We start from the raw sequence: 72,089 nt of genomic DNA, 5'->3' as shown, positions 1-72,089 counted from the left end.
ATCATATGTGCAATGTAGGGGAGAACAGGTTTAATTCCTATATATTCTTTAAAAAAAATTATTAATTAATTTTAATTTAAAATTTCACAATTTTAATATTGATTTAACAACCACTAAATTAAAAATTATAATGCAAATAACTTTTGCAAAATTAATTATTTGACTCAATTTTTTTTAAAAAAAATCTTTATTTATATTTTCCTATTGTAAACATTTAAACTTCATTTCCACCATTATAAAAGTTTTATTATTTTGCCCTTAAATAGAATCAATGTTTAATTTCAAACACCAATTTTATTTCTTAACTTTTAAAAAGAAAAGAAGAAATTCAAACTTGTAATGTTGTCCTTCTATTTTCTTTCGTTGAGGCAAAACATATGTACATTTGAATCAGAGATAAGAACAGATCATTGTTTAATAATTTTTTAAAATAAGAAGAATATAAAAATGCACTATACATTCGGTTCAATCCTTTCACATTTAAAGACAAATAAAAAATAATTATTTTAGCATATATCATAAGGCTTTATTTATTAAATTAGAGATTGTAAATTTTGATCTCATCCTTTAAATCCATTTAATTTATAGTGACTCGTAATTTATTTCGTTTATATAAAATTTAAAATATTCAAATTTCAATATTTTATAAAATTAAAATTTTAATTTAGATTTCTATCGAGGAACATAAAATTCCATTATAAATTTTAACGGTCAAATTTAACTCTAATCTGTCCAATTTAAAGCAACTCTTAATTTGTTTTAATACACATAAATTTTAAATAATTTAAATCTATATGATTTTAAAAAATATATATTAAAGTATCAATTAAGAGTCAAATTGGTTTGTTTGAGTTAATTTAATTATTTAAATTTTATTCAAAGATAAATTAATAAAAATTAATTAAGTCGATAAAAATTAATTATTTTAATTTAAAATAATTCATATTTTATAAATTAATTTAAATTTAACTTTAAATTATTTTTAAAGAATAATTTAATAAATAATTTAAATTAATTTAAAATTTAAAATAACTAGGGATGAAAGAGTTGAGAAAAGACAAAACCAGAATCAAAACCCTAATTTATTTGTGTTATGCTTATGTTGGATTCCATTCGGCTTCCACAAAAATTTATGATAAAGCCCTTCTGAAGGGGGCCCAAAAATGGAGAGAATAATGTCTTTGTGAGTAGAAGAATAAGGAAGATGATTTTTTATTTTTTTTAATCAAGTAGTATTTAGTATGAATAAATTTTATAAAATTTTATAGAATTTATTTGTGAATTTAAAATTTTAGTATTATTAATTAAAAATTTGTTCAGAATTTTAAATAATCAACTCCATAAAATTTATTATGACTAAATAAAATTCTATTAAAATTAATAAAATTTATAAATGAATTGTAAATTTAAAATCATATATATTTCAAGTGACAAAATTATTTTTTTATTATATATTATATTATTTTATTTTTATTATTTCAAAAATAAAATTCATTTCATTTAAAATAAATTCTATATTTAACATAAAATATACTAAATAAAAAAATTTATTTATAAATAAATTCTATACAAATAAAATAAATTTTACCATAGAATTGAACTAAATAGGGTCATAGTACGCAGTCTAATTTATTTTATATAATTATTGTATGTAGAATGAATAGATTTTAATTAGCCTATTGCCTGATCTAGTGCTACAATATAATGTTAAATCACACGGAAAATTTAATTGATGAAAAATTAAGATAAATAACATTTTTTTTGCCAAAATTGATTAAAAAAAAAAGTTAAAGTTTAACTTGATATATAAGTTCATTTGCTTTCAAGAATCAAATTCAACAGCAATAAAATATTTGCTTATGATATTTAAGGAATGTGTTAGCTTAAATTTCAAATTTATACTTTTTAATATATGTTATTAATAATTATCAAAAATCCTTTCAATATTTGAATTTGGATTGTGTATATCAAAAATTTATTAGTTACAATCATATATTTTCTTCTAACTATTATTATGAAGTTAAATTATTTTTTATTAATTAATAATAGTAAGAAATAATTATTAAAATAATTTTTTAAGTAAATCACAAGTATCTTCTAACCTACTGAGCTAAATTTAATTCTGCTCGTGCCGAGATTTTTTCTATTCACAAGAATGGAATACCCGACCTTGCTTAAGAAATACAGAGTCTTTTATTACTCGTATCAATCCCACTGGGAATAATTTTAATAATACTGCTTGAATAAATTATAAATTTTATCATGAGAACAATAATAACTAAGTTTTGATTTCGAACTATTAGAGTCAAATATATGAGTTATTCTTTTAAAGCTAATTTTGAATCAATATCTAAAAATTATAACTCTTTAAATAGATTGATTAATTAATATTTTCTAAAATTCCTTTTTAATTAGTATATAATACAATAACTACATTATATTCTTAATAACAATTTAATATATAAAAAATCAACTATGATTTTTCATTCATAATTGCCTAAATTTAAAATATAGGAAAATTATCTTTTTATATTAGATTTTATTACTTAAAAAAAATCTTTAAACAAATAAAGAATAACTCTACTTTGTATTATAAATTCACAAATATGTAAAGTATGTCCCTCACTCCATTTATTTTCAAAAGCAACTTTATGCTAAAAGTTGCTGAGGTGAGCAAAACTTTGTTTGCATTTCCTCCAAACCAAAATGAATGAAGCATAAACAAAGTTGCTTTTGCCTATAGCAATCCATATCCTCCTTTCTTTCACCAATAATTTACACACACATGTGTGTATATATAATTGCAAAATGATATTGATAGAATAAATAAATCAATAAGTTAATATTCAAATATTTATTTAATAATTAAAAATTAATATCATGTGTATATAATTACACAATGATATTAATATGATAATTGAGTTAATGGTGCATCAAATACCCTGTAAAAAAAGTTAGAGATAAGTTCTGAAATTATTACGACTCGATTTCACGAGCCGGACTAGTATTAAGACCTGAATCGGTATAAAAGTTCTCGAGGCCAGTAATAAGTCTTATTATTTCCAAATTCATGACCAGAGCTAAAAACTGAGGCCCATTTTCTAAATAAAATAAAATAAAATGAAATAAAATATTATATTTTTATTCAGGTTGGCTTGATTGGACGTCGGATGAAGCCAAAATCACGCTAGAAAAATTCTGCCTGTGTGCGTGTGCCGTTCTCTCTCATCCCTCCTTATCGCCGCTTCTAATGGTGCTGTCGCCAGGCTGGTGGAGATGGGGTGGGGGGGGGGGGGGGATGTTTCTACTGATTATTCCTTTAAAAAAAAAAAATTCTAGGAATGATTCTAGACGCTAGAAAAATTTTAATTCTTTTCTTTCTTTTATTTTTTTCATAATAATAATAATAATAAAAATAACATACAATAAATAATAATAATACAATTTACAAATGAAATAATAATAATAATAATAATAATAATAATAATAATGTAAAAATAATATTCATCTAACAAAAATATCATTGTGAAAATATAAATTTTAAAATAATAAATAAATTATTAATAAATTATTAACTTAATAAAAGAAAATATTTATTAAAAAATTTAGGTTGTTACAGAAATCTTACATCTTTTATAATGTACAAATTCTTAAAGATTCGTTTTTTAAAGGATTTTTCTAAAATAAATTTTCTAAAAATAAAATAAGTGAATTGAATTTTCACATAATTATATAATTTTTTATTTTTTTAAATAATTTTTTAAAAATAAAATAAATTCTTTTTTTTTTAAATTAGAAGAATTAAATTCTGCTACTTATATGTTTTCAAATCAAATTCTGTTATTTATATGTTTTCAAATATAAGAAAAAAAGAAGAAATTAATTAATTGAATTTTTATAAATTTTTAGTTTCAAATAAAATAAGTGTAAAAAAAGGATATATTAATTTCTACATTTATTATATGTAAAATAATTAGTAGTAAAAATGATAATTAACTTTATAAGAAGGGATAATATATATATATATATATATATATATATACACACACGCACACTGTTGTCAAGCCAAAATGATGAAATGCCATTTTCTCAAAGAAATCCCACCATTATTGGGGCAGAAATAGCTGATGTCATTATTGGTCTGCCTCTGAATCAAATCGCTGGAAAGGAGGAAATATTTATCTTTTTGTGCTAAACATGGTGGGAGAATTTAGAGGGATTTTTTTTTTTTTTTTTTTTTTTTATCGAAACAGAGATTATTATTATTATTTAACCGAGAGAGATTGATTCATTGGTGTAAAGGTTTACATGGTTACAACAGTAAACTTACTAACTTCTACGCCCAAACCCAAACAAGAGGGCCCAAAGCCACTAAAAGAAAGTAGTAAATTATCAAGTGGTTGATCCAGCACCAAAGCTGGAAAAGTTTAAGGACACGGCTGCACTCATGATGAGCGACATCAACAGAGCATAAAACATGGATTACCCAGCAGAAGCACCACCAATTGCCAAAGGAAGATGAACAATACAAAGGAAGCACAACACAAGAAGTTCAGAAGACCAACAAAAACTAAACATACAATTTAAAGGGAAATTATATCTCTTACAAACGAAATTAAAATGAATAGTCAATTATGACTTGAATTTTTTAGGTAAGTGCTTAAGTCTTATTAAATTTTATACGCAGTTTCATTTAGAATTTATGTCTATTTTCATTTTATAAATAAGCTCATTTTAGTGTGTGTGTGTGTGTATATATATATATATATATATATATATATATATATATAAACTTTTTATTATAATTTATATATAATTAAAGGTTAAAATTAATATATTATAATAAATTTTTATATCACAACTCGATTTGCTGGTTTATGGCCAATATTAGAATTCGAGTTGACATAAAGTTTTAAAGCCCGTAAAAAAATCTAATTGTTATAAATCCACACCCAAGCCCAATAAGAAAGCTCAATACCGATAAATCAAATGGGTAGAGTTGGACTATATTTTAAGCAATCTAGCATGTAAGGGCATAAAAACACATGCAATTGGGAGTTAAGCTCAGCATACAAAGCAACATGCATCTCAAGAACGCTAGTATGTGGATCTCACCAATACAAGCATGCAATATAATCCACAATAAGGGGAGCTTAACTTATCCATGACATCAACAGTATCATAATTAGAGGATTTAACCTATAATTGTACATATTGGTATAACCATCATATCTCATAAATTGAGGAGACTAGATTGACACTCATGTGATTATAAATATATCAACACATTTTATATTCTAAACATAAAATATTAGTGTCATTGCAGAGCTTCTAAAGATTAGTAACCATATACATGCACATTATAGACTACTAAGCTAAAACTTAGCTTGCAAAATGCAGCAATGACTACAAGAAAAAAAAAAGTATTCCTCTATGACCTAGAAAAATAAAAAAAAAGTTGAACTTGAACGAGTGTTTGACTTACAGAGTTTGATATTGAACATGTAAATAGCTTATATAGCTATTGTTAGATTTATGATCCAAAATTCTAGTTGATTTGGAAGACTCTTTCCTAATTTGAGTTGGAGAAATATTCTTCAATAGGATGAAGAAATATTTCTTATGTAAAGTAGAACTCTTATTTTAGTGTTATTCCTAAATTAAGTGGGACTCCTAATCATATTAGGATTGAGAGAATTAACACTATAAATAGGAGAATGGTGAAAAATTTATTTGGCTTCATCCATAGAGAGTGACTTTGCCTATGGAGAGTGACTTTACCTATGGAGAAGGATTGTCGCCCATTGTAGAGAGGGGTTTAGGTATGTCCAATTTTAATTGATCTCAATTGATCCCTCGTTATTTTTTAGAGATGAAGTAATAGGTAGGAATGATAGGATTTGAAATCGTGACATTTTGTGCCCAAAAACGTTCTACCAAGCTGCGTTACATCCTTTTCAATTGGTTTACAATGTTATTGTAAAGAATATCCATTTTGTTTTCCACATACTTATTTCATTTTCTCTATCTTAAGTGTAATTGGGTTAATAGGTAGTGTAGTTTTGATCTTGTAATTGATGGTTATTATTGTTGATAGTAAAATATGGCATACCCATGGATGTAACCCTATATTAAAAGGGTGAATCACATAAATATTAGTGTTTTGTATGTTTACTTTATTTATTTGTTTATTTATTTATTTTATTTTTTATAGTTTACATGCTTCTGTGGTGCACAATGGCTATCTAGCATCCAATACAGTCTTGATAATGGAGTGCACAAATCGTCATGTCACAGCAAATAATCAAATAGTATGCACAAAGGAGTTGTTTGGAACTCACATTCGCAATCGACAATGCAAAGCATGCATATTTTCTTATCTCAACCACTGAATCCATATTGCTAACCGAAGAGCAAGTTCAGTTGTGTCATAACCCCATCCCATGGACAGAACTGACACTAGAATTTGGGCTAATATAAAACCTCTGAAGCCTATAATAAGCTTCACTATTCCCAAATCCATAATCAAACCTAACTCAACACCCAACATATAGAAATAAAATATTATTAAACATTATAAAATATTAAAACAAATTAGGAAGTGTTACTCAAACTAATGTACAACCTAACAATTTGGAGAGCTTGGCTCAACCCTAATAACCAATATCCATTTAATCTCAATTTTCATTATTAATTAATACAAATATTCATTAGTGCCATAGCGGAGTTCTAAAATGAAAATAAATAAATAAATAAAAATAATAAAACTAACTAACTAAACAATACCACAACCTACAAAAAAAAAAAAAAAGCAGATTGGACTCTAAAAGAAAAATGCTCTTTCTGAGTTTAGATATTGATTATAGTTATAATTTCTATAAGTATCTATTTCTAGTGTAGTCCTATAAGTGAGAATGTGACAAACAAACAAATCATCTAGTCCTTACATGAGAGGATAAATTGGAGCTACACACGCACACTTAATACATATTGGGAGCCAATCTCCATATCCTGACTCTCTAAAATCCAACATTTTCTCTTATTCCATATTACGAGAGTCAGCGTTAATATAACGCACGTACCTACCTCACCCATCCATGTATATATATATATATATATATATAAGTGAACGTATGAACATGCCCGAAAAATATAAATAATACTGAAATTATAAAAATAATCAATATCCAACTCGCAAAGTTGATGACCTGACTATAGTTGGTATGACTAGAAAGAAGAAGATGGGCGGCCTCGATCACCTATAAAGACACATTGACCTCTGTCAAATGATTGACAAAATAATTTAATTAAAGCAACAAGAATTTAATCCTAGGCGTAACTAGACCGAACCCCCTGCAAGAAAACTAAACATTGGCCTTAGGTCTACAACAACAATCACAATGCTCATTTGGGGCCTATAAGAAACCTATATAGGTCAAATTCTCCAATTTCCAACTTGAGTCACTAATTCCTCTATAATCCAAATAATTATTTTTGGTTCTCAAAAAATTATGAAAATATTTCTTGAGGTCCTCTATATCGTCTTTGTATTAATTAAATTTATTTTACTTAATTTCATTTAGCCATGAATATTTTATAACTTAATCAGCTAACCTAAAATTAGGTAAAAATTACACAATTTGAGTTTCAGTTTACCTTTGTCTATTTTGCTACTTGCAATGCATTCAGAATGTCATGCTAGGATTGATTATAGAGATGACCACCTTCTGGGACAAGTCGTCGAGCATTCAAATCATGTCGAACACTTGGTCCCAAGTGTTGTTGAGCTATCGCCAATCCAATTGCACTTAAACAAAACCCATAAAGTGTTAATAATTATCATAGAGTTATATTTAATTTATAGGAATAAAAAATGCTTGAAAATCTCACCATTCGATCTAAGTCATCCAAAGATTGCCTTTTCTAAATGGTGTTCGATTGGAACAAGCTTGGTCTCATCTCGAAGGTTCGACATGCTAAGCTCAACAGTGGTCTTGGTTCACCGATCTGAAAATCAGATCATTAGGAAAATGGTTGGAAAGCCATTGCTATGCTCATTTTCTCTATGCTTTTTCACTAATCGACTCTCCTTCCTTCAACCACCATTTAAGGAGAGGTTCATCAGGAATGAAAGCTAGCATCGAGAGGTCATCTGACACTGGATGGCATTTCGCGCTTGGAAGTCGTTCTTTCTATGCACGTGTCAAGGGAGAAACGCTATTGATTTTTCACCTTGTTGGCTACTCTTGCCAGAGAATGGGTGGCCTACATCACCTTTGGTGGGGAAGCTTGCTGGCTATCATCAACGGTCGGTGGGTTGCCGGTGGTAGAGATAAAAGGAAAGAAAATGAGTGATGAGGAAGGAAGAGACAGAAAGCGTGGGAAAGGGGGGGGGGGGGTGTATTTGTTGTTTCGAAAATCTTGTTTTTCTTTTCTTTACTTTACTTTACTTTTAATTAAACATTAAGTCCTTGAACTTTTCTAGCTTCTTCAACTAAGTCCTTTTTATATAATCTAGTCTAATTCTATCTTAATTCATGTAACTCATGTTTTAATAATAATAATAATAATAATAATAATAATAATAATAATAATAATTTTTTACAATTCATATAAAACTAATATTATGTCAAATAATATAACAACATATTCAAATTATATAATACTAATTATTATTTATTCAACAACTAAATCATTATATGCATACTTAATAAAATAATCTTTAATTCATATAAGTAACTCAATTTCAACAACACCAACATTTAATTTAATATAATAATGATAATATTTAAATAAAATCTTTAAATTACAATAATAACAATAAAATAATATCAAAATTCATAAAATTTATATTTTTGAAATTCAGGTTATTGCAAGTTAATGGTCACTCAAATCCAAGTTCTAGTCTTGGTCAGAGTGCAAGCTCAGTCAATGATCTACCCACTATATACACATAATCTTGATGGGAAAGCAAGCACAATCAACAATCCAATCAAAAAATATATATGAAAAAAAAAACCAAAAAAGTCCTTGTATTTTTAGTCAAAGGCTAAATAAATATAAAATTAAGTTTTGAGTCATATAAAGACTGAACTATTTAATTAAGGCCAAATAAGTCATTAACAAGTAAAAAAAAAATCAAATAAGTCCTTGTATTTTTAGTCAAAGGCTAAATAAATATAAAATTAAGTTTTGAGCCATATAAAGACTGAATATTTAATTAAGGCCAAATAAGTCATTAACAAGTAAAACATTATTTTTTTACTAAAAAATAATTTTTAATTTTTAAACATTGAAAATTATTTATTTTTTAATTAAAATAAAATTTAAGAAAAAAAAAAGAAATTGAAGAATGTGATGAACAAAAATTATTTGATATTAAAAGTATGATTTTTAATATTTTATTACTAAAAAAATAAGAGAAAATAATATTTCATTTTTTTAGCAAAAAATTAGGCTATTTCGCTTTAATTAAAAAGTTTTGCCCTTATTTAGCTCAAAATTTAATTTTGGATTTATTTATCCATCGATTAAAAGTACAGGGTCTTATTTGATCTTTTTTCCAAATATATATAATCCTAGCTGGAAAGCAAGTTCAATTAATGGTCTATCACATGATAGGAGTTCTAAACTATTCCCAAGGCCCATAGCATAACAAAAATTACGTAAATCATTTCATGAAGCACTTTCACCCATAGCATATATAACAATTAATGCGTTAATCATTTCATGTCACTATATATGTAACTACAATATAAGTATAAAAATGCATGAACATGGCATGATATAAAATAATATTGATGCTAAATGCATGTTTGACGCCAACACACAAACTGGCAATCTCATAACTCATTGATCCAACAGGGAGAAGAGAGAAGGTGGGCTTGGATCACCTAAACACATATACCAGACAATCATCAATAACAAACAAAAGCAAGCTTAACGAAAACAATTAACCATCCTACAACCATAATAAAAATACAATAGAGTTTCCCTTATACTTGAGATCTAACCTCTTGTAAGGAAATAAAATTTATATAATATTCAATAAACCAATTCCTCAGGCCACAACATGCATCAAAATGCTCTTAATTTATTTTATTTAATCTCTGTTCATAAAATCCAGTTCAGTGCCTAAACTCTTCTATGTTTAAAAATATTCATAAAGTCCTCATTTATATCTAATTGTTATTCCTTGCGGTCCTTAACAATATTTTATGACTTATCTAAATTATTTTACTTTACCAAACTTGTCCTATCAAAGCAATTAAACACTTGAACTAAAATGCCAAAACATGAACTTGGAGTTTGGGTTTTCCTTTGCAAAAACCACACTATCTAAAATGCATTTCAATGCCTAAAAATTTAGGAAATACTTGTAATATTAGACATCTTCTAAGGTCGATATGAAGCCTTATGCATCCAAGTAGAAAATGTACTCTTGGGAGCCTTTTGAATTTCACCGACCTGAAAGTAGCTACAGGAAGCCCATGAAGTGCATATTCGTAGCTGTTTATGCAAGAAGTCCTACAATGGTCTCGGATCATTTATACAACAGACGGTTTAATCGGAATCTCATCAAAAAGTCTTAAATGCCTAAACTTTTGAACTCAATTTGCACAAATTAGGCAATGACAATAGTTTTTGCTTGTTTAAAAATTTTCCTCAAAGTCAAATAAGTCTAAAGGACCTGAAATCCAACCTCATCGTGGCTTGAATTGCCGTGAATCCAATGCATTCAATTTCAACCAACTCTTAAGTTGCGATGAAACTCCCAAAATTTTGCTGAATAAAGGCGTTAGGGAGGACTCTTGGTATTTGAGGGGTACTTGCCGAAGCTCATGGTGAGGTTGGCTAGTGGTTAAGGGCTATTGGGAGGCTGTTGGGAGGGGTGAGAGAAAGACAAGATAGAAAGTAAAGGGAGATGGGGAGTGTTTGTGGGAGGAGATGGCATCGAGGGAATGAAAGAAATTGGACGGCTAAATCTATAATTTCACATTTAGTTATTGAAAAATTATAACTTAGTCCCTTACCTAAAACTTCTATTCCAAGAGGTCCAAAACCTTTACAACTAGGTCCATTTTCCCATATTCTCTTTTGCTTTTGCCCCATTGTTTTTCCTCTCTATTCTCCCCACTAGAGAGTATTTAAATGCCGTGCAAAACAATTTATTTACTCATTTAAAATATTAAAATGCAAAAATAGGTGGTGATAGAACTTAATTTAAAAAAAATAATTAAATCAATAGAAATATTAGATATCAAAAATAAATTCTCATAAATTCATATTAAAAATTCACAATAAAATACATTAAAATTTAAATTTTTGGAACGTTACATTTTATTTTTAAAACTAAATGAATAAGTTTAATAATTTAAACCTTATTACATAGGTGTGAAAATGTAATTCATTATGATTAATTCAGTTATTTATGAATAAATTGTATAGGGTATTAAGCGCGTATAAACTATAAAGAGTTAAATACTACAACTAATTTCTTAAAGAACATAAATTACATATGTCATAATAAGTAATAAAATAAATTAAAGTGATTAGATGAATTATATATAATATTATGAATAATCATAAAACAAAAATTATGAATCATATAATTATAAAATTAAATGTATAAGTATAATATATAACTATATAAAAAATATAAAATTTATGGCATATAAAAAAAAAAAATTATGATCATTATTATTTATAATTATTATGATTTATATAGTTGAATTTGTATATATAGTGAAAGAAAAATGCACCAAAAGAAGCCGTAAGGTGCAAAGTTGGCAATTTTAAAATTTTATTACCCTAGGTTTCATACAATATATAAACTCTTTGTACTATTGCAAAACCACATAGGTTTGGTCATATTCAATTACTAACAAGCCTAATTAGCTATTTGGAAACAAAATGCCCAAATTACTAAAGTTAGGGTTTTAGAGAAAAACTCACCCAACAAGGCGCAGAATCAAATTCTAATCACCTAATCTGGGGAGTGAAGCCACCAAATGTTGGCTCTCTAGCTTGTCCACACAAGCTCTTGATCAAAGCTCCCTTGATGAAGTAAAAACCCTTTTCTTGATCTTCCAATGATTCAGCCAAGATGGAAGATGGAGAAGGCTTATTTTCTTTTAGGGTTATTCTTATGGAAGAGATGAGAAACTATTTCTCAAACTTAATTCAAGTGAATTGAATTAACACTTAATCCCTTGAATCAAGCAAGGTAGGAAGAAAAGAATTTCTTACCTAAGGAGGAAGGAGAATTCGGCCAAAGTGTGTGGAGGAAAAAGATAAGATTTTGTCTGCTTTTTCCTTTTCTTTTATTAACATGATTTTCTTAATTAAAATTAAATGGACAAGTGTCAAACAATCATTCAACCCTTAAATGTGTTTTCTCTATCTCATTGGTACACTTGTAATACCTTAATCTTAATTAAGAAAATTAATCTTTGATTAATTAGTATTCTAAATACTAATTAACTAACTAATTAACCGTTAATTAATTATGATTTTTTCTCCCATTTTTTACCAAGTCAAATGGTCAAAATTGTCAAAGTTTAAAATGTCAAACTCTTCAAATTTTGACTAAGTGCATTTCTTCCATATGCTTGATAATTCAAGTTTATATTTAAACACTTTAAATATTAACTTGAACACTTTCATAGGTAAATTTAGTTTCAAGTCATACTAGGGACTTTGCAATCTAATTGCAAACTAAATTTATTAATTCAATTAATTAATTAACTATTTAATTAATTAATCAAATTAGTCTTACTTTGATTAAGTTGTTCTTATGTATGTGACTTACTAGGTTCATTACTAATTGGTAATGAGAATAATATTAACTCTTTAATATTATTGAAACCATTTCAAACTTAAAATGAAATTCCCTTTTTATTTAAGTTCTCATAAGTTATAGTTGACATGTAGCATAATGTGCTATGACTACCCAATTAGTTATGATTTGATTCCTCAATTCACGAACCTTGATCATACATACCATGTACTAAAATCTCTCCGTCACAAAATTCCAATTCTAACTAGAGTCATGGTTTTGTGTCAAACTCTTTTGCTTGAAATCATATGTCATCTTTTTATTCCAATTCTTTATTAACAAGATTTTCTTGTTAGAAACTCTTTTCTAACTAAGTCTATTTGTCCTGGTCAGGAACTTAAATTCATTAAGAATAATTAAATAGACATAGGACTTTATCCCTATTTACTTAGGATAATGGATTCTATCTTGACTAACATCTATCTTCATATACAACTAGTTGGAGCTAACACATGTCTATATATCCATACATAATATAAGTATGAAAGCAGTATCAAACTCAAACCACCTATATACAAGATAATTGTGTTATCTCGGGTCAAGGGATTATATGTACTATTATGATCTAGATGACTTTGTAATTGACAAGAGTAAACTCCATGTACAAGCTATCTTGTGTCACTAGTTCAGCCTACTTATCTTATGAGTGCCCACCATGTTTGTTATATATCATGAGACTCACTATTCCATCTCATTAGTATCTCATACTAATCATGGAAACAAAATATGGATTTTGGGATGATATTTATGCTTCACTCATGATAAGGACTTCCTTGCTTCAATCCAAACAAATTAAACTTTGCACGTATCATGTTCATGATTTGAATTGAATTAGTGGAATTTGTCAAGGTAGTGGAGTTTGTTATGAAACAAAATAATATGTTGGACTTAGGCACATTCCTGCTTAAGTTTTTTTTTTTTTTTTTCCTCTAAATGTGATATTTGTGAAATTTAACCATATATACTTGTGTGTGTGTGTGTGTGTGTGTATTAAGTTAATGCATATTACATATTCTTTCATGTAATTAATAATTCATTAATTAATTAATATTCGTCCTTTTCTGTCAACAGTTGGAGCTATATGTGGCTTTTGCATGCCCTTATGTGTAACCATTTTAGAAACAGGAGTTTTATCTCATTTTTGCAACTGTTTAATGTTGTGCTCCATATGAACAACTTTCCTTTTCGTCTATAGAAAAGTTGTTTTTTTCTTACATTTGAGTGTTTGGCTTGAGACATTGAACTACTGAGAAAATGGTTAAGTTCATTGCATGCAATTGTTGTCCATGATTTGCCATTATTATAGATTCACACTTTTATTAAAGCTATTTATTTTCAAGGCTAATTTTGAGTAATATTTCCATTGGACTATTTTTTAACAATATGCTTTGCTGAAATCTAGATGTTAACTTTACTGGAGATAGACTAGTTCCTTGATGTTATATATATATATATATATAGGTCTTGAGGAGTCAGCTGCACCGATTTTGCAGATGCAACCACGTGGTAATGCATATGCTGCTTCAATTTATGATGTAAAATATGTTAGGTTCATTTCACAGCATGAAATAGACTTTATAACAAATAACAAAAGCGCTTTAAAACTATCTTTATTTCATAATTGACTTTGCTTAGTTGCTCCTTAAAATAAGGAGATAAGGAATATGAAATTTTGATTTTAATGTTTTTCACTTCCAAGTGGCTAAGCAAGTCATGTCATCAAGGCTAAATATATAAGTCATCTAAGTTTTAGTTCTTTGTCACATTACCTGTTGCAACCATATAATGTATTCTAGAAAATTTGTATTCTCTTGAACTTAGTCATAGGACTGATATAATAAATGTTGCTATTAATTTTCTTTACTGTGGTGCAATGAATATAACCGAATATGGATTTTGGGATGATATTTATGCTTCACTTATGATAAGGACTTCCTTGCTTTAGTCTAAACAAATTGAACTTTACACCTATCATGTTCATGATTGGAATTGAATTAGTGGAATTTGTCAAGATAGTGGTATTTGCCATGAAGCAAAATAATATGTTGGACTTGGGCACATTCCTACTTAAGTTTTTTTTTTTTTTCCCTCTAAATGTGATATTTGTGAAATTTAACCATATATACTTTTGTGCGTGTGTGTGTGTATATATATATATATATATTCATATTAAATTAATGTATATTACATATTCTTTAAAGTTAATTTTACACAAATGCACTAACTTATATATTGCAGTGACTAAAGTAATAGGAAATGGCCCATTAGCTTAAGTTTAAATGTCATGGGTTATATAAATGGAATTATTAATTATTATATAAATCATATTGCTTGCTTAATTGTTAGATTTATTTGTTTTTTGATGACTTTTTAATTTTACTTAAAGTTGATTGCTTATTTCAATATGCACAGAAATGGCTTGTTTTGGTATGTCACTACAAAGGAAGAGACAAGTGCAACAACTCTATTTCATGATTATCATGATTTACATTGTTATAGTTACTTATATGGAGTGGTATTTTATGTGTATGCATAGACCTAGACTAGAAAATAGAAAAATGATTAAAAAAATGAATAGATTAGCTAATTTAAATGTCATAATTAGAGAGAGTGATGTTGCATGAAAGAATGAAATCCATATGAAAAGGCATACTTTTTATGTTCTTTGTGAGATGCTAAGAGATATTGGAGGATTGAAACGAACTCGAAATATGGAGCTGGAGGAGATAGTTACAATGTTTTTATACACATTAGCTCACCATAAAAAGAATAGAACAAATGCTAATTATTTTATTAGGAGTGGGGAAACTGTGTGCAACAACATCAATTCACCCTAAAAGGTATTCACATAAATTTCAAAATTTATTTGTGTGTGAAATTGCCTCCATGCATACCTAGGAATTCGGCCACTAAAGGTTAGAGGACCAAATTGAATTAGTTAATAAGTTAAGGAGCAAACAAAAGATTGGAGGACTAACTTGAATAAATTTTAAAGTTTTAGGGAAAGATTAGAAATAATAGAAAACACCTCATGGACCAATGGGTAAAGAATGAAGAACCAATAGTTAAAAGCTAATAAAAATATCCTTATCTTCTTCTCCCATTTCGGTTGGCCATTCTCATCCTTCTCCCTCTTTTCTTTTGTTTTCTTTCAATAGCTCAAATTCTCTCAAATTTGAAGAGGGAATCCTCAGCAAAAACCCTAGATTAACCCATTTTTGGAGGCTTAAGCAAAGGGAGCAAGAGACTAGCTGAATCAAGCTTAAAGAACCATAAGTCCTTAAAGGGTTTGGTGGTGATTTGAAGGAAAAAGGAAGAGGAGGGGGTGTTGTTCACTGGCAGCATCTAGTTCACAACTAAAAACTTTGATGAATATCCTAAAACTTTGTAATTTTGTGCCCGACTAATTCCCCTGTTAAGTTGGTGCTTGAAGGTAAAATTTTTTATTGCTTAAATTTGGAATATTGACCTAACAGTTTCCAAACGCAGGACAATCAATTTTAAAAATTCATATTTTGTACTACAGAACTCGAAATAGTGTAATTCTTAAACCTTTAGAAAGGTTAATGAATGTCCTGAAACTCTGTAGTTATAGCCAAGAATTGATTTTGTCGGCCACATAGTGATATTTTTACATTTCCTATTACTGCTTTAGATGTGATTGATGTCTAGAGCAAATTGTACATTTTTGTTCATAACTTGAGATATAGACCTGATTTTGATATGATTCAAATTCGAGATTCAAATAGACATATATGAAAGTTGAATTCTGGAAAAAATGACAATAAAACCCTATTTTTATATTTTTGGTAAAATTTTAAACTTGCTGCCCTGTTTATCAGAATTGACTAGAAAATGTAATTGTGTATTTTTAATGATATTGATTGTGAATGAGTTATGAATAAAGGGAAAATTGGTAAGCATATCTTGATTAAATAAATTACATATAATATTGATAATGTGTATGCCCATTACAAGTCTAGAAATAAGTGGCATGAGGAAATTAACTAGTTAATTGCTGAAATTGTGCACAAGAACTTGGCTTTATGCCATGATGAGGATACTTGGCTTATGCCATGATGAGGATACTTGTCACTTAAATTGTCTAGACATTGTAATTGAGCTAAGAAAATAAATGAAAAGGGATATGTGATAAAGGTTATTCATGAAATGCTATGCACCTTGATTCTATATGTTATTAATTTGACCATGCAAGCATTTTTTATAAATAAAAGCTATGTCATGTCTTATTAAATTGTGTAGGATTGCACATATATTATTGAAATAAAATTGTTAGAAACATGATTCATGAGATTATGCATGATTAGCTTGCATACATGTTGTATGACATAATATCATTAAATTATAGCACCACTAAGCAAGTTACTTAGCGGAAAGTTGTTTGAACTTTTCGTAGATAATAAAAGTAAGGATAAAGAGCCGACACGAGAGTGAAGATGAAAGGGGACATTTTGCTCAAGATTTGAGAAGACACCTTATTATTTTGTACACATTAGGAGATTACATTGTATTAGGCATTTTTGGTTATGTAATGTAATCCTTTAATGTGTAAAATGTTGGAACAAGTCTTGTATTTTGTAAACACTTTCATATGTATATATTGTAAATTTCCAAGTATGAGAATTTATCTTAATTAATGAGATGTATACATTATGGTTATTGTGAGATGGGTTGTGAAAGAAACCACATAGGTTTCATATGTGTCTTGGATTAATATGATAAATGTTGATAGGTTACTTATAATTACCTGTAATTTTAAAGGAAACTCTGTCAAATTTTTTGTCTTCAAATTTGAAATTAAATTTTATTATTTGAGAAATCCTAAATAGATAGAAAACTTATAAGTTTGGTTTTCTTGTGACTTAAGTAAATTTAAAAATTTTAAATCTTCCACTGTTTTCCCTAATATGAAGAAAAATTGGAAATAAGAAAATCAAGATTTGTCAGAGAGAGTGTTAATCCCTTGAGATATACTCTTGGGTGTATCTCAGGGGCATGTACATGCTATTCTAGCTGCAGATAGAGTTAGGGTGTTACATGCTAAAGTGGTACCAGTGCTTAGGTTAAAGAGTCCTAGAGCAAGACATGTGGAGATGTCTTGAGAATAGATTTGGTTGTAATTACTAATATTGAATTGTATACTTGTAAAACTATTTGAATATTTGATATTGAAATTGAAAGACTTGTTTGCATCCATGTTTACTTATCCATGATTAAATGAACCTAATGAATGTGATCTTCTCTTGAAAAAGGTACTTGAGCAAACATAATGGCTACTACTAATCAAAATGAGATAAATGATGAGGTGGGGAGTATGGCACCTCAGTATCCTGAGGTTGGCAACTAGGGCCAACAAGAAGTTCCGGTTGATCCAGTTGCAGAGCTTCTGAGGAGGGTTACTACTCAGATTCAAAATCACAATAGGATAGATTATAAGGGGTTTAGGCAGCATGAGGTAATAGAATTTTAAGGCATAACAGATCTTCAGGAGGCTAAGCTGTGGCTCAAGAGATTAGAGAGAGTGTTTGACGTCATGCACTGTGATGACAGGCAAAAGTTTGATTTTGCTGTATATTTGCTTCAAGGGGATGCATACGACTGATGGAAGACAGTTTCCAATAGCAGTGTAAGACCGCTAATTCTCACATGGAATGATTTTCTCAATGAATTCAATGCAAAGTATGTGTCTTCAATTATTATGGATGCTAAGCTAAAGGAGTTCATTGATCTGAAGCAGAGGGGAAGCATAGTGATTGAGTATGAGCAGAACTTCCTCAGATTGAACAAGTATGGAGGGAGTCTAATTGATGCAGAAGAGAAGCGCATGAAGAGGTTTAGAGATGGGCTGGACAAGGAGTTACAGAAATGGGTAACTGTAGGAAGGAATGCTACCTTTGCTGAAATGGTAAAACATGCAAAGGAATTGGAGGAGATTAATCGCAGGACGGATGATCAGAAGGAATCAAGGCAAGGGGCGTAAAAGTGGACCACTTTTGAGCATGGTGGTTCATCCAGTAAGAAAGGGAAGTTTCAAGCTACCTCCTATCATTAGAGGTCAAGGAGTTTTAGACCTTAACCATCACCACATAAACAGTTTAGCCAGCCTACCTACTCTCATGCTAGTTCTCCTGTTGCTAACTAGAGTAGATCCTTCTGTATTTTCACATGCAACATCTGTGGAAAACTTCATAGAGGGGTCTGTAGGAGTGTTACTTGGAGATGTTACTCATGTGGTTAGATGGGTCATTTTGCTAGAGAGTGCCCAAATTTCATACCTACTGTTTCCCTAGTTCAGGCAAAAAGGTTCGCAAGGAGACCACAGACTCCTATCGCTAATGGACCGAGGAGGGTAGAGGGGGCAGTTCACAGGCATCTCCATCAGTCACCATTGATCAGCCTGGAGGTTCCGGTACACCGGCGAAGGTTTATGCTATCCATTAGAGGGATGAGGTTAATGCACCAGATGTGGTTGTCAGTATATTTTCTCTCTTTAACTCAGATGTATTTGTGCTATTTGATCTTGGATCCACACTTTCATATGTTAGTACTGCATTGTCTTGTCATGCTAATGTGGAGCTAGTTCGCATGAGTTATGATGTGCCTGTTTCTACCCCTATGGGGTAAGAGGTTGTGATTAATAAAATATTTCGAGACTGTACTCTAGTTATCCAAGGGGTAGAGTTCCCACTGATTTGATCGAAATGGCATTCCAATATTTTGATGTGATCATTAGAATGGACTAGCTGCATAGGCATCATGCAGTAGTAAATTGTAGATTAAAGCAAGTGACCTTCAAAAGCCCAAAATGTGTTCATGTTGTGGTTCAAGGTCAGAGGCATAGCATACCATCTAATGTAATCTCCACAGCTAAAGCTAGACGGATGATGAGGAGTGGATGTATGCTTACTTGGCTCATATAGTTGACACATGGGTAGAGAATCCTAGCATCAAGGATATTCCCACTATGTGTGATTTTGAGCATGTCTTCCTAGAAGACTTGGCTGGGCTACTGCTAGAATGGGAAGTAGAATTTGGGATAGAAGTTCTACCTGGGACAAATCCCATTTCTATGACACCATAAAGAATGGCACCAGCAAAACTGAAGGAGTTGAATGTGCAATCATAAGAGCTACTTGATAAAGGCTTTATTAGGCCTAGCTCTTACCCTTGGGGAGCACCTGTTCTTTTTGTTAAAAAGAAAGATGAAAGTCTCAGATTATGCATTGACTACTAGCAATTGAATAAAGTCACAGTCAAGAATAGGTATCCATTGCCTAGAATTGATGATCTATTTAATCAACTCAAGGGTGCTAGTGTTTTCTCCAAAATTGATCTAAGGTCGGGGTATTATAAGTTGAGAGTGAAGGATCAAGATGTAGCAAAAACTGCTTTTAGGACCCGATATGGTCACTATGAATTCCTTGTCATGCTGCATTTATGGACTTGATGAATAAGGTTTTCCAACCCTACTTAGATTCATTTGTGGTGGTGTTTATTGATGACATTCTTATATATTCTAAGTCTGAGCAGGAGCATGACTGACACTTGAGAACTGTTTTGCAAACCATGAGGGAGAAAAAGCTTTATACCAAATTCTCCAAATGTGAATTTTGGCTTAAGCAAGTGGCATTTCTTGGGCATATTGTATTAGTTGAAGAAATAAGAGTGGATCCTAACAAAATAAAAGCAATATTGGAGTGGAAGCCACCTAAGAATATAACAGAGGTCATAAGCTTTCTAGGAGTAGCGGGATATTATAGGCGATTTGCGAAGGGGTTTTCAATCATTGCTTCACCCCTCACTAAATTGCTTAGGAAGAATGCAAAATTTGTGTGGAATGATAAATGTCATGAGATTTTTGAAAGGTTAAAAGCTTTGTTGACTGAAGCTCCTTTTCTTGCATTGCCCACGAAAGGAGTGGATTATATAGTATACAATAAAGCTTTTCACAATGGGCTTGGGTAGACACTCATGTAGGATGACAGGGTAATAGTATATGCTTCTAGGCAACTCAAGCCACATGAGCTTAATTATCTCACTCATGACTTAGAGCTTGCAGCAATAGTGTTCGCACTTAAAATTTAGAGGCACTACCTTTATGGTGAGAAATGTCACATGTTTACAAATCATAAGAGCTTGAAGTATCTGGGCACACAGAAAGAACTTAACTTGAGGCAGAGGAGATGGTTAGAGCTTATTAAAGATTATGACTGCACCATAGATTACCAACTGGGTAAGGTTAATGTGGTTATAGATGCTTTGAGTAAGAAGTCCATGGCAGGGATGTTGACATTTTCATTACCCTTGCTACTTGAGTTGAAAGCACTTAAGGCACGATTGGAGTTACAAAACAACGACTCTATTCTAGCTCAGTTGACTCTGAAGCCACTTTTAATTGATGAGGTGGTAGAGGCACAGAAGAAAGATGACTAGTTAATGAAGATTTTGCTTAATTTGTAGAATGGGGAAGAATCTGACTACTTTTTGAGGGAGGATGGAGTAATTAAGTATCAAGGTAGAATATGTGTTCCTGATGTTTTAGAATTGAAAGATAAAATTTTAAAAGAAGCCCACAACTCTACTTTCTCTATGCATCTTGGTAGTACTAAAATGTACCGAAATCTAAAGGAAAACTACTGGTGGAAAGGGTTGAAAAGGGACATTGCAAAATTTATTTCTAAGTGTTTGGTGTGTCGGCAGATCGATGCCGAGCATTAGGTACCAGCTGGGTTACTCCAACCTCTGTTAGTGCTTGAATGGAAATGGAAGCAGATTACTTTGGATTTTGTCACTGGTCTACCTCGTACTCAAAGGAATCATGATGTTATATGGGTCATAGTAGATCATTTAACGAAGTTTGCACATTTCCTACCAGTTAGGATCGACTATTCTTTGGAAAGGTTAGCAAAATTATATATTGTAGAGATTGTGAGATTACATGGAGTACCTATGTTCGTTGTATTTGATAGAGATCCAAGGTTCACTTTTAGATTCTGGGATAGCCTACATAAGGCCCTCAGGACTAGATTGAACTTTAGTACAACTTTTTCATCCACAATCAGAGAGGGTTATTCAAGTTGTGTAAGACATGTTATGGGCTTGTGTGATGGAATTTGAAGGTAGATGGGATAAATATCTACCATTAGTGGAGTTTGCCTATAGCAACAGCTATCAGACTAGCATTGGCATGCCTCCCTATTGAACTTTGTATGGTAGAAAATGCAGGATGCCTTTATGTTGGGGTGAGGTTGGTGAAAGGAAAATGTTGGGCCCTGAACTTGTTCAAGAGACTAAGGATAAGGTGAGATTGATTAGAGAAAGACTTAAGGCAGCCTCTGATAGACAGAAGTCCTATGCAGACTTAAAGAGGCGAGAGATCAAGTACCAAGTGGGAGATAAGGTGTTTTTGAAAGTCTCTCCATGGAAGAAAATTGTAAGATTTGGGCGCAAGGGCAAATTGAGTCCCAGATTCATTGGACCTTATGAGCTGATTGATAGGGTGGGACCAGTAGCATATAGACTAGCATTAACTCTAGAGTTGGAGAAAATCCATAATATTTTTCATGCCTACATGTTGAGGAGGTACAGATTGGATCCCTCACACATTTTACCAGTAGAAGAAATTGAGATGAACCCGGATTTAACCTATGATGAAGAACCCATGAGGATTTTGGCCCATGAAGTGAGATAGTTGAAGAACAAGTAAATACCCTTGGTTAAGGTGTTATGGAGACACCATTCAGAGTAAAAAGCCACTTGGGAGCGCGAGGATAACATAAAGAAACAATACCCTCATCTATTTCTAGAATGAGGTACGTTTTTATTTCGAGGACAAAATATCCTAAGTGAGGGAGGGTTGTAACATCTTCAATTTACCTTAAAAGGTATTCATATAAATTTCAAAATTTATTTGTGTGAAATTGCCTCTATACATACCTAGGAATTCGGCCATAAAAGGTTAAGAGGACTAAATTGAATTAATTAATAAGTTAAGGGGCAAACAAAAGATTGGAGGACTAACTTGAATAAATTACAAAGTTTTGGAAAAAGATTATAAATAATAGAAAACACCTCTTGGACTTAAGGGTAAAGGATGAAGAACCAATGGTTAAAAACTAATAAAAGAATCCTTATTTTCTTCTCCCATTTCAACTGGTTCACAACTAAGGTTAATGCTATAACTCATGTTTTGATCATATTTGAATAAGGAGTTCATTAGGGATAAGAAAGCTATGCAAATTGATGGAAATAATAGCTTGTGTGTGTGTGTGTGTGGAGATTTGAATCTGCCAGTAGGCTACAGGATTAGTCACTTTTAAAAATTCATAACTTGAGCTAAGAAAGTTGGATTGCTGTGATCTTTATGTCTATGAAAACTTTGATGAATGCTCTAAGACTTTGTAGTTTCGTGCCCAACCTAATTCCTCTGTTAAATTGGTATTTGAAGGCAAAACTTTTTATTGTTTAAATCTAGAAAACTGACCTGATAGTTTCTAAAAGCAAGACAATCAACTTTAAAAATTCATATTTTGTACTACAAAACTCGAAATAGTGTGATTCTTGAACCTTTGGAAAACTTAATGAATGCCTTGAAACTCTGTAGTTATGGCCAAGAACTGATTTTGCCGACTACATAGTGATATTTTTACGTTTCCTGTTACTGCTCTGGATGTTAATGAAGTCTAGAGCAGGTTGCACATTTTTGTTCATAACTTGAGATGTAGACCTGATTTTGATATGATTCAAATTTGAGATTGAAATAGACACATGAAAGTTAAATTTTGAAAAATATGGCAATAACACCCTATTTCTATGATTTTTGATAGAATTTTAAACTTGCTGCCCTGTTTACCAGAATTGACTGGAAAATGTAATTGTGTGTTTTTAATGATATTGATTGTGAATGAGTTATAAATAAAAGGGGAAATTGGTAAGCATGTCTTGATTGAATAAATTACATGTAATATTGATAATGTATATGCCCATTACAAGTCTAGAAATAGGTGACGTGAGGAAATTAATTAGTTGATTGCTGAAATTATGCACAATAACTTGGCTTTATGCCATGATGAGGATACTTGTCACTTAAATTGTCTAGACATTGTAATTTGGCTAAGAAAATAAATGAAAAGGGGTATGTGATAAAGGTTATTCATGAAATGCTATGCACCTTGATTCTATATGTTTTTAATTTGATCATGCAAAAATTTTTTATAAATAAAAGCTATGTTATGTCTTATTAAATCGCGTAGAATTGCACATATATTTTTGAAATAAAATTGTTAGAAACATTATTCATAAGATTATGCATGATTGGCTTGCATACATGTTGTATGACATAATATCATTAAGCTATAGCACTACTAAGCAAGTTGCTTAGTAGAGAGTTGTTTAAACTTTCCGTAAGTAATAAAAGTAAGGATAAAGAGCCAACACAGAAGTGAAAGCAAAAGAGGACGTTTTGCTCAAGATTTGAGAAGACACCTTATTGTTTTGTACACATTAGGAGATTATATTGTATTAGGCATTTTTGGTTATGTAATGTAATCCTTTAATATGTAACTATTCAAATTGTACAAACTACATGGATGTTGGAACAAGTCTTGTATTTTGTAAACACTTTCATATGTATATATTGTAAATTTCTAAGTATGAGAATTTATCTTTGTTGATGAGATGTTGTATACATTATGGTTATTGTGAGATGGGTTGTGAAAGAAACCACATAGGTTTCATATGTGTCTTGGATTAATATGATAAATGTTGACAGATCACTTATAATTACTTGTAATTTTAAAGGAAACTTTGTCAAATTTTTTATCTTCAAATTTGAAATTAAATTTCATTATTTGAGAAATCCTAAATAGATGAAAAACTTATAAGTTTGATTTTCTTATCACTTAAATAAATTTGAAATTTTTAAATCTTCTGTTGTTTTCCCTAATATGAAGAAAAATTAGAAATAAGGAAATCAAGATTTATCAGAGAGAGTGTTAATCCCTTGAGATATACTCTTAGGTGTATCTTGGGGGCATGTACACACTATTCTAGCTGCAGATAGGGTTAGGGTGTTACACTGTGAGTAGACAATTCAATCTTTGTCTTAAAGCTGTCTTGAAATTGCATTCTGAGTTGCTGAAGAAGCCTACACCTATGACAGATAACTGCATGGATGATAGGTGGAGATGTTTCAAGGAACATATATATGTCTTAAGTCATTGAATGATCATCACAAGTCCTCGATCAACTTAATGATTTTTTTTTTTCAATTTAACCTTTTTTTTTTTGTGTAGAATTGCTTAGGAACATTAAATGGGACATATATTAGTGTGTCTATAAAATCTGATGAAATACCAAAATATAGAACAAGAATGGACAACCTTGCAATGAATGTTTTAGGAGTTTGTTCACCTGACATGCAATTTATTTATGTGTTACCTGGATGGGAGAGCTCAGCACATGATGGTTGTGTCCTTTGAGATGCTATTTCTAGGCCAAATGGTTTAAAGGTACCTTAAACTATGTAATATATAATTAATAATAAAATATATAGTTTCTTTAAAAATTTTAATTTTTAATTATATATTATATAATTTGACATCATTTTATACATTTTAAGGTTGCTATTACTTGGCTGATGTCGGCTACACTAATTGCGAGGGATTTCTCACCCCTTATAGAGGGCAAGTTATCATCTTAATGAGTGGAGCGGTAAAAGGCAACCACAAATAACAGAGAAGTATTTCAACACGAAACACTCCAAAGCTAGAAATGTCATAGAGAGAAGTTTTGGTTTACTTAAAGGACGATGGTCAATCCTTAGGAGTCCTTCATTCTATCCAATACGAACTCAAGGACGTATTGTTATGGCATGTTGTTTATTACATAATTTAATAAGAAGATTCATGCCAACAGATATGGAAGAGAAATTCTTGAAGATGAAGATGAAGAGGAATGAAGTATCAATGATGAAGTTGAGTTCATCAATACAATTCAAACATCTGATCATTGGACAAATTTTAGAAATTCCTTAGCCCAACAAATATTCAATAATTTTAGAGCTCGTTCTGTTAAACATTGAATTTATGATGAACTATTTTATTGTTATTCGATTATTTTAGTGTGTTATTTTAAAGATTTGTGATTGGTATATCATTGTAATTATAGTGTGTTATTTTTCTAGACTTGTGATAACTTTTCAATGTATCAATCAAAACTATTGTCATTTTCCTATTGTCATTTTGCTAATATTTATCTAACATAAGTGCATATATGCATGTATATTTATTTTATCATTTTTTATAGGATGGATTTTGTTGAAAGTAGCCAAGTTGTGGCAGAGGTAAGAACAAGAGAATATGGACAAGTGAAGAGGATAATGCCTTGGTAGAAACATTACAGGAGGTGGCTACAAATCCATAACGGAAGAAGAAAAATGGATGGAAGAATGGCTATCTATTTCGGGTTGAAGAACTGATTAATACAAAACTACCTAATTGTGGCTTGAAGGCTAGTCCTCATATTGATTATAGGTGAAAAACCTTGAAAGCAAAATATATTGCAATAGCAAATATGTTGAACAAATCTAGATTTGGTTGGGATGAAACAAAGATACAACGCGAGAAGAATATTTATGATGAATGGTGCAAGGTAAGAATAGTACATTATGAAAAAACTTGTTCAAGTTTTTTTTTTTTTTTTTTTTTTTTTCTACATATGGTATAAGAGTTGCGGAAATGAGAATGTTAAGATGGATGAGTGGCCATACTAGACTAGATAAAGTCTGTAATGAGAGTATTAGAGACAAGGTAGGAGTGGTGCCAATTGAGAATAAGTTGAAAGAAGGGAGATTAAGGTAGTTTGGTCATATGAAGCGTAGACATACGAAGACTCTAGTTAGACAAGTAAAACACATTAGGTTAGAGGATAGAAAAAAAAAAGGGATAGACCTAAATTGACTTGGAGGAGACTAGTACAACATGACCTAGAAGCATTACACATTTCTGAGGATTTAACCCAAAATATTTGGAGTGAAGAAAGCGAATCCATGTAGCCGATCTCAAATTTTTTGGATAAAAGTTTAGTTGAGTTGAGTTGATTATTGTATATGTGAAATTTAATCATATATACTTTTTTATTTTTTTTTTCATGTTAATAGAGCCATAATGAAGCCAAAGGATTATGAAATGTAGCATTTCCTTTTTTTGATATGATTGGAGAGTTAGTGGGAAAGAACAAGGCAATTGGAAAAGGTGTTGAGACTTTTGATTATGCCATAGAGAACATGGAAAAAGAAATTACAGTTGACCTTGATAAAGATGACTTGTTTGAAGATACAACTGGAAATCATTCAACAAGTCAACCTACATCTCATTTTACCTTCAAAAGGCCAAAGCACCAAAAAAATTCTAAAGAAAAGAAACTGAAAGGTTCTCATGATGATAACATGCCTGCTAATTTCAACATGTTTATTGAACAAATGAATACACACTTGGACGTCATTGCAAATATGTGGGTAGATCAACATGCAATAGAGAAAGAAATAGTAGATAAGAATAAGAGTGACCGAGCAAAAGAAAATGGTGGTAAATAAATTGCTTGAAATTGAAAGTTTGACTAAAACTGAAGTTAGTTATAAGTCTTACAGGGGAATAGGATTTTAAAGCTTTCTCAAGGTGCCAGTAGTAGTAGTAGTAGTAGTCTTATGAGACGAAGGGATTTTGATTTCCAAATTTTGTTTCTAAAAGTAAGTTTACACTCTTCCTCTTGAAATTTTGATCTTGCTTTCCTTCATAGCTCTTGGATGAATTGCATGCAAAAGCAATTTTTTTTCAATCTCTTTTTTTTTGGGCGGGTGCTTGTGTTTTTTTGATTTAAATGGAAGTATAGAGGGGGCATTTAAGTTGCATGTGGCAATCACCTTCCTTGCCAGGAAACATTTTGAATGATTTCTCTGGTTGCCATAATCACTGCATTCTATCTCTTAATCATAATAACTCTTGCAATTGTGTCTCAAAATCATTCACAACGTTTGAAGGATTACTTGGGCTTTGAAGCAATGTCCTAGACCTGCTAATACAGAACTAAACACTTGATCAAAGCCATCAACTTCTTATGTAAGTAAGTACAAATTATAAGACACTAAAAGTAAAATTATATTTTCAATTATAAATAAAACAGAGCATACTAATAAAATTTTAAATAGATCAAAACAAAATTTAACCTGTTAACCAGATTAAAAAAATGAACATAACTTATCAAATTAAGCGACTCTTATCCAATTAAATCCTTATATTAATCGTGTCTCATTTATGACCCAAAAACCCAAACCCATTTGACATTGCCAGGTCTACTCATGGTCAAGGCAAGAATCAGCATCACTCATTGGAAGTATTTTACATGCTCATTGAACCACTTCAGAGACCACAAACAAACCATTTTGCAGAACTATGATACGTCCAGAAATAAATTGCATGTTCTCTCCAACATTACAAGAGCACAAAGCCATGAGAGTCATGATTCTCGCAAAAGAGAACAACAAAATGTCAGAAAGTATTGTTGTGAGAGTGCAAAATGATCTTACAGAGACACTCAAAGACCCAATCCAACAGTGCGGCCATCTCTTCGTCGAAGACCAGCAGTGTACTGCTTCTCTAAATCCATCTGGACTTCCTTCTGCTTCTCTGCCTGGAGACGACCATTGCCATCTTCGTTGTCGGTTTGCTCTACCTTCACATCGCCCTTTACACCCTACAATTGGCCATAGGTACCAAGGCAACCTCAGACTCTAAAACTGTGTTAGTATGCGAACTAACTGAGAGAACAGTTCATGCATAATCATGCAATAATGGCTTCTCTTTGATTTTTCATTCTCACGTAATTCGACAACAGAACTACTGATAAAGCAGAAAGAACTGAGGCAAAGGAAACAAGATTTACCATGAGTTTGTTGAACTTTTCTTGTCTTTCACGATCACCAAACAGTGCAGTGTCCCACCGGTGTCCAGACTGTAAAACAGGAAAAAGGAATTCAACATCATTTATCTAGAAGAATCAGCCCATGTTGGTGGCAGAATGGATCTACAGGCTAAAATATAAAGAGATGATCAGAAATACCTCTTCTGAAGCTGTGCTCTTTTTGTTCCCCCAAAGCAGCTTCTTCTTCTGTTCAGTCGACATAAAACCCACCCCAACGAGGTTCCTGTTAACTGAATTATGCACAGAAGAACTAGCAATTAAGAAAACTTTCCAGGACACTCAAGATCATCATTAATTTATTTCGCATGACTTCTATGGTATCCTTGGGCTTCAATTTGAAATACAACTATCAATTTATTCCCACAGGATTTGAAGGAATATCATGTCTGGACTACAATGCATGCCACAGGATTTGAGGCTAACTAAACAAGGTTCGCATGTTCAAATTCTATCCTCGTAGTCTCTTCAAGAACAAAGCTTCATTTACACAACGGTGAAAATACAACAATGGGGATGCCTTAGACAAACATTGTTGAATTTCCATCATCTCTTACCCCAAGGAAATCTTCACCTAGCATCTTTGCATTTCCAAGGCAGTCAAAAGTGAAAAGCAAACTTAAGGCAATGTGTATTCTTATCGCTTGAAGTGCAGAGCACCCAAAAAGAAGCTCACTTGATTGAAGCAAGACACAAAATTTTAAAATTAATTCATTAAAATATTACAGAAAATTACTACAACTAATATTAATAAATGATATTTCAAAAAAAATATTAATAAATGATAAATAATGAGTAATTAAATTTAGGTAAAGAAAGACAATAGATAAAATAGTAAACATATATAAAGATGGGAGGAAAACCCGTAATCAAATTCGAAGGCAGAAAAGAATAATAAAAAAAATGATAATAGAATATTGGAAAAAATTGAAAAAAAAAAAGAAGACAAATTGTAGTCATTTTGAGAAGTATATGATGCAGGAATGAATTTGAGTTCTGTAAAGAAAGAATTAATGTATAATAAGACAAAAAAGATACAGCAGGCAAGTAGAAACAGGATAGTCCAAAAGCTCATCTGTTGAAGACTATGATAAAATAGTGTAAAGATCCTGTCTGTGAGGATCACTATTGCAGAATTAGGATTACATATCTCATTAGGCGAAAGTGGAAAATCCGAAATATCAGAGTCCCAAAGCAAAAGACAACAACTGGGAATCTGTAGAAGTCTAAATGAAAAACAAGAAGACTGCAATATCCTTATGGATGAAACCAATTGCAACAAAGCAACCACTATTCTAAACTCTCACTTCAAACAAGGCACAGGCTTAAGTGCAACAAGCGTGTGCCCAACAAAATGGACCTCACATGAAGGGGGCAAAAGCGGTGGATCCTTTTGTGCTGCACCTCAGTGCTTATAACAATTTTAACTACACTGCATTCCTCAGTACGTGCAATTGCAACATTCTATATTGGTCCTGCAGTCAATCTTATATCACTATGAAGAGACTAACTCAGAACAAAGATTAGCCAAAGATAAACTTGGTTCTCAGCTTTCTATTAGTATCTTCCCCTTCCTATGTGGCATTATTATGACTACATACACATCCATAGACCACAAATTCATTATCAACTACCTAGTAATAATTGTTAAGATTCAAATTAAGACTGACAATGAGCCCACCCACCTGTCCCCCTTTCATAAATCAATGCCCAAACACACCACATGTACAAATTCCAAAATACAACAAATTTGAACATTTGACATCCTCTACTAATGGCAACCACTCAATGATTGTGTTTCTAATTCACATAATTGAGTCTCCGATTTTTAGAATGGAATCTCAAGTAATTTGTAAACAACTAATCCAAGTTCCATTTACCACATAAAAAATTAAATTCTAACACTTGTCTTATTTTTTTACACCATATGATGCCAAGCCAAGTCACATAGAGTACCAGCACTAAAAATGAAAATCAGCCACCTAAAAGTTGAGGTAGTTAATGTATGTTACATAACACTGTCAAAGCTCATAGCTCATTTTTTCTAACAGAGAAACAACAAAATAAATATTTCACCTGTACAGAACAATTTCTAGCCATCTAGAGCAATATCACAGTAAACATCCTTTAGTTAACACAGAGAAAAAACAAATAACCCTAGACCAATATAAGATTGAAGACAATATAACAGCTACTTCCTGGGATCATACAAGAATATAAGAAGACTACTACTAAACCTTCTTAAGGACATAAACCAAAGCAGATGTTTCAAATCCCAATTTGTCAAGTTATGTAGAACACTTACTTCCCTTATTTCACATCATGGTGCAAAAGAGTAAATGTAAAATAGAACATTAGAGCAGTTGCACTGATATAAGATATCAAATGGAGATGAAGGCATCAGGTACCTAATTCAGCAGCTTTCATTGCAGCAACCTTTGCTGCATTTAGGTCATTGGCACCCTCCGAGTTATTCACATGTGCCTCTCCTCCGATGACTTTAGCATCAACCCCAACTTGCTTTGAAGATTGCTTTTCATCACCTGCAGTTGTAGAGGACTTTGTAACTAAAAGATTTAAATAACAAATCCTTGTAAAACAACCAAGAAAACAATATCATGAAATACAATAAATCATAGGAAATAACCAAATGATTACCATCTTTATTGTAATCAGCATCCCTTTCAGAGCTAAATAACCTGGGCTTTTTAGCTATAGACTCTTGTTTTTCACTCCCAAAAACAGGTTTATCTTCATTCTGCTCATATCTATCCTTGTCCCTGTTAGCATCCCAGTCATCATGTTTCTTCTTTTCCTTTTGACCGTTTAGATCCTTTTGGTCATCCTTATAAGAATCTCTATAGCGATGCACATCATGATCCCTTCCAGAATCATTTCGACGATCACTTTTGTAGTCTCCAGAACTCCTATGATAATTCCTTTTCTCATCCCAACCATCTCTGTCCTGCCTGTGCCGGTCCCTATCCTTATCTTCAGAGGTTGTGAGTGTATGTTTCCTACCAGAGCCAGCTCTGTCAGGAGATGAATCCTTATCCCTAAATTTCTGACGGTCTAGGGAAAATGAGTCTCTCTCTTTATCCTTACTTCTATGCCCTGAACCATCATATCTATCACGGGAGTATTTGTCTACATTTCGCACATAGTCTCTTGACCTACCACGTTCACTTTCTTCTCTTGTATGATCAGAGTGACCAGCACGCCTTGATTCCATACCGGAATGGGATGATCCCTGGTAATGTCTCTCTTCATCATCTGCACGCTTCTCATGTCTGCTGTACTCATCGTGCCTAGAATAACCATGGGAATTCCTAGAGGAATATCGATCAGAATGTCGATATGAATCTTTGCCAGACTGACTACGACCAGAATCCCTATATTCTCTCTCATCCTTCCTTCTATGTTGACGCTCAGAAGCTTTTGCAGGATCTCCCCTTGAAGAGAATGGACTAGTGCCACGTTCACTCTTAGGACTCCCTGTTAATGCATCCAAAAAACCATAATTAAGTACCACAAAGGCAATGAAAAAATGTGAAACCCCTTCAAGCCGCGTTAAGGCCTTATAGTTCCATTAAACCATCAGTATCCAACAGCATTCTTGATCAGACTTGAAATTTTGTCTTACAGGTTAAGAGATGAATTAACAAAACATCAGTTAGAACATGATCAATGCTTCCAAAACAATCAATGCACCATATCAAAGAGAGCTATATAGTTCATTACTCCCCATCAACCGAATATGATAAAATAACAACTTAAGTCGTCTTCAGAGGAAGATATAAAATAATAATAATAATAATAATAATAATAATAATAATAATAATAATAATAATAATAATAATAATAATAAAAGAGCAATACATGTGAAAAATTCTATAACGGTCTGCATAAGATGTGGCAAAATCATAACTCATACCTGTAAATACATAGTAAATTACTACATTAGTTAGTAGATTATGTTCAGTCAACTTAACAAGATAACTCATTTACTACATTAGTTAGTAGATTATGTTCAGTCAGCTTAACAAGATCTGCTACTAGTTGCTAACTGAAGCAAAATACTATCTATTTTATGCTTTTGAGCTTATGAGTTCCAGTCAATAATAGTATCATTATTTGTTTGGTAAAAGAAAAATTTGTAAATGAGATTTTTTTTTTTTTGGTGTAAAAGAGAAATTTTTTAATGACAAACAAAAACATCATGATAACAATGTAAAGGAAAAGGCATCCTTCCCTAAATGTAACGAACAATGATAAGTTAAAAAACAAAAGTAAGTTCTCTAATAATTCTGGACGCAAAGATATCCCTCTAAAATGAAACTGAAAAAATAATTTTATGACACAATAACTACAAAGACAAACCCTGATCTTTGAAAACCCACGCATCTTCTTCCAGTAAAATACACAAAACAACAGCAGAAGTAGCACAAACCCAACCCCCTAAACTTTTTAAGCAATATATATTGCAACTTGCTAGCTAGACATAAAACATTTCAGTTTGGGACTGTCTGTGTAGGTTTCAAATCGACACAATTTAAGTTCGTTTAATAGACAGTTCAAACTGGCCCAAATTTCAGCTACCCAACCCAATTTGTTTGGTAAATATTGCATTTTGTGTCAGGTCAGTTTATGTCAATTTCACCCATAATGGTTCTTAAGTTATTTTTGGTTAAAATTGGCTTAATTGCTAACAGATTGATGCAATCAAGGAAAATTAAATTTATGGATTATTTTGATATTATTTTTCATATTAAAATTAAGATGTTTATTTTTCTATTATTTAGGAAATTTACTTACGAAGTAGCATTTTCTAATTATTTGAGAATTCTATTGTTTAGAAATTCCTAGTTAGTGTTGGTTTTATATTGCCAGTTAGATTGGTTTAGTATTTTCTTATTTTGAGCTTATCATGACTATTACTGACAATTGAGAATTTAATAGAAGTTTTGAGAATTTTTGTTCCTTTTATCTTTAGGTGTTAATGTTATTAGTCCTACATCAATTTGATATCAAAGCGAGCTAGACCAAGATTTCTCAATCCCTCCCTTGACCGTGTCCATGTAGCTGTTTTACATTCACCAAACAAATTCAGTTGATTACATTTTGTTGATTTCTCGGAATCCAATAGCATGATTTTATAGCCACGAGTTCACATGATTTGCAATTTGCAAGGAAACAACTTTCCTAGTAAAATGCAGTCAGTTTGCAACTAAAAGACAGCAGTAAAGCTTTCCTAGAGAGATACAATTGCAAACTCAAGATAAAAGATAACACTGCAGAAACTACAGCCAACTTAATATTCATGTTAAGTTAGGTTGTTTTCTGACAAGGATAAAAAAATTGCAAGAATGATAGATAAAAAGGACATATTCAACAAGCAAGAGCAGATGCTCTTTTCCATAGTACTTTGGAAGAAGCAGGGCAGTAGCATATTCTCTTTCCTACAGTGTCGGCATTTATTCAATTCTCTACAAAACTCAAGGTCAAGATTTCTCCAATCATTGGAGAATGATGCAGTGAAAAGAAAAGAAAATTAGGAATTATTTTGATTTAATTTTTCATCTTAAAATTAAGAAGATTATGTTGACATTATTTAGGAAATTTTAATTAGGCATTATTCTAATCATTTGACAATTTTTTTTGGAATTTCATAGTTAGTGTTGGTTTTGTATTCCTAGTTAAATTGGTTTAGTGTTTTCTTATTTTGGGATTCCTAATCCTAGTAGTAGCATGATTAATCATTTGTTTATAAATACTTTATGTAATTTAGCTACGCATTTTCCTAGAAAGAGCTTACTATGATTATTATCAAGAATTTATTATTTAATATGAGTTTTGAAAATTTTGTTCCTTTTTCTCTTTGAATGTTCTTGGTTCTATGTCAAACATGTTCTAAATGGACCAATTATTTTGATTTACCAGATGGACTTGTACCAACTGAAATTGAAAGGCCTAAAAAAATTTTCTTCTAGATGATTTTCTTGTTTATCAAGGGCTTTGAACTTGGGATTCATTGAGAGCATCACCGTAACTTTGTCATTGCTTTTCAAAAAATAGAATTAAGGAAGACCCACTTCTTGGACCACTAGTAGAGAATATTTTATTTCTAAAGATCTATTACAGCTACACAACAATGAACAATCCATCTTGATCTTTTTGGTCACAGCATGCAATCTCAAATGGAGATTTGAGAGATATCTTGAATGCTTGACTAGAAGAAGGAATTGGGATTTGAGACAGAAAATAGCCTTGTAAATATGAAATTGTTTTGTTCTTTCAAACAGAATAGAACTCCTCGATTTACTGGGTAAAGAACTCAAACGACACTCACTGACCCAAAAAAATGCTAAACATATTTACAAACCAAAAAAATGACAGAATAGGCAGCAACACAATGACATTGGTTCGGGTTAGTTGGTTTAAATGCCAAAAAAATAAAAAATAAATAAATAAAACCCTTGCTAACCATAATGCCAAACCCAATTTTCCAATTATCAACTAATATACATACCATCTACCTCACACAAATACATGTCAATCAAACAGATATCATCAGCAGCATGACATAGACATTGAGCCCATAACAAGCACACAACTCCATAATCAATAATCCCCTCCTTATCAAATGCACTATAAAAATGTGATTTTCCTTCAAACAACCAAGAAACTTGAGTATCCCAAAATAAGAATTAAGGATCTAACTCGAAACCAAATATTGGACTCCCATAGCATTCTTAAACATGAAATGGCTTGATAGCATCCTGCTAACAAATTGGAGTTGATAAACTTAAAATTATCAATGCCAACAGTCAATGGATATATGCTCAACCAGCATCAATCAACGCCTTACATTGATGTTCCTGACTTAGAAAAAGGAATTAACAGTCACTTATTAAGCTAACAGCAATTAATGACTGATAGAAAAAGTGAATTTGATAATCTATATGATAGATGAACCCATTCATCTCTCCACTAGTGGGACAGCACACTCTTATGTATTACAGCCTTTTCAGTGGGATGGTTGGGTTACACCCAGAAGTAATATTTGCCATCATGACTTCATCAGACACTTTTGTAGGATACTAGATGCAGTAATAGTGTAAAAAATTTCTTTCGATTACATAGATTTGTTTTTGTGACCTTGACCTAGTGTTCCTTTGCCCCACCAAATCTAAAGATCCACTTTCAAATGTTGATCTAGATAATTTAAAACAAGAAAACCAATCCACTTTCAAATGTTGATCTAGAAAATTTAAATCACGAAAACACTTTTCCTTTAGACCAAGTCTTGATGATCCATTATCCTGGTGCATCACGTTTGATTTTACAATGCCAACCATTGGCCAATTCCAGTAAAAACATATTGGAAACATTGGGTTCTATTATCCCAAACCTGAATTGACTGCATGTATTGGATTACCACTGAGAACCAAGTTCCTTAGCCCAGTTCCATTAGACACATTTTTGGCATATGATTTTTGAATTTTATTTAATGTGATCATTCATATCCCGAAGAACACTTTAATTAGCAGCACACATTCATTTGTACAAAAACATAAATAAATTATCACAACTAATGGAAAGTTCAACCCTAAATACAACTAAAAAATGAAAATTGATTTATATAGCCAACTCCAACTAATTACACTAGAAGCTTAGTTAGCCTAAATAATCAAACATCAATCCACAGCAAATCGGATCATCCCATATGCTAAACCAAGCAATAAGCACAACATGAACCACTGCAAAAACTGTACAGATAGGAACCAAAGCCAACCAACTAACCTTCAGATGAAGATGATCCATCAGCAGGAGATCGGCGACGGTACTTCCTATTGGCTACATGATTTGAAGGTTTACGGAATGCCGCTTTTGTCTCAACATTGTCTGGGGTTGGAGATTGCATGTTGGAATCCATTAAGTCTAGCACCTGAAAGAGCGAATGTTTCTATTTAAAGTGTTTGGAACAGCATTATAACCCTCTCAGACTGCAAATTACAACAACAACCTCCCATTGAAAAATATTATTTTTAATTTCTACTCCTAAATGCTGTCAGAAAACCAAGCGAACCATTTGAAGTAGTAGTTTCATGGTAAGCATGAATAAATTCCATTAAAAAGACCCCAAAACACCTAAATTCACAAATTTCAGAGAACGAATTAGACTTAACTAAGACTAATTAATTATTTCACAATAAAAAAATTAACAGCAAATGAAAACTATAAACCTTTAAGTGGAAGAAGTAACTGGAACAACAAGAAAAACCCATTTTAGATTTTCTTCCGGCACCAAATAAATATATTGGGAAAAAAGAAAGAAGAAGAAGATGATGATGAATTAATATAAAGCTCGAAATGAATTTTCCCAGCAACCAAACAGGAAAGAGGGGGGGGGGGGGGTTTGGAAGGAATCTAGGGCTCAAAAAGAATCTCATGCATAAACAAAAAGGCTAAAAAAAATTAAAGAATGATGGAGAGAAGAACCTGTAAGTGTTCTTTTTGGGGATCCGATGGCCGAGAGAGGATTGGATCATACACTGCTATTAGGGTTTGTATTGAGTTAATTTCCGGCTCTATCCAAGTTTTCTGTGTTCGCTAGGTGAACCTTTTGGGCACTTTACGAGACCACCGAAAATACGGAGCCGAGTGGTAATCAGGGATGTTTGAGTACAGGGAAATCTTGACGCTTGACGTGTTGCTATATCATTTGTTTAACCCTTTGTTAGGACCTTGAGCAAGGGAATTGTTGAGAAATGAAAGAGAAAGAATCAGAGAAAAAAATTTAATTTTTTTATTATTCGAGTATTATAAAATATTAAAAGTGTGTAAGTAATTTTAATATAAATAATATTTTATTCTCTTAATTTTTTTTATTTCACTCTAAATTAAAGTAAAATATTTTAAGTTTATAAAGAAAAATTAAAAAATATAATTTTTCTTATTTTTTTATTTTTTTCTTTTAATTACTATCTAAATAAAGTAATTATAATAAACCATATTTATTTTCTTTTCTCTTTTATTCATTTATCTCAATCCAAACAATTGTAATGAAGCTCGATATTTATTTTTAGTTTAATTACCAAAAAAAACTTTAAACTTTTAAATTTTTGCAATTTTATCCTTGGGCAGGAATCCAATTAATTAGAGGTCTAAAAACTTATCTATACAGTGATTCTTAGCATAAAGTCATGTTAGCAAATTTCTTAAAAGAAACAAAAATTACAAAACTCACCATCTTGAATTTATGAATCAATCTTCCTCATTTTTGTCTGTATACATATGCACTTAGCTTTGCTTTTACTTCTTCATTTGGCAAGAATAACTAATTTTATCCTTATCCTAGCAAATTACGCTGCCCATACTTGAATTTATAGGATTTTGATAAAAAAATATTTAACTTAATTTATAAAAATTAATTTAAAATCAATTAGTGTTTATAAGTTAATTTAATTTTATAAATATTTAAAATTTTAAATAATTTCATATTTAATTAAAGTATTTATAAGTGATTGATAAATAATTGATACGTTTAGTAAAAAATAGTTTATAAGTATTTTTACTGTTAAATTACCAAAAAAAATCTTAAATAAGGAATGTCATAAAATTTTAAAATTAAATATAAAAAAATAATAAAATATTTTATGAAATTAATTTATAAGCATCAATATGAAAAAGTTAGTCTCTAAAAGTGTGTTTGGTATCATTATTGGTTTTATGTTTTTTATTTTATGAAAATCAAAAACTGTTTTTAAATTGTTATTATTTATTTTTTGAAAATTATTTTTTTAAACTTGTATACTTGCGTATGTGAATTATTTTTTAAGAAATAATAAATACAAATGATTGATTAATACTTTTAATGTACATATATCCCTTAATTATAATTAATACAGATAAATAAATTAGTCTAAATAAAATTTAAGTTAGTTTTAATTAAATAGAGATTAAATAAATTCAAACGTCATCAACTCCTAATAATTTCAAGTAATGGGATTTCACAACGCTCTCAAATTCTTTTTTTTTTAATTAGCATAAAAAACAGAAATTAAAAAAAATAAAAGGCGAGAAAAAAAAAATAAATCTTCTTCCACCATTGTACTTATAGGTTGTATAAAGAACTGGTACAGAACATAATAACCCTCCATTATCATTTTTTTTAATCCAAATATAACAGTGAAAATCATGATTTGCAGCTTTCAACTTGACCCATTTTGTTTTTAAAAGCGCTTTTAAATAACCAATAAAAAAGTAAACCAAATGAATATTATCGAATATGTTTCAATTTTTATTCTTAAAAAAATGAAAAACCATAATCCAAAACATTTTTGAACACACCTTTAGCTTATTATTTTTAACTTATAAGCTCAAAATATGTTATAAACTAACAGATAAACTTTATTTAAAAAAAATAAATAAATACCATCTAAGATACATATAATTTGATTTCTAACATAAAATCTCATTGAAGTTTCATTGAATGAGCTCTCCCTCTTCTCTATAACCTCTATTGACTAGTTTATAGGTTATAAAGTTGACATTTCATTTTAATATATATATATATATATATATATATATATATTTTAATAAAAATATTACCCTATTTCATCTCTCCCTCTCTTCTCCACTAACCATGTCTTATCTCTCTTTTTCTTCCCCTTTATTTCTTACCTCTCCCATTTCTTCTCTTTCTTCCCCACCTCTCCCTTTTAACATTAAGTGATAACCTCTTTCATCTCTCCCTTTCTTCCCTACCTACAAAGCCATTTCTCTCTGTTTCTTCCCCACCTCTACCTTGCTAAAGTGGGAGACATTCGTGCATCCTTTTCTCTTTTTGTATTGATTTCACTTTTTTGGGGAATTAAATATAAACCTAGCTTAATGAAAACAAAGGGAAATGATTAGAAAGGATTTAGAGGTCTAGCTTGGTCAAAATTTTTGGTCGAGATTATTAGAGAACATGGGTTTCAATGGCTCTCCCTCTTGTTTTACTGTTAACTTTAACTAATGGCTAAAGGATGCAAAAGGACTAGTTAGGAGCTCCTTTCGATACTAGAGAAGCAGTTGTTGTCCCTTTCTTCCTTCAGTTTTTTGAGCTTGGGTAGATTAAAAAAAAATGGCAAACCAAGCTTCTATTATTGTGAGGAGCTACTATAAGAGGGAGAAATGGTCAAAGATTGAGAAATTTGGCCCAAAAATTTAGTGGGTTTATATTTGCTTACTGTTGTTCCCTTTCTTTTCTTCCTTCAATTTCACGAGCTTCTAGTTAAAAAAGTGACAATTGGGCTTCTTTAAGGTGTGAGATTGTTGTTTGAAGGAACAATGGTTAGGAAGGGAGATATTTTAGGCAAAATTTTATTAGGGTTTGAATAGGGGTTCACTGCTGCTATCAATACTTCGATCTTTATTTTGATTTCTCTCATCTTTCTTTCTTTCTTTCTTTCTTTCTTTTTCTTTTTAACTTAATTTTTTGTTCAATTCTGATAGCAAGAGAGAGGTGGGGAAATAAAGGAAAAGGTTGGGAAGAAATGGGAATAAACAGAGAGAGGGCATCATAAGCAAGGAAGATAGGGAGAGATGGGAGATTATTTTTATTAAAGGACAAAAATGTAATTTTATTTTTTTCTTAAAAAATTTCATGTCAACTTTATAACTTGAAAACCCTCTATTAGAGTTCATAAGGGATTTTATGTTCATTCTAATGAAAAAGTGGGGGCTTTATATTACAAATCAAATTTTAGACACCATACTGTTACAAACCTATAAGTTTAAGTGTTGACAATATAATTTATCCTTTTACCCCTTCTTTATTTCATCTCTTTATGACGCTCCTACACAAAAGGCAAATAGTACTTAATTTTTTTTTCCAACATATTGGTAAGCACAATAAATTTTGAAAATCTAAATCCATGATCCATAACATTTTTTTTCAATAACAATATCTTACAAAGGAAAATGGAAAATTTTTTTTTTTTTTTCATATTTTTTATTACTTAAGAAAATTGAGAAAAATCTTACAATAGGAACCTTTACATTTTTTATCTTTTACATTAAACAATGTGTTTTTATAATGATTAATGTTTCTTATTTTCCAATTGTTGATCTAGCACAATATCTTTAGTTGATATGCCTCCTTACTAATTTTTTCTACAATTTTGTGGGCTAATTTCATTCACTATTCCTTAACTTTGACCTTTATAATAATGTTATCCATAAGCTTCAATTTATATCGTAAAATCCTTCCAATTTTGATTTTGCAAATACTAAAATCACTCTTGCCTAATATATATTGTCTGTGTGTAGGGTCCTATGTATGGAATTTTGGGTTTAAAGTAAGAATGGAAAAAAAGAGTGAGCTAGGTCTCTGCTTGGAGAAAATGGAAAAAGATAGTTTGTGTTCTTATTGAATGGGGAAATTTCTTTAACCTTTTTTTTTTTTTTTTTAAGATTGGAAAGAAAGTTTGGAGGGTTTTGTTTGTCAATGGATTCTAGAATGTGGTGGGACTCTTTAGGTGAGTATCTCTAATCTCCATCCTTAAGTGTTATACCAATTGTTATAATTGCGCGGGCTATCTAGTATCAGTGCTACTTCAGTTGTGTTAATTTGAAAAAATTCTACTAGGATGAGCTTATGGATGGATGGAACAATTGTGATATGAATAGTGAGAACTCATGATTCAGAAACTCTCTTTAGAGTTTTGAAGTTCCTTATTGAAATAGTGGCTATTATTATTTTAGTCAGATTGATTTGTAAGCTACTGTTGTTATGAGAAGTATTAAAGGAGCTGTATGGAACTAATGTCAGTAGTTAAGAAATGATCAAATATGGGTTGTTAATAAACTATGAAAATGTTGGATTATCTTTAAAAGTGTTGAGTATAAGAGTGAAAGAATGTCTAAGAATTCAATTGATATATCTTGCAAGGGTTTGGTTGTTAAAGCGAGACTAAATACATGGCAAGCACGTGGGTAACTTTGGTTAATATAAGAGTTAAGATGGTTATAAAAGTGTATAATACTTTGAAATGGAATTTAATGGATATTGCATAAGTGTTTCTTTTTCTTTCTTTTTAGAGTACGTGGATGCAAGAGTAAAGAAAGAAGATTTGGCAGTTTGTGTATATGCTATTATGCTAATACATGAGCCCAATTACTTTGAGTTAGAGGTTTACACTACCTCTATAGAAATTGAATTCATGAATGATTATTAAATCTCAGTTGTTTAAAGTGCATTAAAATTGAATGTGATTTAGGATCAAGGTTTGATAAGTCTAACGAAAGATGGAATTTGGATTGAATTGAATAATTATTGAAGGAAAAGAAAAATTTTGTAATTCAGATAGTTAAGGAAACAGGGCTCAGTATGTTGTAAGAAATTAAAATTTGTAAATTCTAGGCATTACATAGCTGGGCCATGTAGTTCACTATCAAAATTCTCAAAGTTGATTTTTTATTTTTTTTATTCGATGTAATTATTTAGGAAATTATTTTTGATTCCTAGGATGTGTATAATACTTATGAGAGATAATGACATTAATAAATTATATGAAATATAATTGGTACAATTTTTTATGATCTTTTTAACTATTGATTTTATTTATTCTTGATAAAAAAGGAGGTTGTAATATAGTTGTATTTGTCCTATGTTACCGTGGTTTGTTTCATTTGTTAGCAAATTTAAAAATTATACCAATATTCATTTCTAATAAGTTAACAACTCAACTCAACTAAGCCTTTGTCCCAAAAATTTGGGGTCGGCTCATTTCTAATAAGTTAACAAGGAAGCTTAATTATGGATAAGAGATATGAGGCTCTTAATATTACAGATGTAGCGTGACAAGGAATCTAATCCGTTAAACAAATATAAAAATAAAAGAAGAGTTGTTCCATCTCTAATTATATAAAGTTTGAATGTTACAAAATATTATGATATTAGAATTACATTATGTTTGTGGTTTTTAGTTGATGTTGCATTTTATTACTTTATCATCAAACCTTGCATATTAGTAATATGTATTATCAATCTAAAGACTATTGTACCTCTTTATGTAAATTGAAAAATTTTAATATTATATCTATATATAAATGAAGTATTGTTTTGGGTTGGTGGGGCGCAGTGAGACCTTCTGTGTATAAAATTAATGGCCTTACCATCTTTGTTAATTTCATTTAGTGGTTTAGCCACTTTTACCATACAATTACAAATCCAAGTATAGTGGCTCTAACACTTCTATTATTTAATATTAGTGGCTCTACTACTTCTATTATCTAAAATTAATGGCTCTACCACATCAAATATTAGACGTAGTGACTCTCATACTCTTGTTATTTGAATTTGATGATTCATCCTGTCTGAGTTAGTAGCCTAGTGATATGACTCACCCTAAAACCTGGTAAAAAAGTCAATAGACCCAGCGTGGCAACCAACGTGGCAGTTAAGAAGTCAAGCACAATCAAAAGGTATCAAGAACTAGCTCAAAAGTATATTAAATTGGATAATGAATGACAAGTGCTAAGGGAGGAAAGAAGAAACATACAAAATGATGATAGGAGGCAAAACAAAGAAGGGTATAGCTCAAACAGAAAAGATTACAGCTTAGAAAGGCACTTTGCAGAAATAGGGAGAGATTAAGAAACTATACTCCCTTGATTGAAGCAAGATTCAAAGTTTTAATGTGGATTTAAAAAAATGATGAACGAATAAAATGGCCAAAAAGACTTAACTAGGATACCTCAAACAAAAGAGACAAGAGTAAATTATGTTAGTTTCATGAGGATCATGGCCACATAATTGATGACTGGAGACACTTAAAATATGAGATTGAATGGCTAATGAGGGATGGTAGACTCAGAAAGTTTGCCAGGGAGTATAATTGAATGACAGACAAATGAGGAACATCTTCCACAAGCAAGGAATCAACAAACACAACAAAAAGACAAACCTATTAGTGTGATAAACGTCATAGCGGGCGGACCGAACATAGGAAAAGTGGGTAACAAAAGGGCAGCAGAAAGGGGAGGTGATCGAGCAATCCCCGCAGTAGAAAAGAATGAGTTGAGCAAATAATCGATCACTTTTGGCCCAAAGGACCATAAAGTAAATCAACCACATTTTGACCCATTAGTTGTATCTATGTAGATAAATAGGTATACAATCCACCGAGTCCCTATAGACACAAGAAGCTTGGTCAATCTCATCACTCAGAAGGTTTTGGAAAAGCTCAGATATAGACAGGATAACCTAATAAAAGTGATGTTTCTTTTGGTTAGGCTAGAAGACAAAATAATACCAGCATTAGGAATAATGAACTTAACAATAGTTCTAGGCGATGAAGAGTATGAATGAAAGGTCTACACTGAGATCACTATGGTAGACATCCCATTATCATACAACATAATCCTCAGTCATCTAATCCTGAATAACAATGGTATTGTAATCAGTATGGAATGGCTTTGTATGAAGCTACCTGCACCAGGGGGAATATGAAGGAGCGGAAGCATAAAAAACACAAGTTTAGATCATTGAATTGCATCATGCAAGATTCATTTTTATCTATTTGATTTCAATGATAAACAGCATATTAAAACTCTTTTAATATATTTTTGGATCTACATTACCATTTAAGATTTTAGAATTAATAGATTAATTCATTAGAACCCGAGATTAGATCAAGAATAAGTGCACTAACCTTTTGATGCACTGCAGTGTGTTTGGCACCTTTGGGATGTGCCTTAGGACACCAGGTGTTGTCTCTCTAGCTTGTCCACACCAAGATCACTAATGGCAGCCCTTGAACAGCTTCTAAAGCTTTCCAATCAATTAGAAAATCAAGTTTTGCCTTGTAACACCCCTCACCCGACTACAGTATAGCCGAGCAAGGCGTGCTACATTCAGTGCCGGAGCACCCTAACTTATCTTACTTTATTTCTTTAAAAATTTTGTTCTCGTTATATTTAATATCGATTATTTTTTGACGGAGAAACTAATGGAGTTTCCCCTATTTTATTATTATTTGACGTGTTTTACTATTCACCTGTTTGAAAATTTCAATAATATTTTCCAATAAAAATCTCATCAATTATTCTCATTATTCACATCTCATTCATATATCTCAATTTCATATTCATTTCCATGCATTTCCATTTCCATGCACAAGTTATATATATAAGTTCTCAAGTTTCATTAATTTACATGATTTACTGACTGATTATATAAATTCATAATTTACATTACAAATAATAACTAATTATAATGTACAAAATACATAATATGATTTATATGGGCCCTATTTACATGCATTGCTGAGGAGGTGACAACCTTCAATACTCTGCAGATCAGAACTCTAAAATCTCTGTTTGGTATTCGCTGGGCTTTAACTTCAGTACCTACCCGAGGAAACAAATCCATCGCGCTAAGCATTGCTGCTTAGTGGTGTAATAATATAACAATGAAATAATATAATAAGTAAAAATAATTGGAGAATATTTTCTATACTCAAGAATTTTACTGGGTTCATATGAAATTTTCCATACAATATATCTTTCGTCATTTATGTTGCTTTCTAGAATCACTTCTTTCATAAGTTTACAATAATCATTTATATAATGTACAAATAAATCTAAAATTTATACTTATACTTATATTCTTATGAAAGTCACATTTGTAATGTTATTTAAGTTATAATTCTTCTTGTCACACTCTACTCCTCTGTAAGATGTAACATAATCCCGTAGCACACCGAATGAATTACCGTACTTCGCCTACCGATAACCCATTAGATATACTACAAGGGATTTTAAACAATTTTCGTGAAATTTAAATCATCGATTAAAATCTGATGTTATAAAATTTTTTTTTCAAAATTTCGGCAAAATACTGGCTGTGTTTTGAGAAAACAGTTCTTCAAACCTGAAAAGAAAACATTCCCAATATGTTTTCTCAAATACAACTCCAATAACTTCATTTCGACTCACAATTCAAATCTCAATAATCAAATCAATTCATTTTCAAACCAACCTCATCATAAAAGAAACATTTCATTGATTACAAGACTCAAAAATTAATATTACAAAATTATACAGGTAAATGAAATCTCAAATTTACATTACAATAATTTGCATTTAATTACATACCAAAATATATTACAAGAGTTTTTATATAACTGCTCAAATAATTTACATACATATTATTACATGCATACATCAAAACCTGTGTACATGGGTATTCTTGGAGCTGATCTGAATGTCTCTTCAAAGATGTAAAACTCCGTTTGCATAGCCTGGTAGATTTCACTGTTCCGGTGATCGGTGTCGGTCCGGACAGTTAAGGGAATTAGAACCACACTTAAGACAACTAGATAAGCCACAAACACAAATAATTAGTAATATTCAATTAGTTAAGTATAAACAAGAAAAACAGAACATAAGAAGTTAAACGAGCCGAGAGTCACAGCGATGGGTGACCTCCTCGGGAACGACTGCGAAGTCATTTTAAACTCAAATTTCGAATCGTAAAAAGTGACGCTGCGGTCCTTAGGACCCTTATGGACACAGTGAAAAAAAGAAAATCACGAAAAAGAACTGTTAAGTCAGTCAAATAATTAGGTCAGGGAACCGAAAGAAATATGGAATTATTTGCAAACCGGGATGAACCGGCGAGGGGCAATTTGGTCAACTGACCCCGAGAGCTGACTCCTGACCTAACTGTCAAATAAAATTAGAGAAAAGAAAATTTCGGAATCGAGAATTAAATTAAAAAACTAATAGAAAAAAATAGAAAAAAAAGGAAAAATCAAAAAGTAAAAAGGTGATGACATCATGCATGACCTCATGCATGATGCCATAACTAAACTAATTAATTTAATTAATTAATTAGAAATTTTGTGGTCTTCCATAACTAAAATAAATAAAGAAAATAAAAGAAAAAAAAAGTAAAAATCACTTCTTCTTCCTTCCATCTTGCCGCCCCATCTTCTCCATATTCCCTCCATGGAAATTTTCCATTAAAGCTTGCACTCAAGTTTTAATTTCTCCACTTGATCCTAATAACTCCCTTAAAAACCTCCCTAGAGCTTGTTATTATAACTTGAGAAGAAGACTACAAGAGGAAAGAAGGGCTAAGAGAGAGATTTGAAGCTTTAAGTTGAGGTTAGTATATTAAACTCCTTATTTTTCCATTTAAATGCATAATTAGTGGTTGAAATGAGCTTGGAATTTATGAAAGGAAATAAAAATATGGGGGAAGGACCATTGTTGAAATTCGGCCAGCTTGAAGAGGGGACATCAATTTATGGCTTGAGGGTTTTGAATGAGTTTGGAAACCTTACTTAGTTGAATGATTAGCATTAAAACCATTAAATGTAGTTAAATGCATGAGATGAATGAGTTAGGGTTTGAATGTTAGGGTTTGTGAACCAAATTTTAGAGAAATGCTTAAATGATGACTTTGGTCTATTGTGAGATGAAAAATGCTCAATAATGACCAAAAGAGATGTGTGGAAATCGTGAGAATGAAAGTTAAATTCGTAGGGCAAATGGTCATGCTGCTGGCATCATGACCAAGCCAACTTTGAAGGTCCAAAATGGAAATTTTACAAGTCCAATTGATATGCCACCAATTGGGGATGAAAGTAGACATAAAATAGCACAATTTTCATTAAGGAACCATGGCCAAAAACTGACCAAAACTTAGTGAACCAATTGACCAAAGTGAAATGAGAGCAGGCTGCCACTGCACAAACTAACCAAATGAACAGTAATTGTTCATTTGGTCATAATTCGAGCTAGATAGGTGAAAATGACCTGAAATTTTACCAGTAATTAGATAAGATATAGATCTAAAACTTTCATGAAGAACACTAACCCAAATTATGCCATTAACCTAATCAAATGATTGAGCAAAGTTGAATTACTGAACCTGCAAAACTGCAGATTTCCATTTGAACAGTAAAGTTCCAATGGCTATAACTCTCTCTAGAAAACTCCGATTTAGGCGATTCTTGAACCGATGGAAACCTAAGACGTAGTAGAACATTTCGTATGAAGGAAATTAGACCAAATTATGGACTTAACTAGATCAAATTATTGAATGAAATTGGATCAAAAATCGCGAACCTAAATTGCGGCATGAGCGATTGCGTGAGCGAATTGTATTTTGGCTATAACTTGAGCTACAAAACTCCAATTGGGGTGATTCAAAAATGAAAATACACTTAAGACAATAAGGAACATTTTCTATGAAGGAAGGTTTGCCAAATTCCAACAGTAAAAGGACTAATGAAACAGTGCAACTTGGAGCACCAAAACTGAAAATTTGACAATTTGGCCAAAAGGATTTAAGCTTTGAGAAAATGACCAAAACCAACAAATTTAATGACCAAAATGTGGTATGTGGGTGAAGTTGGAGTTCCCATACCTATTAAGCCTTAGAAAGTCAACTATTTGACTTGAATAGTGTAGTGAATAGTAACCCGAAACACAAAAATTTTGAGAACGTCGAATTTAACACAATAGAACTAGGTAAATGTGAAGCTAAATTTATTTTGGATTTGTGTTAAGTTCTAGTAATGAAACATTGTAAAATTGTGTGTTTCAGTTGAAAAGAATATCGGGAAGGAACCCGAGGAACCGAGTCGAGGCTAAGGGACGACTCGCTTGAGGTTTGTGCACAACATCTCCATGCTTTAAAATTCATTGATAACGTGAACGAAATATGTATTTTACTTGTGCTTTGGAATTGTTGAAAGTTTATTTGTGACATTATTTATGATGTTTTGATTTAAACTGTGAAAGTTATTGTGTATATTTGAAATAGCAATGTTTAGCAAATTGTTAAGATAAGTTTTGAAACCACAGTGTCATGACCATATATTTGAACACCTCACTAGCACGACTAGTGGGGGTAATTAGTTTCGAATTTTGATTCCTTCTCTGGAGAAGTGTTGAGGTGTGCCAGTAGAAGAGGATGTGAATGGATATCCATATATTTGAGCTAGCTAGCCTTGTGATGTGATTTCTCTTTAGCCTCTGGCTATTGAGATTCTATTTGTTTCGAATGGCATGATCTAATTGTGGGTTTTATGAAATGTGTTTTGATACTTCGAAATGAACGTGGTTTGCATTAAAATCTCATAATTCATGTTTTGTGTTTAATGCTCATGTTTAGTCAAATTTTTGAATAAATGTGATTTTATTTTTGCATAAAGATTATTTTAGTATGTTGTGCACCACTGAGTCCTAGTACTCAGCAATAGCTTTTATTGCTATCGCAGATACAGAGACTAGAGGAGCAGCAGACTGAGTTGCTAAAGATTGAGGATCATTCGGCCTAAAGTCTTCGGATATAATTTATACCCTAATTGTAAATATTTCTTTTGATGTATATATTGCACATAAATGTATGGACATGTAAAAATGGGTCTTGAGCAGTTGTATAAAATTTGTATAAAGTTGTAATATATATTGTAGTTTGAAATTCTCTTAATGTAAATTTTGTAATGATCTATTTAAATTATTTTGTTTCTAATGAAATATGAATTGAACTATTTTATTTAATTTAAATGAAATGGATTGTTAGTATTTTGATGATCATTGGATACTGGATTTGAAATTGAAAGTTGATAAATGTGTTGAGAAGTTGTTTGAGATTGAGTTTGAAATTGAAGCAGTTGTTAAGAAAATTTTTAGAAGTGCTTTTTACAGATATTTGAAGAACTATTTTCTCAAAATAAAGAGGAAACTCTGTCAAAATTTTATAAAATTTGCAGAAAAATAAAATGGGCTAAAATTTCCAACTAACTTTCAACTTAATTACATGTTTAAAATACTTATTAGAAATGCTCACCACTTTTCAAAAATAAGAAAATTGTTTTAAAATCCCTGGTAGGGTACTTAATGAGTTATCGGTAGGTGAAGTTCGGTAGTTCATTAGGTATTCTACGGGATCATGTTATGCCTTACAGAGGGGTAAGGTGTGACATGTTTTAGTGGTATCAGAGCAAATTTTTGAAGTATGTTTTAACCTATGAATTTGTGTCTTTTCTTTGTTAAGTACAACTGCTCAATGTCCATAATTGTTACATACAGTGCATTACATCATGAATATGAACTAACGGAGGGAAATCTCCTTGTGTTACTTGTTCAGGAGATACCCTAACTTCAGCCTGAAATGGAAGAAGGGGATCGCTCAGTTGAGCAGTCTGTTGAAGCTGAGGCACAAGGGGAAGCCCCAGCTTTACCGAATGTTAGTGGGTCAGCAGCACCAGCCCCACAAATGCCGCAGTTCCCTGCACAGTTTGCACAGCAGATGGCTGCGATGTTTCAACAAATGGCTGGGGGTATGCCTGCTCAAGCTCCACCCCAACCACCTGTGGCACAACCACTGCCTCCAGCCAGACAATATGATAAATTATCAAGTATGGGTGCAGAATTTAAAGTCTGATGGACCCTTTAGAGGCAGAGCAATGGCTTGAAAGAATGGACAGAGTATTTAAGAAGCTACATTGCCAAGATGAACTGAAGTTTGAGTACTCTGTGTCGCTACTGCAAGGGGATGCGTATGATTGGTGGAAGACCATCCCCCACAGCTTGGCTGAACCACCAGTGTTGACCTGGGATGACTTCATCAGAGAGTTCAGACAGAAATACATCCTAGATGCATATGTTGATCAGAAACTACAAGAATTTTTGAGTCTGAAACAAGGGAACCGATCAGTGGCAGAGTATGAGAGGGAGTTCTCCCGCTTAAGTCATTATGCTAGGAGTCTCCTTACTACCAGCAAGGCAAGATGCAAGAGATTTGAGACGGGTTTGAAGCCCAGCATAAGGATGCAAGTTGTGGGATTTCGACACAGCAATTTCTCAGAGCTTATGTCTCAAGCACTTGAACTGGAGAGAATTGAATCAGAAGTGACCCCGGTGAAAGAAAAATCAGAGAAAGCTCAGAAATCAGACAAAGACAAGGGGGAAAAGTCTATAGAGCCGAGTTCTGGTGGGACTTCTGGGAAAAAGAAGAAGTTTAGTGGACCCAATAGGGGTCGAGGTGGAAGATTTGGTAGGGGCCGATTCTCCGGACAGAGACCCCCTAGGTCAGTCGAGCTGAGCAGGGTTCACATTCTCGCCGCCTGTGAGACTTGTGGCAAGATTCATGGGGGGGAGTGTTACTGGGCCACTGGAGCCTGCTTTAACTGCGGAGGCAAGGGCCATATAGCTAAAGACTGTACTAGTGCTCCGAGATATAGTCCGGCTCCTACTACTGCCGAGGGATCTATTCAGAGTCCTGCTCCCAGAGGTTCACAGTCATTTGGCAGAGGAAGAGGCAGAGGTAGAAGCACTGCTTTAGGCAGTCAGGGCACAGTTGGTCAGTCGGGACAAGGAAGTGCTTCAACCAGAATCTACACAATGAGACAGCGAGAAGAGGCTGAGACTTCTGATGTGGTAGCTGGTACATTCTCTATCTCTGATCAAGAAGTATTTGTGTTGTTTGATCCGGGTTCAACCCATTCATATGTTAGTGCTAGCATAGTTAGTTCACTTGCTGTTCTATGTGTGCAAATGGATTTTGAAGTGCTAGTAACTAGTCCGTTAGGACAAGAGGTCCGGGTCAACAGAATTTATAGAGACTGTCCTTTGGTGATCCAAGGAAATGTTTTCCTGTCAGACTTGATTGAAATGCCCTTTAGAGAGTATGATATCATCTTGGGCATGGATTGGTTAGCCAAGTATCATGCTATGATTGAATGTAGACTGAAGACAGTCACTTTTGGTCTCCCTTTGTACGGTGATGTGCTAATACATGGGGAGAGGCATTTACTGCCATCAAACATCATTTCTGTCACACCCTACCCCTCTGTAAGGCATAACATGATCCCGTAGTATACCTAATGAATTACCAACTCCGTCTACTGATAACCCATTAAATACACTACAAGGGATTTTAAAAACTTTTCTTACTTCTTTTACAGTGGTGAGCACTATTTACAGGTGTTAAAAACCTTTTTGAACTGAAGTGATAGAACTAACACATTTGAATTATTTGGAATTTCTGTAAAAATTTTGGCAGAGTGCCATCTGTATTTTGGACAAAACAGTTCTTCAGAAAAACCTGTAAAAAGTACTTCAATATATATCACATACAAACCATAAATCACATTTTATCTCAAAGTTTCCATTTGTAAAGTTGGCAACACAATAAGTTCCAAATAATATTCCCAAAACCAAAGCAATCAAAAATTATTCATAACTCATTTCTCCAAATAAATTTGCTAGTAAAAGCAGTGAATATAAAAGTATTATGCACGGACACAATTTAAAACTATAATGTTCAATTAAATTTTTAAGTAGAAAATAAGAAGTCAAAATTATTGTGCACAAACACAATTTAAAATAATAACATACAAATAATCATAATTTATTTCAATTGAAAAATTCAAAAGAAATAAATATTGTGCACAAACGCAATTTAAAATAATAATATAGAAATAATCATAATTTATTTCAATTGAAAAAATTCAAAAGAAATACTTATTGTGCACAAATACAATTTAAAATAATACAAATAATCATAATTTATTCCAATTGAAAAATTCAAAAGAATTAATTATTATGCACAAACATAATTTAAACCAATAATGTACAATAGTCATAATTCATTTCAATTGAAAAATTCAAAAGAAATAGCCGTTGTGCACAAATCTCTAATATACATCTCCTGGTTTGGACTCAGTGTTTCCTTCCCTTTCCCTGAGTCTTTACTAACTGAGAAACACAATTTAAAGTGTTTCAGTACTAAATTAAACTGTCTCTATCGATAATGCTTGATAAGTAATTCACTGAAAGCTATTATTTGCTTAATCACCTAATATATCGACCCTCGATGCGTTCTAGGTAAATTAGGTTTTAGTGTTACTAATATGTCACATTCGATAGTGTTTTAGGGTTGGTACACGTTACCAATTTCATTTCCTTGTTTAGTGCATTTTATTGCAACTTGCTGGATTCCGGGATACCAGTTTGACCTAGCCGGACGACCTAGTTCCCTCGGTTTTCGGGTTTCGGTCAAAACTACAAACTTGTAGATCTATGTCTCACGGAATGCGGGGAAAAATTTTAGGTCATTCTGAGTTATGTAGACCAAGTTATGGTCATTTTACTATTGCTGGTCAAATGGCATCAAATTTGGTCATTTTAGGTCAATTTTGGTCAACTTTGGTTCGGCCAGTTTTTAGACCCGAACTTGTGCAAGCTATTTGACTTGCTTATGGCCATTTCTGGGCTTTGGTGTCTTCATAAGACTTGTAGATATGGGTCTTAACTATTCATGGTTAAAATTTCAGGTCAAATGGACCTGTTTTGAGTGAGTTATGGCCTAAAAACTAACTGCTGCCCAAATGGTCAGCTTTCAGGCCTCAATTGCACTTAATCCGGATTTGGTCATTTTTCAAGCTACCTTGCAAGCAGAATTTTGGCAAGCTTCCTTCATGAAAGTTGGCACATTTTGTGCCTAGTTTCACCTCCAATTGGTCTCATACCAATTGGAGTCACAACTTTACACTTATAACCTAATTTATACACTGCATTCATCAATCACACAACCTGCACACAATTTGCACTTCCAATTTGGCAATCCTCCTTCTTCCAAACTCCAAATAAGCATACATGGCACTTCTAATACTCATTAAATAGTCTCAATTTCATCAAGTCATCATCAAAATTTCATCATAATTAAACAGCCCCAATTTAACATTAAAACCCTAATAATTTTTCAATTTCAATTATACATACAATTCAACCTATATACATGTCTATATTCACTCTCAAGCAACATTCAGCAAGTTTAATCATTCAAAACCATCTAAACCTAGCTCTCCTCAAGGCTACCAGAAATTAGAAGGAGTGTAGACTTATCATTTCTCTTAAATTTCAAGAGAATTCAACTCACCTCATGAAGCTCATCAACTTTAAAGAAGGAAGGGTGGGGGTTCTTTGCACTTACCTCATATGTGTGACCCTTGCTGCCCTTGACAACTCCACTATTTCCTCTCCTAATGGCTGCCCAAGGATTGTTCTTGATGTGAGGATAAACTTTCATGAAGGGACTTGTTGGATTTATGGCATGAAAGGGGAGAGATTAAGCTTTGCATGAAAGTTGGCTATGGAAGTTTGGAGAGAGTCATTTGAATTCGCAATGTTTTTCAAATGTTGAAGAATTTGACTTGTTTAGTTGAAATACTTTCCACTTAATGAGTTTAAATAATCCATAGTGCTCCACTAACATAATTAACATTTAAATAATCTAAATTTTTAATTATTCCACATTTTACCCTTAATTCCTCTTAATTACTCCACACATTTGACTTCAATTTTTTTTTTTTGCATTATTAAATTTTTAACACTACTAATTTTTCATGGACATTTAAGTCAAAAGTCAACTCGGGGTATCAATTGACCAAAATTCCCTTATTCGGTTTGTATTTCGAAATTTTTAGTGTTACCAATTAAATCCTTGACCCATCGATTTCTAAATTTTCGTTTTTATTTATATTGACTTACTAATTTTTCTTTGACATTTTCCAAGTGTAATATTATTTATTTTTAATGGACATTTAGGTCAAAAGACAACTCGGGATGTCAAATGACCACAATGCCCCTGTTCGGGTTGCATTCCCGATTTTTCGGTAACACCGGGTTTTGTCCGTTTTTCGATTTCTCACTTTTCTTTGCACTAATTAATTAATTTTTCTTTGATATTTCTAATGATATTTATACTTCAATAAATATTTATTTGAGTCCTAAAAATATTTTCCAGGGTTCCCATGATCCGAGCTAGTCAACGGTCCACGCAGTGACTTCCGGTCTGATCACCCATCGGTAGGGTTCCCGGCTCGCTTAACTTGGTTGCATTTCTTTACTATTATTTTTCCTTTGTTTTTCTTGTATTTTCTTTTCTTGTATTTCATTATTTAATGTCTACTCAATCATATCGAAGTGTAGTTCTAGGCATCCTAGTCTGTCCAGGACAACACCGGTCACCGAACGAGAACGCATTCACGAACATAGGGTGTTACAATTTCGGTTGCCGATCAGAAAGGGGTGTGAAGCATACTTGGCACATGTGATAGACACCCAAGTGGGGAGTCCAGCACTGAGGGACATCCCTACTGTATGTGACTTTCCGGATGTGTTTCCTGATGAATTGCCAGGATTACCTCCAGAAAGAGAGGTGCAGTTTGAGATTGATGTTATGCCTGGTGTGGACCCAATCTCCATAACGCCATATAGAATGGCACCTGCAGAATTAAAAGAGTTGAAAGTGCAGTTGCAAGAACTGCTTGACAAGGGCTTTATCCGCCCTAGTGTGTCACCTTGGGGAGCGCCAGTGTTGTTTGCAAAAAAGAAAGATGGCACTCTCCGCTTGTGTATTGATTATCGGCAGTTGAACAAGGTGACAATAAAGAATAGATATCCATTACCCCGTATTGATGATTTGTTTGATCAGTTGAGGGGTGCAGCTGTGTTCTCCAAAATTGACCTAAAATCAGGTTATTATCAGTTGAAAGTACAAGAGCAGAGTATTGCCAAAACTGCCTTCAGAACCCGCTATGGCCATTATGAATTCCTAGTCATGCCATTTGGGTTAACTAATGCTCCGGCTGCTTTTATGGATCTGATGAACACTATCTTCAGACCATACCTCGACCAGTTTGTTGTGGTATTTATAGATGATATATTGGTCTATTCGAGAAATGCAGAAGAGCATGATAGACATCTGCGGATTGTACTGCAGACTTTGAGAGAGAAACAGCTATATGCCAAATTGTCGAAATGTGAATTTTGGCTGAAGGAGATATCCTTTTTGGGGCACATAGTATCAGCAGAGGGTATTAAGGTAGATCCAAGTAAGATTGAAGCTGTCCTTAATTGGAGGCCACCTAGAAATATCACAGAAATTCGTAGTTTTTTGGGTTTAGCTGGATACTACCGTAGATTTGTGAAGGGATTCTCCATGTTGGCATCTCCATTGATCAAGCTGCTTAGAAAAGATGTAAAATTTCAGTGGACGGACAAATGCCAGCAGAGTTTTGAAGAATTGAAGAGATGTTTGACTAAAGCTCCAGTCCTGACTTTACCTACTCCAGGTAAAGAATATACAGTATATAGTGATGCTTCTCACAATGGGTTAGGCTGTGTATTGATGCAAGATCGAAATGTCATTGCCTATGCATCACGCCAGCTAAAACCGCATGAGAGGAATTATCCAACACATGACTTGGAGCTTGCAGCTATAGTGTTTGCTCTTAAGATCTGGAGACACTATTTGTATGGGGAAAAGTGTTACATCTATACAGATCATAAGAGTTTGAAGTATTTGGGCACCCAGAAAGAGCTGAATTTGAGACAGAGGAGATGGTTAGAGTTGATAAAAGACTATGATTGCCTGATAGACTATTAGCCAGGAAAAGCTAATGTTGTGGCTGACGCCTTAAGTCGCAAGACTATGGCAAGTCTACGAGTTACTCCTTTGTCTTTGGTACATGAGTTGAGATCATTGCATGCCAGCTTAGAGATTAATGATGATGGGCAGACAGCAGTTGCATGGCATGTACAGCCAGTGTTGATTGATCAAATTAGAATGGTCGCCGTAATGATCGCAGATATCGTGTTGGAAGAAGTCGAGCAGGCAAGAAACCCAATTCTCAATCGAGAGATGATGGTCTCATGCTACACCAGGCGAATATGTGTTCCTAATGATGTTGAATTGAGGAAGATCATTTTGAAGGAAGCACATGAGTCTCCTTTTGCCATGCACCCTGGTGGTACAAAAATGTATAGAGGGCTAAAGGAGCATTACTGGTGGATGGGTATGAAACGAGATGTGGCAGAGTTTATATCCAAATGCCTAACTTGTCAGCAAGTAAAGGCAGAGCATCAAGTACCTACTGGGTTGTTACATCGACTACGATGCGGAATGGAAATGGGAAAGAATAACGATGGATTTTGTGATGGGACTTCCGAGGACACAGAAGAGTCATGATGCAGTATGGTTTATTGTCGACAGACTAACTAAGTTTGCTCATTTTCTACCAGTCCGGATGGATTATAGTTTGGAAAGATTGGCCAAGGTATATATCGATGAGATTGTGAGACTGCATGGAGTGCCAGTATCCATCGTGTCAGACAGAGATCCTAGGTTCACTTCTAGATTAGGGTAGTCTTGAGAGAGCCCAGAACTAGATTGAACTTCGATCGCATTCCACCCAGACGGATGGCGATCACGAGAGGGTAATTCAGATCTTGGAGGACATGCTACGGGCTTGTGTGATTGAGTTTGAGGGTAGTTGGGATATACACTTGCCTTTGATTGAGCTTGCTTACAACAACAGCTACCAATCAAGCATTGGAATGCCTCCATATGAAGCTTTGTATGGCAGGAAATGTAGAACCCCGTTGTGTTGGGATGATGTGGGTGAAAGAAAGATGATTGGACCTGAAATCGTTCAAAGCGAAGAGAAAATCGAGGTGATTAGAGGTCGACTTAAGGCGCATCGGACCGTCGAAGTCCTACATTGATTTGAAGAGAAGAGATATTGAGTATGCAGTGGGTGAGAAAGTTTTCCTCAAAGTTTCTCCTTGGAAGAGAATTATGAGATTCGGCAGAAAGGGGAAACTGAGTCCTCGCTTCATTGGGCCATACGAGGTTCTGGAAAGAGTGGGTCCTTTGGCATACCGTTTGGCACTACCTCCAGAGTTAGAGAAGATACATAATGTCTTCCATGTGTCTATGTTGAGGAGGTATCGATCAGACCCATCTCATGTACTACCAGTAGAGGAAATTGAAGTGAATCCAGACCTCACATATGAAGAAGAACCAATAAAGATTTTGGCTTATGAGGTGAAGCAGCTACGGAACAAGCAAATACCGTTGGTAAAAGTGCTGTGGAACCATCATTCGGGCCAGGAGGCTACTTGGGAATGAGAGGAGGACATGAGGAGACAGCACCCACAGCTGTTCAGAGATTGATACCAGATAAAATTTCGAGACGAAATTTATTTTAAGGGGGGGAAGAATTGTAACACCCCGTTTGCATAACCTGGTAGATTTCACTGTTCCGGTGACCGGTGTCGTTCCGGACAGTTAAGGGGATTAGAACCACACTTAAGACAACTAGATAAACCACAAACACAAATAATTAGTAATGTTTAATTAGTTAAGTATAAACAAGAAAAACAGAACATAAGAAGTTAAACGAGCCGAGAGTCACAGCGATGGGTGACCTCCTCGGGAACGACTGCGAAGTCATTTTAAACTCAAATTTCGAACCCTAAAAAGTGACGCTGCGGTCCTTAGGACCCTTATGGACACAGTGAAAAAAAGAAAATCACGAAAAAGAACTGTTAAGTCAGTCAAATAATTAGGTCAGGGAACCGAAAGAAATATGGAATTATTTGCAAACCGGGATGAACCGGCGAGGGGCAATTTGGTCAATTGACCCTAAGAGCTGACTCTTGACCTAACTGTCAAATAAAATTGGAGAAAAAAAATTTCGGAATCGAGAATTAAATTAAAGAACTAATAGAAAAATAGAAAAAAAAAGGAAAAAATCAAAAAGTAAAAAGGTGATGACATCATGCATGACCTCATGCATGATGCCATAACTAAACTAATTAATTTAATTAATTAATTAGAAATTTTGTGGTCTTCCATAACTAAAATAAATAAATAAAATAAAAGAAAAAAAAAGTAAAAATCACTTCTTCTTCCTTCCATCTTGCCGCCCCATCTTCTCCATATTCCCTCCATGGAAATTTTCCATTAAAGCTTGCACTCAAGTTTTAATTTCTCCACTTGATCCTAATAACTCCCTTAAAAACCTCCCTAGAGCTTGTTATTATAACTTGAGAAGAAGACTACAAGAGGAAAGAAGGGCTAAGAGAGAGATTTGAAGCTTTAAGTTGAGGTTAGTATATTAAACTCCTTATTTTTCCATTTAAATGCATAATTAGTGGTTGAAATGAGCTTGGAATTTATGAAAGGAAATAAAAATATGAGGGAAGGACCATTGCTGAAATTCGGCCAGCTTGAAGAGGGGACATCAATTGTATGGCTTGAGGGTTTTGAATGAGTTTGGAAACCTTACTTAGTTGAATGATTAGCATTAAAACCATTAAATGTAGTTAAATGCATGAGATGAATGAGTTAGGGTTTGAATGTTAGGGTTTGTGAACCAAATTTTGGAGAAATGCTTAAATGATGACTTTGGTCTATTGTGAGATGAAAAATGGTCAATAATGACCAAAAGAGATGTGTGGAAATTGTGAGAATGAAAGTTAAATTCGTAGGGCAAATGGTCATGCTGCTGGCAGCATGACTAAGCCAACTTTGAAGGACCAAAATAGAAATTTTACAAGTCCAATTGATATGCCACCAATTGCGGATGAAAATAGACATAAAATAGCACAATTTTCATTAAGGAACCATGGCCAAAAACTGACCAAAACTTAGTGAACCAATTGACCAAAGTGAAATGAGAGCAGTTGCCACTGCACAAACTGACCAAATGAACAGTAATTGTTCATTTGGTCATAATTCGAGCTAGGTAGGTCAAAATGACCTGAAATTTTACCAGTAATTAGATAAGATATAGATCTAAAACTTTAATGAAGAACACTAACCCAAATTATGCCATTAACCTAATCAAATGATTGAGCAAAGTTGAGTTACTGAACCTGCAAAACTGCAGATTTCTATTTGAATAGTAAAGTTCCAATGGCTATAACTCTCTCTAGAAATCTCCGATTTAGGCGATTCTTGAACCGATGGAAACCTAAGACGTAGTAGAACATTTTGTATGAAGGAAATTAGACCAAATTATGGACTTAACTTGATCAAATTATTGAATGAAATTGGATAAAAATCGCGAACCTAAATTGCGGCATGAGCGATTGCGTGAACAGTAATTATATTTTGGTTATAAATTGAGCTATAAAACTCCAATTGGGGTGATTCAAAAATGAAAATACACTTAAGACAATAAGGAACATTTTCTATGAAGGAAGGTTTGCCAAATTCCAACAGTAAAAGAACCAATGAAACAGTGCAACTTGGAGCACCAAAACTGAAAATTTGACAATTTGGCCAAAAGGATTTAAGCTTTGAGAAAATGACCAAAACCAACAAATTTAATGACTAAAATGTGGTATGTGGGTGAAGTTGGAGTTCCCATACCTATTAAGCCTTAGAAAGTCAACTATTTGACTTGAATAGTGTAGTGAATAGTAACCCGAAACACAAAAATTTCGAGAACGTCGAATTTAACACGTTAGAACTAGGTAAATGTGAAGCTAAATTTATTTTGGATTTGTGTTAAGTTCTAGTACTGAAACATTGTAAAATTGTGTGTTTCAGTTGAACAGAATATTGGGAAGGAACCCGAGGAACCGAGTCGAGGCTAAGGGACGACTCGATTGAGGTTTGTGCACAACATCTCCATGCTTTAAAATTCATTGATAAAGTGAACGAAATATGTATTTTACTTGTGCTTTGGAATTGTTGAAAGTTTATTTGTGACATTATTTATGATGTTTTGATTTAAACTGTGAAAGTTATTGTGTATATTTGAAATAGCAATGTTTAGCAAATTGTTGAGATATGTTTTGAAACCACAGTATCATGACCATATATTTGAACACCTCACTAGCACGACTAGTGGGGGTAATTAGTTTCGAATTTTGATTCCTTCTCTGGAGAAGTGTTGAGGTGTGCCAGTAGAAGAGGATGTGAATGGATATCCATATATTTGAGCTAGCTAGCCTTGTGATGTGATTTCTCTTTAGCCTCTGGCTATTGAGATTCTATTTGTTTCGAATGGCATGATCTAACTGTGGGTTTTATGAAATGTGTTTTGATACTTCGAAATGAACGTGGTTTGCATTAAAATCTCATAATTCATGTTTTGTGTTTAATGCTCATGTTTAGTCAAATTTTTGAATAAATGTGATTTTATTTTTGCATAAAGATTATTTTAGTATGTTGTGCACCACTGAGTCCTAGTACTCAGCGATAGCTTTATTCTTTGTCATGAGATACAAAGACTAGAGGAGCAGCAGACTGAGCTGCTAAAGATTGAGGATCATTCAGCCTAAAGTCTTCGGGTATAATTTATACCCTAATTGTAAATATTTCTTTTGATGTATATATTGCACATAAATGTATGGACATGTAAAAATGGGTCTTGAGCAGTTGTATAAAATTTGTATAAAGTTGTAATATATATTGTAGTTTGAAATTCTCTTAATGTAAATTTTGTAATGATCTATTTAAATTGTTTTGTTTCTAATGAAATATGAATGGAACTATTTTATTTAATTTGAATGAAATGGATTGTTAGTATTTTGATGATCATTGGATACTGGATTTTAAATTGAAAGTTGATAAATGTGTTGAGAAATTGTTTGAGATTGAGTTTGAAATTGAAGCAGTTGTTGAGAAAATTTTTAGAAGTGCTTTTTACAGGTATTTGAAGAACTATTTTCTCAAAATACAGAGGGAACTCTGTCAAAATTTTATAAAATTTGCGAAAAAATAAAATGGGCTAAAATTTCTAACTAACTTTCAACTTAATTACATGTTTAAAATACTTATTAGAAATGCTCACCACTTATCAAAAATAAGAAAATTGTTTTAAAATCCCTGGTAGGGTACTTAATGAGTTATCGGTAGGTGAAGTTCGGTAGTTCATTAGGTATTCTACGGGATCATGTTATGCCTTAAAGAGGGGTAAGGTGTGACAAAAGAAGCTTACTCAATTACTCTATGCTCTTTTCGCCTGCGACAGCATACAAAGCTATCGCTGAGTGGTGAACTCAGTAGTGTGCAACTATAATTTAAAACATAGTACAATATACATTGACAAAATTTACAGTAAATAATTTAGAAATCTAAATACTCATCAAATTCCAAAACTCAAAATATTCATTGCCAATAATATAAATCATTTGTATAAAATGACTTTGATCACGAATTTCAATTCATCAAATCACAACTAAACATTTAAGGTAATTTCAACAAAATTAATTGTACATAAATCATAATTGAAATCACAATTCTTTACTATTCAAAAACCATTCCTTATCTCAAAAACCATTCTTTATCTCAAAAACCATTCTTTATCGTACTAACTATGCAAGACTCATCCAAAAGAGCCATCTTCGGGGTGATTCTAACTCCCTATGGTCGGGGAGGTCGAATCAGATTCTAACTCCCTATGGTCGGGGAGTTCGAATCATCGTGCATAGTACACATCACAATAATGAATCTTCCGAAAGGGTCATAACATAAAACTTAGATCTAACCTCTAATAAGAGGAGAATCTAAGCCTGTGCACGTACCATGATAATCAAAACACAACTAACTCAATTGTCTTCTCAACAAATGAGAGAGACGGGTAATAACCTAGTCAAGCATCTATAGTGAGATATAAAACAATATCACAATCCTTTTAGTGAGCATAAATCACAATACAATTTAATTTAAAGTCAATTCCAATATCCAATAATTTTTATGCTCATCACAATTCAAATCATAAATTTGCATTTTTCCATGCAAATTGTCCATCACAATTCAAAACATGTTCTATCACAATTTTCCAAAATATAATTTATTCAATCCACAACAATGCTTAATACTTGTGGAAATACCATTTCACAAAGCTAAATTCATACATACTATAACAATTTCAATAATCATTGAATTAAATCCAATGCTTGTTAAACATAATACATAAGAAAAATATGTCATTTAATCATATGAAATTTTTAGAACAAAATCAGTTAAAAACTAGTTGTGCATAAGCCTGATTTGAGTCACTCCTAGGCCTTGACTCAATGTTCTTTATGCTTCTCAATATCCTTATCAACTGAAACACACAATTTAAAGTGTTTCAGTACTCAATGAATTTGTTTTCAACCATAAAATCCAATATTTAAATTTTCTTGGTACTATTTCTTTCAATTCATTTCATTAGTCAACCTATAATGTTGACCCTTGATGCACTCTAAGTGAGTCAATTCTAATGTTACCAATATGTCACATTTTATAGCCCTTTAGTGTTGGTATATGTTACCAAATTCATTTTCAAGTGTATTGCATTTTATTGCAATTTACCGAATTTCGGTGTACTATTTTGACCTAGCCAGACAACCTAGTTCTCTCGGTTTTAGGGTTTCAGTCTAAACTACAAACTTGTAGGTCTATGTCTTATTGCACGCGGGGCAAAATTTCAGGTCATTCTGAGTTGTATAGACCAAGATATGGTCAATTTACTAATGCTTGACAGAATGCACTAAAATGGCAGGCTTAGGTCATTTTTAGGTCACTTTTGGTTCGGCCAGTTTTGGTACCTGAACTTGTGCAAGCTATTCGACTTGGTTCTGGTCATTTCTGGGCTTTGGTGTCTTCATAAGAATTGTAGAAATATGTCTAAACTATTTATGGTAAAACTTTCAGGTCAATTGGACCCGATTTGAGTAAGTTATGGTCAAAACACTAACTGCTGCCCAAATGGTCAATTTCCAGGCTTTCAAGTCACTAATCCGGATTTAATCATTTTTAAGGTTACTTTCTGGACAGAATTTAGGTAGGCTTTTTTATGAAAGTTGGCACATTTTGTGCCTAGTTTCACCTCCAATTAGTCTCATACCAATTGAAGTCACACACTTAAGGTTCTAAGCCAAAACATACACTGCCCTACTACATACTCTTCATCACATACCAATTACATATTCAACACTTACCAATTTACTTCCTTCATGCCAACTCTGGTTTGTACCTTACCATTAACACATTTAACAACACATTTTGGTCATTTTGGACAGCTTGTAACCATTCTTAATGTAACACCCCCGTTTGCATAGCCTGGTAGATTTCATTGTTCCGGTGACCAGTGTCGGTCCGGACAATTAAGGAGATTAGAGCCACACTTAAGACAACTTGAGAAGCCATAAACACAAATAATTAGTGATGTTTAATTAGTTAACTATAAATAAGAAAAACAGAACATAAGAGGTTAAGCAGTAGAGTCACGATGAGTGACCTCCTCGAGAACAGCTGAAGTCGTTTTAAACTCAAATTTCGAACCGTAAAAAGTGACACTGCGGTCCTTAGGAGCCTTATGAACACAGTGGAAAAGAGAAAATCACGAAAAAGAACTGTTAAGCCAGTCAAATAATTAGGTCAGGGAGTCGAAAGAAATATGGAATTAATTGCAAACCGGGATGAACCGGCGAGGGGCAATTTGGTCAATTGACCCCGAGAGCTGACTCCTGACCTAACTGTCCAATAAAATCGGAGAAATAAAATTTTTGAATCAAGGATTAGATTAAAGAACTAATAAGAAATTTAAGAAAATTGCAAAAGAAAAGAAAAAGGTTTATTGCATCATGTGGATGACATCATTGTGATGTCAAAAATCAATTTTAATTTCCCAACTTTTTTTGATCAAGTTAAATACATAAAATTTCACTTAAAATACTTAAAAAATTAGAAGGAAAAGTCATTTTTTCTTCTTTAAAAAAATTCAGCCGGCTCCCCTTTCTTTTCTCTTTCTTTTTCTTTTCAATTTCCTCCATTAATGGTCATTTAAGCTTCTTAAACCCTATTATTCCTTCACAAATTTCATACTCACCAAAGTAAGGTCTTGCTCTTTGGCTTTGATAGAGAGATTTGAAATAAGAAGGATCAAAAAGAAGTGAGGATTTGGGATTACAAATTCTGCTCAACAAGTAAGTCCCTCTCTCTAACTTAATTTGAGTAAAATGCATAGAAATGAGCTTGAATAAGTAGCAAATTACATAGAAACTCAAGAAATCACTCATGTATGAAGCTTTATGAAAGTTGGTCTGCATGAAATTAATTAGGGTTTGATAGAAATTGTTAGAATTAAAGAGGTACTCATGCTTGATTGAGTAAGTAAGTGAGATTTGTACACTTAGAATTCATGAATTGAGGAAATTGAGGAATTAGGGTTCTTGACCCTTAGGGTTTTGGGAGAAAATTTAAGAAATTGGTAAATGATGACTTTGGTTTATTGTGAGATGAAAAATGGTCAATAATGACCAAAAGAGATTTGTGGGAATTGTTGGAATGAAAACCAAATTCGTAGGTCCAATGGTCATGTTCTTTGGGCATGACCAAACCCACTGAAGGACCAAAACTCAAATTTTACAAGTCCAATTGATATGCCACAAATTGGGGATGAAAATAGACATAAAAGAGCACAATTTTTATTAAGGAACCATGCCCAAAAACTGACAAAAACTGGGTGAACAAATTGACCAAAGTAAAATGAGAGCAGGCTGCCACTGCACCAAACTGACCAAATGAACAGTAACTGTTCATTTGGTCATAACTCGAGTTAGGAAGGTCAAATTGACCTGAAATTTTACCAGAAATTAGATAAGGTATAGATCTAAAATTTTTATGAAGAACACCACCCAAAATTATGCCATTAACCCATTCAAATTATTGAGCAAAGTTGAGTTACCAAACCTGCAACTCTGCAGAATTTATATTGAGCAGTAATGTTTGAAGGGTTATAACTCTCTCTCCAAAACTCCGATTTAGGCGATTCTTGAACCGATGGAAACCTAAGACATAGTAGAACATTTCATATGAAGAAATTTAGACCAAATTATAAACTTAACTTAATCAAATTACTGACCAAAGTTGGATCAAAATCTGCCAGAATCCAAAATCTCAGCATAAACAGTGCACGTGAACAGTAATTTTATTTTGGCCATAACTTGAGCTACAAAACTCCGATTGAGGCGATCCAAAAATGAGAATACACTTAAGACAATAAGGAACATTTTCTATGAAGGAAGTTTTATCAAATTCCAACAGTAGATTGACCAATGGAATAGTGCAACTTAGAACTCTAAAACCGAAAATTGGCAATTTTGCCAAAATGACCTAAGCTTTGAGAAAATGACCAAAACCAACAAGTTTAATGACCAAAATGTGGTATGTGGGTAAAGTTAGAGTTCCCATACCTATGAAGCCTTAGAAAGTCAACTATTTGACTTGAATAGTATAGTGAATAGTAACCCGAAACACAAAAATTTCAAGAACGTCGAAATTAGCACGTTAGAGCTAGGTATAAGTGAAGTTAAATTTATTTTTGGATTTATGTTAAATTATGGTACTGAAACACTATAAAATTTTGTGTTTCAGTGGAAAAGAATACCGGGACAGAACCCGAGGAGTCGAGTTAAGGCCAAAAGGCGACTCATTTGAGGTTTGTGCACAACATCACTATGCTTTAAAATGTGTTGATAAAGTGAATGAAATATGTATTTTACATTTGCTTTGAATTATTGAGAATTTATTTGTGACATTAGTTATGATGTTTTGACTTAAATTGTTGGAAGTTATTGTGTATATTTGAAATGACAATGTTTAACAACTTGTTAAGATAAGTTTTGAAACCACAGTATCATGACCATATATTTGAACACCTCACTAGCACGACTAGTGGGGGTAATTAGTTTCGAATTTTGATTCCTTCTCTGGAGAAGTGTTGAGGTGTGCCAGTAGAAGAGGATGTGAATGGATATCCATATATTTGAGCTAGCTAGCCTTGTGATGTGATTTCTCTTTAGCCTCTGGCTATTGAGATTCTATTTGTTTCGAATGGCATGATCTAACTGTGGGATTTATGAAACGTGTTTTGATACTTTGAAATGATCTTGGTTTGCATTAAAACCTCATAATTCATGTTTTGTATTTAATGTTCATGTTTAGTCAAATTTTTGAAATAAACGTGATTTATATTTTGCATAAAAATTAGTTTAGTATGTTGTGCACCACTGAGTCCTAGTACTCAGCGATAGCTTTTATTGCTGTCGTAGATACAGAGACTAGAGGAGCAGCAGACTGAGCTGCTAAAGATTGAGGATCATTCAGCCTAAAGTCTTCGGGTATAATTTATACCCTAATTGCAAATATTTCTTTTGATGTATATATTGCACATAAATGTATGGACATGTAAAAATGGGTCTTGAGCAGTTGTATAAAAATTGGTATAAAGTTGTAATATATATTGTGGATTTGAAATTGAAAGTTGATAAATGTGTTGAGAACTTGATTGAGATTGCGTATGAAATTGAAGCAATTGTTGAGAAAATTTTTAGAAGTGCTTTTTTCAGGTAATTGAAGAACTGTTTTCTCAAAATACAAAGGAAACTCTGTCAAAATTTTTATAAAATTTGCGAAAAAATAAAATGGGCCAAAATTTCCAACTAGCTTTTCACTTAAGTACATATTTTAAATACTTATTAGAAATGCTCACCACTTACAAAAAGTAAGAAATTGTTCTCAAATCCCTTATAGGGTGCTTAATGAGTTATCGGTAGGTGAAGTTCGGTAGTTCATTAAGTATTCTACGGGATCATGTTATGCCTTACAGAGGGGTAAGGTGTGACACTTAATATGCACACTATAACATAGAATTTTTTAAAGTCCATTTACACCATTTAACCACATGTACATACACCATTTACATACCCAATTCTAAACCATTATACACATATCCATGCTGCCATCAATAACAACATCTTAAACAACCATAAATAAGTAAAACCAAGCTACATATACTGAATTTCCATGGCTGCCAAAATGTACATCTCCATAAAACATCAAACTTCAAAAATTCTTCCATAAATCAACTACCCATAACATCCACTCAAAGTTTAATGAAGCAAGATTGAAAAATACTCACTTACCTCTTATGGACTTTCCTCAAAACTCCAGCAAAACTTCCCTTTCTTGCTCCCAAAAGCTTCCTCAAGTTGAGTGTGCAAGCTTTAATGAAGAAAGTATGGTGAAATGAGACTTAAATCATGGGTGCATGGTGGTGTTTCCAAGCTTGGCCATGGAGTTTCCATGGAGATCCATTTTCAACTGGTTATGAGGAGGTTGAAGATGAGCTCAATTCTGTCCACTAAAGCCTTATGTAGGTCCCTTAAAATATAATTAGTGGAGCACTAACCTTAGTTTAGGATTAATTAATTCCTAAGTTTCACAATTTGTAATTTATGCCCCAAACTTTCACTATTTGTATTATGTACTATATTTCTTATTTTTCATGACATTTTCAAAGTTTAATATCACTTATTTTTAATGGACATTTAGGTCAAAAGGCAATTCGGGGTGTCAATTGACCACAATGCCCCTATTCGGGTTGTATTCCCGATTTTTCGGTAACACCGAGTTTTGTCGGTTTCTTGATTTTTTTTCTTTTTTTATTTGTACTAATTTATTAATTTTTCTTTGACATTTCTATTGTCCATTACACCTCTATAGGCCTTTAATTATGTCCCGAAAATATTTTCTCGGGTTCCCTGCGGTCCAGGGCTAATCAACGGTCATCGCCTTAACTTCCCAGTGCGGTCACCCATCGTTACGGGTTCGGCTCATTTAACTTAGTCACATTTCATTGCTATTATTTTTCTTTTATTTTTCTTGTATTTTTCTCTATTGTATTTCATCATTATTCTATGTCTCCTCACTAACATTTAAATGTAGTTCTAGGCATCCTAGCTGTCTGGACAAACACTAGTCACTGGAACAGTAGAATGTACTACGGAACATAGGGGTGTTACACTTCTACTAGTCTTTTTATCACTTTCTTGATACTTTCTAAGTTGTTTACGATCATTTCGTAATATTTAAAATTTTTAGAACTAGTTTAATTTATTTCAGATCATTCTAAGGAATAAATTTTTGGAGCTAATCTAATTTATTTCAGAACTTCTTCTCATTTATTTACTTTCTAGCATTTTTAATTACTAATATTCATAACTTATTTTAATAAATTAGACTGCTCAATAGGCTGACTAAACTGGATAACGAGTCATTGGCATTGGACACCGCGGTGCCTTGGGCCGTTATGCCATGGGACGCAGAACGTCAACCACGTATGCAGTTAGTATGGCTAAAAGGCCATGATAACACATAATCGGGCATTAAGCCATGAGTGCGGGCATAAGGCCATGAATGGCGGCATAAGGCCATGAATGCGAGCATAAAGCCATGAATACAGGTATAAAGCCATGAATACAAGCATAAAGCCTTTTGCAGTACTGCTAAAACAATACCCTATTGGCATGACAAACTATCCAATCTGACACACATGTCTAGGCAATATAAGGGTACATAATATTATTAAATATTAATAAATTGTGTTTTATGACTTCATTATTTTATAAAAATTTTCAATTATAATGTATACATTCATTTGATCATATATATGATCACAATTCACATCAATTATCTTTTTAAATCATTGTACTCAAAGTACTTTTCCTTTCTACAATAACGAGAACTAATGTCTCATTCATACATTAATATGGTTCATTTATTCATTCATTATGTTATTCATATTGATCAAAATTCAAAACAATGGTTCACATGTACCATTATATTCAAAACATTTTTCCTTTCTCATTTATACATTTTATGAATTCTATTTGTGATGAGCATATAAGCCCTAACTACCTATTCACATCAATTATGTGACTTACTTTCATGTTTCAAGCAATCCATGAACATTTCATGGATTTCAAATTTATGGCCTTAATTTCCCTTTAACAATATAGTTCTTACACTTTGTGCCTTTATATTACTATTCATATTACTATTCACTTAAATTATTGACTTTTTAATACATAATGAATTTATTGAACCTAAGTTCACTAAGATACCACATTTTGCATTCTAAAGTTGTTAGTATTGGTTGCCAATACTATTTCAAAGCTTAGTGTTAGTTATTCACAATTTTCAGATTTTAAGCACTAAGTTTACTGTTGCATTGGTCATTTGTACAGTAAGAATTTGATAAAATTGTCTTCATGAAAGTTGTTCCTTATTGTGTCTAGTTACATTTCTTTTTTTGAATTACTCGATTTAGAGTTTTGTAGCTCAAGTTATGGTCATTTTACCATAACTGGCTGGATTGACCTGTACCCAGAATTTTTGGGCAATTTGGTTCTGCCAGATTTGGTGACCTAAGTTTGGTTGGAAATTTGACTAGGTTATAGTCAGAATTTGGATTTGTGTTCTTTATGAAAGTTGTTGGGCTATGTCTCAGCTTTCTGTTGGTAAAATTTTAGATCAATTGAATTTTTTACACTGAGTTATGACCATTTGAACAAGCACTATTCATTTGGTCATTTTCCAGGGACAGCATGTTGGTCACCCGGATTAGGGTAATTTTTAGGTCAACTTGGTTTGGTTTTCTGGGCAGGGTTTCTTCACCAAAGTTGTGCTATTATGTGTTTAGTTTCATGTCCAATTGGCCTTGCACCAATTGAACCTATATAAACTCCATTTATGGCTGCCCAAACCTGCTAGACTCACAACCAGTCCTGCGGGTTACCAAGGGCAGCATGCCTGAGTTCAACTTCAACATCCTTACTCACTTCAATTCCTCCTCACACATATTCAAATGGTCACTAATTGACCATTACAAGGTTAACATACCATTACATAAGCAAAACTCTAATTTTTCACAAACCCTAATTTCCAAAGTATCCACTTCATACTATCCAAGCCATCTAACATATCCAATCACAAATTCCTACTAAGCAACTCCAATAAACACATTTTGTTTCATTTAAATTCATCAATTCCCATAGGTACACATGCTGACAAAAATTCTACTTCCATCAAACATGAATAATTTCTCAATTTTTTTCTTGTAATTCTTTCCATTTTCATGCTCAAATTTAAGTTTACTAAAAGAATATGGAAGAAAATAGCACTAACCTCTTTTAACCACTTTCTTGGCTTGTTAAAACTTCAATCTCTCTTCAATTTTCTGCTACTTAAAGCTTCCTCAAGGTGTAAGATGAAACTTTAGTGAAGACAACTAGGAGTTTTGGGGTGAGATAAGGGAGAAAATGAAGCTTACAAGCTTCATCAATGGTGGAACCCCTTATCTCTCTCTCTTTCTCTCTATGGTGCGGCTGTTTGAAAATGGGAGTGCAAATTTGTTTTTCATTTTGTCTCTTTTTAATTAGTTTTTATCCCTTTTTATTAGTTTGTCAAGTTGTGATTGGGTGGAGAGTGTTTAATTACATCATATGATGTCATAATTTCTAATTTCTTTCATTTTTCTTTCCTTTTCTTTTCTACTCATTTCCAATTCAATTTTTAGCAATATTTATTCACATTTTAAGTCATAATAATTATTTAATTAACTGGACAAGTCGGCCAAAAATCATCTTTGAAGGTAAAATGATCAAAATGCCCTCCGTTTAGCTTATTTAGCCAAAATCGTCTGTACCGATCTAAAAATTTTTCTAAACCTTTTCTTGGCAATTTAATGCCATAGAAACCTCAATGACTCTTCTCTGGAGTCCCAAAAATTATTTCATGAATTTTCTCTCGGGTTTAGGGCTTCTAGTTGCGAAGATCGCAACTTCCCACTAGGTTACCCATTGCTAGGGTACCGGCTCATTTAACTTGATTGTATTTTATTTCTAAAATTTTTCCTAAATTCTTCTTATTAATATTTGAGTTATTTATGATTCCTCACTCTAATCTAAATATTTTTCCAAATGTTCTAGCTGTCCGGATCGACATCGGTCACTGGAATAGTAGAATGTACAGAATTGCTACAGTGAGAGTGTTACATGCCTTTTGAAATATCACAGATATAAACAGGACACTAGAAACGCTTTCTAGTATTTTTAATTCAAGAGATTGTTGTCTAATCTCTTTGAATTGATGAGAGATGAAGAAGAAGAGAAGGAGAGGCAGCCAAGGGTGGCGGCACTAAAGAGAGAACAACAGCTTGTGTTTTTGTTCTTTCATCTTTACACTTATATAGCTAGGTCACTACTTAAAACTCTTGCCACATGTCACCTTTTGATTAGCTCTAGGTTTAATTGACCCAATCACATTATGCCAAGTGTCAAACCTATATTTAATCTTGTCTTTGATCATCTTACATGATTAAAAGACATATAGCAAGCTTATGTGTAGTGCCATGTGTCACCATCTCATGGTGTCACATATCACCCTGTGAAATGACCAAAATACCCCTGTGTCTTAATTTTGAGTTCTCAACCCAAAATAATTATTTCTCTTCTTCTAATCAATTTATATCAAATATAAATTAATTAATTAATCTTTATTAATTAATTTCTTATTAATTAAATTCATATTTAAACACTTTAAATGTAA

General features: G+C 32.5%; 3 protein-coding genes across 4 annotated transcripts; 2 read left to right on the top strand and 1 right to left on the bottom strand.

Moving 5' to 3' along the window:
• Window positions 1–20,425: 20,425 nt before the first annotated feature.
• LOC131178362 (uncharacterized mitochondrial protein AtMg00860-like) lies at window positions 20,426–21,292 on the top strand. The gene is made up of 2 exons (XM_058143324.1): window positions 20,426–20,788; window positions 20,945–21,292. Exons 1-2 carry the CDS (start codon window positions 20,426–20,428, stop codon window positions 21,290–21,292), a joined length of 711 nt encoding a protein of 236 aa, XP_057999307.1.
• Window positions 21,293–22,085: 793 nt separating this feature from the next.
• Window positions 22,086–22,550, top strand: LOC131178361 (uncharacterized). Its single transcript, XM_058143323.1, has one exon. The coding sequence runs from the start codon at window positions 22,086–22,088 to the stop codon at window positions 22,548–22,550; it is 465 nt and encodes a 154-aa protein (XP_057999306.1).
• A 5,690-nt stretch (window positions 22,551–28,240) lies between these two features.
• Window positions 28,241–37,598, bottom strand: LOC110653730 (uncharacterized). Of its 2 annotated transcripts, none has more exons than XM_021809489.2 (7): window positions 37,337–37,598; window positions 36,638–36,782; window positions 31,493–32,329; window positions 31,243–31,377; window positions 28,976–29,067; window positions 28,799–28,867; window positions 28,241–28,646 (listed from the first exon to the last, which is right to left on the bottom strand). In XM_021809489.2, exons 2-7 carry the CDS (start codon window positions 36,768–36,770, stop codon window positions 28,263–28,265), a joined length of 1,650 nt encoding a protein of 549 aa, XP_021665181.2. In that variant the 5' UTR covers window positions 36,771–36,782; window positions 37,337–37,598; the 3' UTR covers window positions 28,241–28,262. The 2 variants fall into 2 exon arrangements, with proteins under 2 accessions (XP_021665181.2, XP_021665182.2); XM_021809490.2 differs by having other exon boundaries at window positions 28,241–28,609; window positions 37,337–37,592.
• Window positions 37,599–72,089: the final 34,491 nt, after the last annotated feature.

The sequence above is a fragment of the Hevea brasiliensis genome, chromosome 3 (assembly GCF_030052815.1).
Source record: "Hevea brasiliensis isolate MT/VB/25A 57/8 chromosome 3, ASM3005281v1, whole genome shotgun sequence".
NCBI lineage: Eukaryota > Viridiplantae > Streptophyta > Magnoliopsida > Malpighiales > Euphorbiaceae > Hevea > Hevea brasiliensis.
This window is presented reverse-complemented; position numbering and strand designations above follow the sequence as displayed.

Coding starts and splice junctions, on each gene's coding strand:
- LOC110653730 (XM_021809489.2), bottom strand. CDS start 36,770: ATGGATTCCAACATGCAATCTCCAACCCCAGACAATGTTGAGACAAAA. Junction 32,330..36,637: donor TGGATCATCTTCATCTGAAG/GTTAGTTGGTTG, acceptor ATGCATTAACAG/GGAGTCCTAAGAGTGAACGT. Junction 28,647..28,798: donor AAAAGTTCAACAAACTCATG/GTAAATCTTGTT, acceptor ACACAGTTTTAG/AGTCTGAGGTTGCCTTGGTA.
- LOC131178362 (XM_058143324.1), top strand. CDS start 20,426: ATGAGGGAGAAAAAGCTTTATACCAAATTCTCCAAATGTGAATTTTGG. Junction 20,789..20,944: donor CGAAAGGAGTGGATTATATA/GTATACAATAAA, acceptor CTTAAAATTTAG/AGGCACTACCTTTATGGTGA.
- LOC131178361 (XM_058143323.1), top strand. CDS start 22,086: ATGCCTTTATGTTGGGGTGAGGTTGGTGAAAGGAAAATGTTGGGCCCT.